Below are 57453 nucleotides of genomic sequence, written 5' to 3'. Positions count from 1 at the left end.
TAGACATTGTCTCAAAGCAGCTTTACAGAAATATCAACATGGTATACAGATATTAAAGGTGCGAATTTATCCCAACTGAGCAAGCCACTGAGTGGCGACGGTGGCAAGGAAAAACTCCCTAAGATGTTTTAAGAGGAAGAAACCTTGAGAGGAACCCGACTCAGAAGGGAACCCATCCTCATCTGGGTAACAGATAGTGTGAAAAAGTTCATTATGGATTTATATGAAGTCTGTATGGCCTTAGGAGCAGCTGTAGTCCCAGCAGTCTGGAATTAGAGAAGAATGGTTACTTGCATTAACAAACACACATATTGGCTCCCAAGTGATGCAACACAAAAGCATTAACATTGTTGTTGGGACATTGAGAGTGCAAATACTGACTATGCTACAGCCATCAATGGATGGGAGTCTAGAGAACAAAAATTGGCAGTGCTCCCTGGGTAGGAGGGGCAGACTCTCTCTCCCCTGTCAGACACAGAGACAGCCAATCGTAGATGTCTGTGAGAACATGCAAACAGAAGAAGGTTTCCTCCGAGCGTGGTACACTGCCCTGTGATGTAGCATGAACAGCAGTTCAAAAAAATTCACCCTCTGGCTTTCATCCTCCCATTTTGGTAGTCTGAAAGGAGAGAACTCATCATAGTGAAATTACTTTACTAAACAATGTTATTCAAAATCAAATAATCTGTTCATACAAGGAGAAAGGATTCATTATATTTATGATTCCATATTAAACTGCCACAAACCTTAAATGAGCAAATCAATGTATCTCAGCTGTTTAATCCCAATAAAATACCAGCTGGTGGGAAATAGGATTAATCAATCAGAGTTAAAGTAGTAAAACATTTTGTGCACTCTATGTGTTTGTATGTGTGTGTGTGTGTGTGTGTGTGTGTGTGTGTGTTTGTGTGTGTGCGCAGTGAGACCCAGATAGGGAGATCAGACTCACCAGGACCCAGCTGTGTGTCTATGAAGAGTGAAGAGTCTATGGATTTTCCACTAATGTTTAAAGAGAAGAGAGAATCCTCACATGGACACGGGTAACACGTATTTTTGTAAATATATAACTTCAAGAATAACAAAAAAGAACCTTTCCTAACTAAAAAGTCACTATTTGTTGTGAAAAACATTTGCCTTTTAAAATTGTATGATTAGTCACTGGTACATTTTCATGTGAAAATTGGCTGGTAAGTTTTCTCTGAGCATCTTGGAGAATTTGGGTTTGAGATCAAAAGATAGATATGAGATAAGAGTTTAGGATTTCAGTCTTTATTTCCTGGTATGTACATCTATATGGTTTAAACAACATGCTCTTAGTCTTTTTGGTGGATTGTGATTCCTTCACCCTGCCCTGTGGAGGTTGTTGGTGATGTCACTGACTGCTTTTTATAGGTTTTTCTTCATAGTTCTCACAATGTTTCTGTCACTGGCTGCTGTTGTTTTCTTTAAAATAAATACCACTGGGTTTGACAGGTTTTCTAATGCAGTCAAATTCATACATGGGTATGAAATGGGGCTTAAGCCATAAATGGGGCTTAAGTGTCAAAATGCTTTTTGGGGTCACTGTATATAATCTTATTTCTAGCAGTATTGGTTATAAAATAGTTCATATCCATCAGATTTAGTTACATTTGCATTATCTGAAAAGTCTGTATTTCTTGTAACAGATTTAAGTCTAAAGCTCAAACCATAATCTTATCTAATGACGATAATGGTGCAATAAAGGTGTACAGGTGTATAATCCATCCATCCATCTTCTACCGCTTACTCCTTTTCAGGGTCATGGGGAACCTGGAGCCTATCCCAGGGAGCATTGGGCACAAGGCGGGGTACACCCTGGACAGGGTGCCAGTCCATCACAGGGCCAGGTGTATAATATATATTCTTATTTGTTTTCACAGTGTGCTTCAGCGAGCAGGAAACAAGACAGAACAAAATATCTTAATCAAAGATACAGGGTAAGATCAAAATCACCAGTTTTTATTATTATTATTATTAATATTATTATTATTATTATACTGGTATTAAAACATCTCTGCAATAACTTTCTGTTGAGGATTTCTGATTAGGTCAGTAAGTGAAATTACAGAGATTGTGCTTGATATCTCACCACATGTGTATTATGGTTTATAGAAGACAATTTATTTAGAGTCATATATTCGGTGTCAAATGATGGGTTCCCTTTTGTGTCTGGTAACTCTCAAGATTTCTTCCTCTTGTCTCAGGGAGTTTTTCCTTGCCACTCGTGCTTCTCATTAGGGATACATTTAAACATTTCAAATTTATTTCTGTAAAACTGCTTTGTGACAATGTCCATTGTTAGAAGCACGGTATGAATAAAATTTAATTGAATTGAATATTACCATTTTACAGGTGGAAATCTATAATTACTGAACCTCATCTTCAGGAGAGATGCAAATTAAATCTGCTAAAGAAGTTTCAGCATGTAAATGAGGTGATAACAAACCAGGGAAACCCAACACTTCTCAATGAGATCTACACAGAGCTCTACATCACAGAAGGAGACAGTGGAAAAGTCAATAATGAACATGAGGTGAGACAGATCGAGGCAGCATCCAGGAGAGCAACAACAGAGGAAACACCAATCAAATGCAATGACATCTTTAAGCCCTTATCTGAAGAAGACAAACCCATCAGGAGCGTTCTGACAAAGGGAGTTGCTGGCATTGGAAAAACAGTCTCTGTGCAGAAATTCATTCTAGACTGGGCTGAAGGGAAAACAAATCAGGATGTTCATCTCATATTTCCACTTCCTTTCAGAGAGCTCAATTTGATGAAGGATCGAAACCTGAGTCTGATGGAACTTCTTCATTTCTTTTTTAAGGAGATAAAAGAAACAAACATTTCCAGCTTGGACAAAGTTCTGTTTATTTTTGATGGTTTGGATGAGTGTCGTTTCCCTCTGGATTTCCAGAACACAGTGAGGTTGTGTGATGTAACTGAATCAGCATCAGTGCATGTGCTGCTGATAAACCTGATCAAAGGGAATCTGCTTCCCTCTGCTCTCATCTGGATCACCTCCCGACCAGCAGCAGCTGATCAAATCCCCTCTGAGTGTGTCCATCGAGTCACAGAGGTACGAGGGTTCAATGACCCACAGAAGGAGGAATATTTCAGGAAGAGGATCAGTGATCAGAGCCTGAGCAACAGAATCATCACACACCTGAAATCATTAAGAAGCCTCTACATCATGTGCCACATCCCAGTCTTCTGCTGGATTTCAGCAACTATTCTAGAGAGAATGTTGGGTGAAGCAGAGAGTGGAGAGATCCCCAAGACTCTGACTCAAATGTACACACACTTCCTCATCATTCAGACAAACGTCATAAAGAAAAAGTACACAAAGAACAGAGAGACAAATAAAAAAATGATTCTGAAACTGGGTAAACTGGCTTTTCAGCAGCTGATGAAAGGCAACCTGATCTTCTATGAGGAAGACCTGATGGAGTGTGGCATTGATGTGACAGAAGCATCAGTGTATTCAGGGGTGTGTACACAGATCTTCAGAGAGGAGTTTGGGCTTCACCAGAGTAAAGTGTACTGCTTTGTTCATCTGAGCATTCAGGAACACCTCGCAGCTCTATATGTGCACCTGAAATTCATGAATGAAAAGAGAAATGTTTTTAAAAAGCCATCCTTGCTGATATTTGTGCGAAAAGTTACGATCTCAGATGTCCACAAGAGTGCTGTAGATCAGGCTTTACAGAGTGGAAATGGACATCTGGATCTTTTCCTTCGCTTTCTTCTGGGTCTCTCACTGGAGTCCAATCAGATCCTCTTACAAACCATAGTGAGACAGACAATAAGTAGCTACCACAGTAACCAGGAAACAGTTCATTACATCAAGGAGAAGATCAGAGAGAATCCCTCAACAGAGAAATCCATCAATCTGTTCCACTGTCTGTATGAACTGGATGATCATTCTCTAGTTGAGGAAATCCAACACTACCTGCAATCTGGAAATTTACAACAAAGCGAACTTTCTTCTTCTCAGTGGTCAGCTGTGGTGTTTGTGTTACTGACATCAATGCAAGAACAGGATGTGTTTGTGCTTGATAAATATACCAACAAACACTGTACACCAGACGCGGTTCTTCTGAAGCTCCTGCCTGTGGTTGCAGCATCCAGAAAAGCTCAGTAAGTAATGCTGAATATAACTGTTACACTGTTACAATATTCTTACAGCATACATGCAAGATACAAGAACATTGTTAGACCTCATAAGATAACGTAAGAGTTGTACACTGTGTGGCCAAAAGTATGTGCACCCCTGATCATTGCTCCCATATGTGCTTGTTGAACATCCCATTCCAGATTTATTCCCCTTTGCTTTTATAATAAGCTCCACTCTTCTGCAAAGGCTTTACACTAGATTTTGGGGCGTGGCTGTGGGGATTTGTGTTCATTCAGCCACAAAAGCATTAGTGAGGTCAGGCACTGATTTCAGGCAAGGAGGCCTTGGGTGCACTCTGTGGTCAGTGGGGTTGAGGTCAGGGCTCTGTGCAGGACACTCGAGTTCCTCCACTCCAGACACACCATGTCTTCATAGAGCTCGCTTTGTGAACAGAGGCATTGTCATGCTGGAACATGTTTGGGTCTCTTAGTTCCAGTGAAGGGAAACTGTAATGCTGCAGTGTACAAAGCCATTCTATACAAATTGTGTGCTTCAGACTTTGTGGGAACAGTCTGGGGAAGAACCACATATGGGTGTGATGATCAGGGGTCTACATACCTTTGGCCATATAGTGTATATTTAATATAGAATCAAACATATTATAGGAAAATAGTGGAAAAGGGTGTTGTGATGCAGACCAACATGAAGCAGAGTTACTGTAATAATCTGTCATTGATTATTTTCCTAAAACAGCAAAGTGTATTATTCCTCTTACACCAAAGTAATTTGTCTATCAAACAAATTCCTGTTTCACTTATTCTGGAGCTGCACCAGTTGTTTTTCCTCTGTTAATGTTAATATAACTCCATGAAACAAGTCCCTGTGAATGAGCTGTTACTATAGAAACAATAATGTATTAGAGTGCATTAATATAAAGCTGTGATTGTAGCTGCACTGCTGTAAGAGCTGCTGTTATAGAAAATTAATCAACACCTTCTGACCCATCAGAATCCAGAACCAATGGTACTGTGGTATAAATGTCTCTAATCTACATTCAGTAAACACACATTACACAGTAAATGATGCAGCATGTTGTAGCACATGTATAGCATGTTTGTAAATTTCATATAAAAAAGTGTTTGAGAACTTGTTTGATAATGTGCACTGTTATTGCATCATGTATTTTGTTCTTTCCTTCAGGTTTAATAATTGTGGCCTAAATGAGAAAAGTTTTGCAGCTTTAGCCTCAGTGCTCAGATCGGAATCCTCCAATCTGAGAGAACTGGATCTGTCTGAGAATAAACTCACAGACTCAGGAGTGAAGCGTCTCTCTGCTGTACTGAAGAATCCTCACTGTAAACTGGAGACACTGAGGTAAGATCATCTCTCACATGACCTGCTCCTCAGTAAGACACATTCTCTAATAGTTTCAGTGCACACTGATTAATCCGATTCCTAATTATGTGATCACAATATTAGTTGTGTTTTCTACATATAGTTGATGTTACTGATCTTTTCTTGTCTCAGAATTGGAACTGAAGAGAGCATTTCTGACGAACAGTTTTAGTCACGGCGTTAAAAATAATCATGACGACTTTCTCCTGCAGCTTTCTCAGTAATAAAGGAAGCTGAAAATAAGCTTTGAAATAAGTGATGGTTCTAAAGACAGAGAACATTTACTCCTTTGTACTGCATTCATTGTTCATCATGGGGTGTGAACTTTATGTAGAGTTCTCTCTCTCTCAGTGCGTTTACATGGACAACAATAATTCACTCTTAACCCAATTAAGACAATACTGTGATTAAGAAACTACCATGTAAACAGCAATTTTTACTTACCTTAATCTAATTAAGATCATACTCAAAGTAAGCAATAATCTAATTAAGACATGTGGAGTACTCCTGTTTTTGTCGCATTATCAACGTGTATTACAGACATGTAAACACCTTAATCACATTATTAACGTCATGTGAGAGTTTTCACCGCATTTTGCGACAGGACACGATCACACAAAGCAGTGCTCAACATTTTAGGGCAAACAAGAGAGCACGGCTGCGTCCCAAACTGCATACTTGCCTACTATAGGCCTGTAGTGGGGAAAAATACCTGTATCTCGGCTACTATATAGACGGTAAGTATGCGATTTGAGACGCAGCCCACGGCTTCAAGCAGTCGTCTATTAGCACGTACAGCATGATAAATAATTAACTGCACTTAAAGCGTTCGTAAAAAATTAAATAAAAACACCCAAAACTGTATACGGTACCATAACGAAGACGAACTGTATGTTGATACGTGAAATTCTGGAGGGACGTCGGACTGCGTGGCGTGGTGACGTAATGACGCAGGCTGTTAATCTAATAATGTTCTAAAAGATGTAAAACGGGAACATGACAGGAGTATTCTAAAAGTGACTCATGTAAACACTTTAATCACATTATTATCTTACTCAGCATAAGGTCACTAATTAGATTATTGCCGTCCATGTAAATGTAGTCTCTCTCTCTCTCACACACACACACAATCCTACTGCAGAGATTACTCAGGAACTTTGCAGTAAAGATCAGCAACATGTCGCTTTATGGAAAATATGGTTTATTTACAACACTATACCACCGTTGGAGAGACAGAGAACAGAGTGTTAGGCTCATGTCTGCACCATCTCTGTCATCCCATCTTAAAGCAAGTTGTTACAGTGAGGGAAAAAAGTATTTGATCCCCTGCTGATTTTGTACGTCTGCCCACTGACAAAGAAATGATCAGTCTATAATTTTAGTGGTAGATTTATTTAACAGTGAGAGACAGAATAACAACAAGAAAATCCAGAAAAATGCATGTCAAAAATGTTATAAATTGATTTGCATTTTAATGAGGGAAATAAGTATTTGACCCCCTCTCAATCAGAAAGATTTCTGGCTCCCAGGTGTCTTTTATACAGGTAACAAGTTGAGATTAGGAGCACACTCTTAAAGGGAGTGCTCCTAATCTCAGCTTGTTACCTGTATAAAAGACACCTGTCCACAGAAGCAATCAATCAATCAGATTCCAAACTCACCATGGCCAAGACCAAAGAGCTCTCCAAGGATGTCAGGGACAAGATTGTAGACCTACACAAGTCTGGAATGGGCTACAAGACCAGTGCCAAGCAGCTTGGTGAGAAGGTGACAACAGTTGGTGCGATTATTCGCAAATGGAAGAAACACAAAAGAACTGTAAATCTCCCTCGGCCTGGGGCTCCATGCAAGATCTCACCTCGTGGAGTTGCAACGATCATGAGAACAGTGAGGAATCAGCCCAGAACTACACGGGAGGATCTTGTCAATGATCTCAAGACAGCTGGGACCATAGTCACCAAGAAAACAATTGGTAACACGCTACGCCGTGAAGGACTGAAATCCTGCAGCGCCCGCAAGGTCCGCTGCTCAAGAAAGCACATATACATGCCCGTCTGAAGTTTGCCAATGAACATCTGAATGATTCAGAGGACAACTGGGTGAAAGAGTTGTGGTCAGATGAGACCAAAATGGAGCTCTTTGGCATCAACTCAACTCGCCGTGTTTGGAGGAGGAGGAATGCTGCCTATGACCCCAAGAACACCATCCCCACTGTCAAACATGGAGGTGGAAACATTATGCTTTGGGGGTGTTTTTCTGCTAAGGGGACAGGACAACTTCACCACATCAAAGGGACGATGGACGGGGCCATGTACCGTCAAATCTTGGGTGAGAACCTCCTTCTCTCAGCCAGGGCATTGAAAATGGGTCGTGGATGGGTATTCCAGCATGACAATGACCCAAAACACACGGACAAGGCAACAAAGGAGTGGCTCAAGAAGAAGCACATTTAGGTCCTGGAGTGGCCTAGCCAGTCTCCAGACCTTAATCCCATACAAAATCTGTGGAGGGAGCTGAAGGTTCGAGTTGCCAAACGTCAACCTCGAAACCTTAATGACTTGGAGAAGATCTGCAAAGAGGAGTGGGACAAAATCCCTCCTGAGATGTGTGCAAACCTGGTGGCCAACTACAAGAAATGTCTGACCTCTGTGATTGCCAACAAGGGTTTTGCCACCAAGTACTAAGTCATGTTTTGCAGAGGGGTCAAATACTTATTTCCCTCATTAAAATGCAGATCAATTTATAACATTTTTGACATGTTTTTCTGGATTTTCTTGTTGTTATTCTGTCTCTCACTGTTCAAATAAATCTACCATTAAAATTACAGAATGATCATTTCTTTGTCAGTGGGCAAACGTAAAAAAACAGCAGGGGATCAAATACTTTTTTCCCTCACTGTATATTGGGTACAGAAGAAAGTATTTTGGTGCGAAGTAAACAGGTTGGAGATTCAGTGCTGGATGTTGATTGGTCTCAGCCAGTAGGGGAAATGTCTTCAACAAAAGGGTGAATTGTAACAAGCAACAGCTGTGAGATTACACAAGTCAGGAAACATCCTGGCAATTCAACATCCTGCTTTAAAACAACATTAAGATAAAAATCAGAATTTAACAACCTACAGCCAAACCTTAACCTTGAACTGCAGTTTCTGTAAAAATAAATCCTCACTGGGACCAGCTAAAGGTCCTGAAGCTAAAAACTGTCACATGTTCCTCAAAATATGACTACATTTGTTACCTCTGAAGACAGAAACACACACACACACACATACACACATCCTCTTTGTTTGTTTTTTACTTACTGCTCTCATATAATTCATAATTCTGTACTTCATAGTGGTTAAAGGCTGCAGTGACTCTTGGATGAAAAGTTCCTGCTGAACTGATCTGTGTGTCCTGAACTGAGAGAGTGAAGAGTGTGTCATTGTCTCTCTGCAGGTTGTGTGATTGTGGTGTCTCAGATAAAGGCTGTGCTGCTCTGACTTCAGCTCTGAGATCAAACCCCTCACACCTGAGAAAACTGGATCTGTCTAAGAATAAACTCCGAGACTCAGGAGTGAAGCGTCTCTCTGCTGGACTGGAGAATCCTCACTGTAAACTGGACACACTGAGGTAAGATCATCTCTCTGAGAGTCACATGACCTACTTCTCAGTAAGACACATTCTCTAATAGTTTCAGTGCACACTGATTGATCTGATTCCTAATTATCTGATCACAATATTAGTTGCGTTTTCTACATATAGTTGATGTTACTGATCTTTGCTTGTCTCAGAACTGGAACTGAAGAGAGCATTTCTGATTAACAGTTTTAGTCAGGACATTAAAAATAAGACAGAAATACATAGTGTCATGTCAAAAACGAGTAGTGGTGCTAATTACCTTTTTCCATAAGTGATCATACTCAAAAGCACAATCGAAAGTAAAAATCTAGAACACATTGGATGAGAGAAGCAAAAATCCAGTTTATTGTTCAAAAAACAACATGAGGTCCGATCAGTGAGACATCCCAAAGTGATCTGAATCTATAAACAGACTCAACGCCCTATTTATACAGACTTATCTTTAGGTTACACCCAGTTATCTCATTCTTTTGTAATCCCAATATGCTGTAATAATTTCTTTTTTTATTATTTCTCCTTAAACTCAACTTTTCTCATTTTTAAATACCATTAGAATCAAATATTCTCACTTTGGAATCCCCGTAAAACACATTTTCAGTCATTGGATAGGCCCTTATCTTCATGTTTTTCTTTCGGGTATTTAACAAGTCCCTTACTGGCATTCTCACTTCCGGTAACCGAGCTGTGCGCATCTCATCTGCCCGTTGTCCTGGACAATTTGGATATTTTACCACTTCTTCATTATGGGTGAGATATATTTTTATTATTGCCTATTGTTACACATAATTCTTTTCTAATTCTGAGTTTCTTTATACATTTTTGGTGCTTTCTAAACATTCTGTGTGTGTGTGTGTGTGTGTGTGTGTGTGTTTCTTAAACATTGAAGGGAATTCTCTTATATCATGTACTCTCTTATATTATGAACTGCTATTAAGACACCTTAGATACGGGGAATATTGCGTCAAATAGGGGGCGGCTGTATCTCAGTTGGTAGAGCGGGTTGTCCACTAATCGTAGGGTTGGCGGTTCGATTCCCGACCCGCATGACTCCAAATGCCAAAGTGTCCTTGGGCAAGACACTGAACCCCAAGTTGCTCCCGATGGCAAGTTAGCTCCTTGCATGGTAGCTCTGCTAGCAATGGTGTGTGAGTGTTTGTGTGAATGGGTGAATGAGACACAGAGTAAAGCGCTTTGGATAAAAGTGCTATATAAGTGTGCCATTTACCAAATACCTATGATGAATGTATTAATTTAATTACCTCTTTGAATAAGCTGATCAACTGCCATCCTTTATTATAGCTGACACATATCTTTTCAAGGTATAGAAAATATTTATTTTTGTAGTATGACTGTGTGCTTTGTCTGAATGTGTCTAGCACCATGACCGCCCTGATGCTTACCTATGTGTATAAATACTCCTGTTCTGCAAAAATAAACTGGATGTCTCTGTGAACAGCATGTGTCAGTGTGTGTTCATTCAGACTCTCCAGACCTGAACGTTCTGCGGTCAATCACACTTTCTCACTCATAGCACAGAACTAAGAGTTAAGAGAAGTAAAAGGCTGAAAGGCTGACGGAGGAATGAAAGACATAATCTGAGATTCCTTATCTCTAACAAACATCTTATGAGTGTGTTTTTCAGCTTCATGCTTTTTCCATGTCATGTATTGATACCTGTTTCCTACATTCTTTGCATGTGCTTGTACATGTATATATGTGGATATATTTTAAGTGCTACCACTGCTGTTTTATCTCATCTTTGTCCTTTCTTTCTGATCTCCATACAGCTGACCAACTCCTTTCTCTCCCTCGGCTGCTCAATCTCACAGGCCTGGGTGAATATATACGTCATCAGCTGGCACATTTGGCAGTGGCTGTTACAGTTCTGCTGGACCATCTCTGCTCTTCACCTGTACCCCCAGGGTTTCCTTATCCTCCCGCTTATCGTATCCCTCCATCGGTGTCCCATGTTCATGCTTCTACTCAAACTGAGGCTCAGCTGTTTCCCATGACCTCTGTGTAGGACCCGTTTATTCTTTCCTCTGTTGAAGATAGTAGCTTTGCTACAAACACACCACTATATTGCCTTTCACCCACAGATTATTCTCCTACAAGTCCTGTTCTCTCCCCAGTGTATGATGTGAATGATAGTGATTCTCAATAAACTACATACTCTGTTACCCTTGTGTTTTCCTGTGTCTTAAATTTATTACCATGATAAATTCACACACACACACACACACAGACAGACAGACAGACACACACACACACACACACGCACACACACACCCTCTTTGTTTGTTTTTTAGTTATTGCTCTTATATAATTCATAATTCTGTATTTCAAATTCTGTATTTCATAGTTATTAAAGACTGCAGTGATGCAGTCTTTGCAGTGCAGTGTAGTGACTGTGCTGATAAAGTTGATGATTCTGTGTGTCCTGAACTGAAAGACTGAACAGTGACTACGTTTACATGGACAGCATTAATCTAATTATTAACCTTACTATGATTAAGATAATATTATGATTAAGGTGTTTACATGAGTCGCTTTTAGAATACTCCTGTCATGTTCCCATTTTACATGTTTTAGAACATAATTAGATTAACAGCCCACGTCATTATGTCACTGCGCCACACCGTCCGACATCCCTCCAGAATTTCACGTATCAACATATAGTTCATCTACGTTATGGTACCGTATACAGTTTTGGGTGTATTTATTTTATTTTTTCACAAACGCTTTAAGTGCAGTTAATTATTTGTCATGCTATACGTGCAAATAGACAACTGCTTGAAGCCGTGGGCTGCGTCCCAAATCGTGTAATTACTGTCTATATAGTAGCCAAGATACATGTATTTTTCCCCACTGCAGGCCTATTAGGCAAGTATGTGATTTGGGACGCAACCGAACTCTCTTGTTCGCCGTAAAACGTAAAACTGCCGTGTGTGATCGTGTCCTGTCGCAAAATGCGGTGAAAACGCTCACACGACGTTCATAATGTGATTAAGGTGTTTACATGTCTGTAATGCACGTCCATAATGCGACTAAAACAGGAGTACTCCACCTGTCTTAATTAGATTATTGCTTACTTCAATTATGACCTTAATTAGATTAAGGTAAGTAAAAATTGCTGTTTACATGGTAGTATCTTAATCAAAGTATGGTCTTAATCGCTTAAGAGTGGATTATTGTTGTCCATGTAAACGCAGCTAGTGTGTCATTGTCCCTCTGCAGGTTGTGTAATTGTGATATCTCAGATGAAGGCTGTGCTGCTCTGACTTCAGCTCTGAGATCAAACTCCTCACACCTAAGAGAACTGGATCTGACTGGGAATGAACTCAGAGACTCAGGAGTGAAGTGTCTCTCTGCTGTACTGGAGAATCCTCACTGTAAACTGGACACACTGAGGTAAGATCATCTCTCTGAGAGTCACATGACCTGCTCCTCAGTAAGACACATTCTCTAATAGTGAGACTGAAGCAGAGGTTTTAGGTTCAGCATCAAATATCCTGAGGAGGAAAATCATCTCATTTCAGTGCACAATGAAGCTTATGCATTTACATTTACTCATTTAGCAGACGCTTTTATCCAAAGCAATTTACAAATGAGGAAATTAAAGCAAAGCGATATATCAAGCAGAGAACAATACAAGTAGTGCTACCATACAAGATTTATAATTGAGTTCTAGAGAAGCAAAGTGTGCAGAGAAGAGGTGTAAGAGCCAGAGTACATTTTTTTATTTATTTATTTATTTTTTTAGATAATGTGGGGTTGGCATTTTAGGGGTTAGTTAGGTGTTCACGGATGAGGTGGGTCTTTATCTGTTTTTTGAAAATAGTGACAGTTTCTGTGGTCCGGTGTGAGGTCGGAAATTCATCCCAACAATGAGGGACAGTTAGTTTGAAGGCTCTGGAAAGGGACCTTGAGCCACGCTGAGTAGGGACTACTAAGTGTCGGTCGTTAACCGATCGCAGGTTGCGTGAGGGAATGTAAGCCTTCAGGAGAGAGTTGAGGAGGGTGCTGTTTCAGACAAGGTCTTGTCCGTGAGCATCAAGGCCTTGAATTTGATACGGGCGGCTACAGGAAGCCAGTGGAGGGAGATGAAGAGGGGTGTGATATGGGTCCGTTTGGGCTGGTTGAAGACGAGGCGTACTGCTGCATTCTGAATCGTCTGAAGGGGTTGATGGAGCTGGCTGGGAGGCCTGAGAGTAATGAGTTGCAGAGGTCCAGTTTTGATATGACAAGAGCCTGGACTAGTATCTGTGTAGCTTGTTCGGTGAGGTAGGGTCTCATTCTTTTGATGTTATACAGGATGAATCTACAGCACCATGCAGTTGTTGAGATGTGGACTGTAAAGGTCAAGCTGTCAAGAGTCATCCCAAGGTTCTGGGCCGTCCTAGTTGGCTTGAGTGTGGTTGAGCTGAGCTGTACATTGAGGTTGTGGTTGATTGAAGGAAAGGATGGGATGATGAGAAGCTCAGATTTTGCTAAGTTGAGCTTGAGGTGGTGTTCCCTCATCCAGACCGAGATGTCCGACAGGCAAGCAGAGTTTCTTGCAGAGACAGATTGATCATCAGGCTGGAAGGACAAATAGAGCTGGGTGTCATCAGCATAGCAATGATATGAGAAGCCATGAGACTCAATCACCTGCCCCAGAGATGTAGTTTAAATAGAATACTATCATACTTTTCCACATTCCTAATGATCTGATCACAATATTTATGTAATAGAATCAGCCAATCAGAGCAGAGTTTCCCAAAAGCATTGCCGCACAAACATCATCGTGAAATGATAGCACGAGCATCACTCTGAACACTCTCTTAACTTTAAAATGCATTTAGGAAACTCAGTCCTTATTGTTTTTGTCAATTATTTAATTAAACTGAATTATAATCACACACACACACACACACACACACACACACACACAGACACACTTGTTGTCATGTTTTCTTATGTAGATATTTAAGAAGTAACATAATCCCTCATTAATAAGAGAAATAATTTCAGTCTGGTGATAAAAAGCTCAGGATTAGGTTACAGTTGTAAGAGTTAAGGTTTTGTCATTTTCACTTCATTGTGGTTTGAGAAGTTCTGTTCTGTGAATCATGAATACAACTTTTCAGACCTTTTCACACACTATAATAATAAAAAATACAACCTGTTTTTAACACCGCCATTTCATTTTAGTTATACTGTTTAAAATTTCATAAACATGATTCACAGTAATACACAGTGATTTAAGGCTGTAGTGACTGTGCTGATAAAGTTGATGATTCTGTGTCCTGAACTGAGAGAGTGAAGAGTGTGTCATTGTCTCTCTACAGGTTGTGTGGTTGTGATGTCTCAGATGAAGGCTGTGCTGCTCTGACTTCAGCTCTGAGATCAAACCCCTCATTCCTGAGAGAACTGGATCTGTCTGGGAATGAACTCAGAGACTCAGAAATGAAGTGTCTCTCTTCTGTACTGGAGAATCCTCACTGTAAACTGGACACACTGAGGTAAGATCATCTCTCTGAGAGTCACATGACCTGCTTCTCAGTAAGACATATTTAGCATTTGCTACATAATTTTGATCTGTACATGACACAAAACAAACATCTTTTTATGTGCAACATTTTGTTTTGTGAGAGAGCAAGAGAGAGAATTTGACCTTTAAGATGTTAAATGACAGAGAATGTAGCACATTTTGTATTCGACCACCAATTTGTAGGCGACCAAAACACTGGAACATGTGACTGACAGGTGTTTCTTGTTACCCAGGTGTGTCCTGTTAGATTCATAGTTTAAACAATAAATAGCTCTGAACATCTACTCGTGGTTTTTGTCTTCAGTTTCACCTGTGAAGATTGCATTTGTTGTTAAAAAGGATAAGCCATCATGAAGATCAGAGAGCTGTCTATGGGAGAAAAGTAAGCCATTTTGAAGCTGAGAAAAGAGCAAAAATTTATCAAAGGCATCTCAGAAACATTGGTCATAGCCAGTGCAACAATTTGGAATGTCCTGAAAAAGAAAGAAACCACTGATGTACTGAGCAACAGACACCAAATAGGTCGGCCAAGGAAAACAACAACAGCTGATGACAGAAATATTGTGAGAGCTGTGAAGAAAAACCCCAAAACAACAGTCAGTGACATCACCAACAACCTCCACAGGGCAGGGTGAAGGTATCACAATCCACCATTTGAAGAGACTTGGAACAGAAATATAGAGGCCATACCACAAAGTGCAAACCACTCATCAGCAGTAAGAATCAGAAAGCTAGTTTGAAAGTCATAAAGAAATACAGAGATGATCCACAAAAGTTCTGGAACTAAGATGAACCTCCAACAAAGTTATGGAAAGGCCAAAGTGTGGAGAAAGAAAGGATCTGCTCATGATCCAAAACTTACAAGCTCATCTGTGAAACATGGTGGAGGTAGTGTCATGGCTCAGGCTTCTGGAACATTCTCGCTGATCTTTATTGATGATGTAACTCATGATGGTAGCAGCAGAATGAATTCAGAAGTTTACTGGAACATTTTGTCTGCCAATTTACAGAAAAATCCAAATTAATTGTGAGGAACTTCATCATGCAGCAAGACAATGATCCAAAACATACTGCCAACTCAACAAAGAACTTTATCAGAGGGAAAAGTGGAAGGTTTTAGACTGGCCAAGTCAATCACCAGACCTTCACCCAACTGATCAGAATTTCACCTCCTGAAGAGGAGACTGAAGGGAGAACAACCCCCCAAACGCCCCCCCCCCCAAAAAAAAAAAAAAAAAAACAACTGAAAGAGGCTGCAGTGAAAATCTGGAAAAGCATTGCAAAAGAAGAAACCAAAGGGTTTAGTGATGTCAGTGAGTCGCACGCAAGAGATATGTAACCAAATATTATGTGATATTTACTTTAATTTACTTAGTCTTATCTGTTCCTATACTTTTGCTCACCTAAATTTGGGTGTTCTGATACAAAAGGTTCAATGTTTTATGTTCTTTAGCACATCTAGATGTAAATACCAGTAAATAAAAACTGAAATCTTAAACTCTCGTCTCATATCCATCTTTTGATCACAAACCAAAATGGTGTATAGCACAAACAAATTAATTGGCCTTGCTGTTCCGATAGTTTTGGAGGGGACTGTATTTGGATATTTACATATTTATAAACACCACCATTCAACCCCCCACCCTAAAACCCTGAACCCAATGCACTCTATTCTCATTTTTAAGTCCATGTAAGTAGAAAGTCCACACTCAGAACACCTTTACAAGTCCATGAAAATAGAAAATCTGGAAATTAAGATCAGATATCCAAGTTGTAGTAGATCGAGTTTATAAGTCCAAGTATTTGTCCAGTGTTTGCTCAGGATGCAGGAGTGTACTGACTCCACACTGACATCTCCAGTCTCTCAATGTCCATGACACAGAGTTTTCAATCCAGTCTCATGTGTTGAAAAAGAGAATACAGTGACTACGTTTACATTTACAGCAGTAATCTAATTAATGACCTTATTCTGAATAAGACAATATTGTGATTAAGTTGTTTACATGAGTCGCTATTAGAATATTCCTTTCATGATCCCGTGTTACATGTTAGAGAACATAGATCGATTAACAGCACACATCATTACGTCCCCACGTCATGCCGTCCGACGTTCCCTCCAGAATTTCATGTATTAACGTACAGTTGGTCTTCGTTAATGTACCGTATACAGTTTTGGGTGTTTTTATTTTTAATTTCACTACAGCTTCAAGTGCAGTTAATTATTTGTCATGCTATACGTGCAAATACACGACTGCTTGAAGCCATGTGCTGCGTCCGAAACCGCGTACTTACCTGCATGTATTTCATGGCAGCTGTTCTGTCTTGTTTGCCATTAAACGGTTGAGCACTGCCGTGTGTGTACGTGTCCTGTCGCAAAATGCAGTGAAATCTCCCACACAACATTAATAGTGTGATTAAGGTGTTTATATGTCTATAATGCACTTCGATAATGTGACTAAAACAGGAGTACTCCACATGTATTAATTCCATTTGTGTTTACTTTGAGTATGACATTAGGGGAATTAAGGCAATCAATAATCGCTGTTTACATGCTAGTTTCTTACTTAGAGTATTGTCTTAATCGGGTTAATATCAGATTATTGCTGTCCATGTAAACGTACTAAGTGATGAGTCCAGAAAATCAGAAAGAGTGCCAGATAGATCCTGTCCACAACTAATTTAGAAGAGTCTTTCGTACCGCTTTTGTCCATTTCCTGAGTGGAAATCTTCTCCTAGGTGACAGCACCTTCAGGTTCTCTTTCTTGGTGATGTGTTGTGCTGACTTCACTCTATCATTCATGTCTAAGATTTTGTATTTCTTGGTGATTAAAGACTGCAGTGACTCTTTGATGAAAAAGTTCCTGCTGATCTGATCTGTGTGTCTTGAACTGAGAGAGTGAAGAGTGTGTCATTGTCTCTCTGCAGGTTGTGTGATTGTGGTGTCTCAGATGAAGGCTGTGCTGCTCTGACTTCAGCTCTGAGATCAAACCCCTCACACCTGAGAGAACTGGATCTGTCTAAGAATAAACTCAGAGACTCAGGAGTGAAGTGTCTTTCTGCTGGACTGGAGAATCCTCACTGTAAACTGGAGACACTGAGGTAAGATCATCTCTCTGAGAGTCACATGACCTGCTCCTCAGTAAGACATATTCTCTAATAGTGAGACTGAAGCAGAGGTTTTAGGTTCAGCATTAAATATCCTGAGGAGGAAAATCATTACATTTAAGTCCACATTGATGTTTTTTCCTGATCTGATCACAGTATTTATGTATTCAGTGTTTGTAGTAGAATAAGCAGATCAGGGCCGAGTTTCCCAAAAGCATCACAGCACAAACATCATCGTTTAATGGTAGAGCGGGCATCACTTTGAACACTCTCTCTCCCAGTTACAATGATCTTAACTTTGCAATGTTTTTAGGAAACTCAGCCCTGATTGTTCTTGTAAATTTGATTAAATTAAATTACACACACACACACACACACACACACACACACACACACACACACACACAGGACCTCATTTATCAATATTTTAGTAAAGTTGTGTATAAATGTTTGTGTGAACCAAACTGAACTAAAGATTTCTGACAGAAAGGCTGATTTTCTTCGAACTCGTGTGCTTATGTTGATCACCTGTAATGTGTGAAGCGCGTTCCTGACACAGCTCATTTGCATGTAGTGACGCCTACACACACTTCTATAAGTCACTTTGGATAAGGGAGTCTGCTAAATGCTGTAAACTTAATAAAAATTAATCATTTTGAACTCCACAGTATATTCCAGATATAAAAGTGCAGTAATCCATATAATTATATAAACTGAGAGAGTGAAGAGTGTGTCATTGTCTCTCTGCAGGTTGTGTTATTGTGATATGTCAGACGAAGGCTGTGCTTCTCTGACTTCAGCTCTGAGATCAAACCCCTCACACCTGAGAGAACTGGATCTGTCTGGGAATAATGTCAAAGACTCAGGAGTGAAGTGTCTCTCTGCTGTACTGGAGAATCCTCACTGTAAACTGGAGACACTGAGGTAAGATCATCTCTCTGAGAGTCACATGACCTGCTCCTCAGTAAGACACATTCTCTAATAGTGAGACTGAAGCAGAGGTTTTAGGTTCAGCATCAAATATCCTGAGGAGGAAAATCATTTTATTTAAGTCCACATTGATGTCTTTTCCTGATCTGATCACAGTGTTTATGTATTCAGTGTTTGTAGTAGTATAAGCAGATCAGGGCCGAGTTTCCCAAAAGCATCACAGCACAAATATCATCGTTTAATGGTAGAGCGAGCATCACTTTGAACACTCTCTCTCCCAGTTACAATGATCTTAACTTTAAAATGCTTTTAGGAAACTCAGCCCTGATTGTTCTTGTAAATTTGATTAAATGTAATTTAATTACACACACACACACACACACACACACACACACACACACACACACACATATTGGGCTTCATTTATTATTCTTTTAGTAAAGTTTTAGTAAAGTGTAAATGTTTGTGTAAGCCAAAGTGAATAAAAGATTTCTGACAGAAAGGCTGATTTTCTTCGAACTCGTGTGCTTATGTTGATCACCTGTAATGTGTGAAGCGTGTTCCCGACACAGCTCATTTGCATGTAGTGACGCCCACACACACTTCTATAAGTCACTCTGGATAAGGGAGTCTGTGTCACAGCTAGGTCCGATCAGAACTCAAATTCCCAAGATGCAACACTCACTTCTCATGCACGCATGTGCTCACCATCCCCGGAGTTCTGATCAGATACACCTGGCACCAATCACACACACTCACCGCTAGTATTTAGGGAAGTCATTCACCCAGTTTATACGCGAAGTACACGCTCAGTAGCTCGTTTCTCTGCGTTACCAAGCCGTTCTAGTTTGTTTGTTTCTCGTGATCCTCGATCCTTGTTTTCGGTCTCGACTACGCTCTCTGCCTGACCCCGTTTGTATTGTTCGCCCGATCGCTTGACCCTTGCCTGCCCTACGACTACGTTTCTTGAACTTCCCGATTCTACGCTCTACACCCGCCGCCCGCTCCTGCTTCCGTGCCGTTACGAGGTTTGTGACAGAATACTTCGCCTTCCAATGGAAGCAGCGGGAGATCGTTGGCCGCAAGCCATCGAGGGACATGGCCGGATGATTAGTGAACATGATCACCGTCTCGCCCACCTGACTGAGCAGGTAGCTCGGCTAAACCAAGCCGCACAGCTTTCTACGGCGCCGACCCCACGCTTACCTCCCACTCCAGCGCCGGAGAAGTATGATGGAGATCCGGCACGCTGTCGAGGTTTTTTACTCCAGTGCTCCCTGTTTTTTTCCATGTACCCAGACATGACGGAGAATCAGAAGATAATCCACTTCATGGAACTTTTAACCGGGAGAGCTCTCCTCTGGGCTACCGCGGAATGGGAACAGGAAGGGAACAGTATCAGCACGTATGAGCAGCTGACATCACGCTTCCGTACTGTATTCGATCACTCTCCAGACAACCGGGAGACTGGGGAGGACTTTGATCACGTTGTGTGGCAGATTACGCTCTTGAATTTCGTACTGTGGCTGCTAGGAGCGGATGGAATCAACCCGCTCTAAAGGCTATGTTTCGCCGGGGATTAAATGCCGACATCGTAACGGAGCTGGCGTGCCGCGATGATCAGCTGACCCTCGACTCACTCATCAACATAGCTATCCGCCTGGATCGTCTACTACGGAGCCGCCGCTCCTTACGCAGCGAGGCAGAAGCACCAGCATCTGAGAGCCCTAGCGAACCCATGCAGCTGGGACAGACTCGGGTGAGCATGCAGGAGAGAGAACGACGGCGCCGTGAACATTGTTGTTTCTACTGCGGCAAGAGGGGCCACTTCGTGCAACAATGCCCTCTCAAACAGTGCTCTACCCGAGGGGAAACCAAAACTGCTAGACAACCTCAGCCAGGGGTGAGTTTAGAACCCATTGCCCAGTACTCATTTCAGTCTGCATTCGTATTACCCGTTATATTGGGTTACTCAAGTGTTTCCTGTATTTTAGAGGCGCTGATCAACTCTGGAGCGGCAGGGAACTTCATTGACCAAGAGACCATACTCCAATATAACATCCCCGTTCGTCCTCTCAGCACCCCCCGCCGTGTCCAAGCCATTGATGGGGCCCCCATTGGAGATGGCTTAATCACCCACTGTACCGAACATATTAACCTCCGCACCAGCGCTCTTCATCAGGAGGAGATTACGTTCCATGTCATTGTGACGGCCCGGCATCCAGTGGTTCTCGGTCTTCCTTGGCTCGAACATCACAATCCACAAATTTCATGGAATCAAAGGGAGATCACTCGCTGGTCAGCTCACTGCATCAATCACTGTCTTCAAGTCCCTGTGATCTCCTTAGCATCCACATCCATTGAGAGCCCGGACAAGGCAGACAACGTTCTGATCCCCAGTGTTTACCACGACCTCATAGAAGTATTCAGTAAGAAGAAGGCTAGCAGACTACCTCCTCATCGAGATTACGACTGCGCAATCGATTTGCTCCCAGGCACTACACCACCACGAGGGAGAGTCTATCCGTTAATGGTCACTGAGCAAAAAGCCATCTTTTTCTTTTTTTTTGTTTTTCTTCGTGGAGAAGAAGGGAGGAGGTTTACGACCATGCATCGACTACCGAGGACTAAACCAGTGTTGTGTCAAGTACCGTTACCCACTACCTCTAGTACCAGCTGCTCTGGAACAATTACGCACTGCCACCATCTTCACAAAACTGGACTTACGCAGTGCATACAACTTGGTCCGGATTCGAGAGGGAGATGAATGGAAGACTGGGTTCAGCACAACTTCAGGCCACTATGAGTATCAGGTCATGCCGTATGGGCTTTCTAACGCTCCCTCGGTTTTCCAATGTCTAATTAACGATGTGTTACGTGACATGCTGGGACGCCATGTGATCGCCTACATCGACAACATTCTGATATATTCTGACTCCCGGGAGGAACATGTTCACCACGTCCGCCAAGTTCTACAACGACTGCTCCGTCACCAGTTATATGTTAAAGCTGAGAAATGCGAATTCCATAGAACCACCATTGCGTTTCTGGGATACGTCATCAGCCCCGAGGGGATCTCCATGGACCAAGAAAAGGTCAGGCAGTAGTAAGCTGGCCCACACCCACGACGATCAAGGAACTACAGAGGTTTCTGGGGTTTGCGAACTTCTACAGAAGGTTTATCAGAAATTTCAGTGCCATCGCCAACCCCCTCACGTCCCTGCTAAAGGGGAAACCCAAACGTCTGTCATGGAATTCAACTGCCCAATCCACCTTCGACAAGCTCAAGAAAGCCTTCACTACTGCACCCATCTTCAAACATCCGGACCCATCCAGACCGTTTATAGTGGAGGTGGATGCGTCAGAGACCGGGGTAGGAGCCATTCTATCCCACCGATTTGGAGAGAAGCCAAAGCTCCATCCGGTGGCATTCTTCTCGCGAAAGCTTTCCCCCGCTGATGGAAACTACGATGTGGGAAATCGTGAACTCTTGGCAATTAAGTTAGCGCTGGAGGAGTGGAGACACTGGTTAGAGGGGGCTACACATCCATTTGTCATCTTCACAGACCATAAGAACCTGGAGTACCTTCACACTGCAAAGCGACTCACACCCCGCCAGGCCCGATGGGCCCTATTCTTCACCAGGTTTCACTTCACGTTATCCTACAGACCCGGGTCCAAGAACACAAAAGCTGATGCTCTGTCTCGTCTCGACCACACAGAACGTGTCAACGAGCATGAAGAGTACATCATTCATCCTTCATGTGTTATCAATGCGCTAGAGTGGGATCTGGACCAGGAGCTAGAGCAGATTCCCCAGTCACAAGTACCCGTAAAGTGTCCTCCAAACAAACTATTTGTACCCGAAGAGTACCGCCAAGAACTCATCATCTGGGCACACACGGTACTTGGCATAGGGCATCCAGGGACACAACGCACACACCATCTCCTAGAAGAGAAGTACTGGTGGCCCAATATGGAGGGAGATATACACAAGGTGGTGACGTCCTGTTCATCTTGCGCACAGAATAAGGTACCTCGGACCCTCCCAGCTGGGAGGCTCAAGCCCTTACCTATACCCGAACGCCCATGGTCACACATATCCGTAGACTTCATAACAGACCTGCCTAGATCCCAAGGAAATACCACAGTTCTAGTCACAGTGGACCGGTTCTTCAAGCCTGTACATTTCATTCCATTACACGCTCTCCCCACCGCATTCGGGACAGCCGAACTTCTATTCCAGCATGTGTTCAGATATTTCGGCATTCCGGAGGAGATTGTCAGTGACAGGGGCCCGCAGTTTACTTCCAGAGTGTGGTCCAGCTTCATGACCAAGATGGGAGTGACAGTGAATCTCACCTCCGGATATCACCCACAAGCCAATGGACAAGTTGAACGAATCAATCAGGGACTGGGGCGATTCCTCCGTACTTTCTGTGCCAATAACCCAGAGGATTGGAGCAAGTTTTTGCCATGGGCCGAGTACGCCCAGAACTCACTACGTCATTCGGCTACCAATCTCACCCCTTTCCAGTGCGTGCTAGGTTACCAACCTCCACTGTTCCCGTGGAACGCAACTCCCACCGCAGCTCCGGCCGTTGACCACTGGTTCGAACGTAGCGAGCGTGTCTGGGCTGACACCCACCGACGCCTGAAAGAGACCACAGACATGTACAAGCACAAAGCAAATCGCCGCCGCAAAGAACACCCTAATTACCAACCAGGCGATCGGGTGTGGTTGTCCACAAAGGACTTGAGACAAGCTCATAGCTGTAAAAAACTAACGCCAATATACACTGGACCATTCAAGATCCTCAAGCGAGTCAATGAAGTCACCTACCGTCTGGAACTGCCACGACACAGCCGCATCTTCCCCTCATTCCACGTATCACGTCTCAAACCTGTTGTCAACGGTCCACTAGCCACCGAAGTACCAGCTGAAACTCCTCCAACCCCTCTGGAAATTGATGGACAACCAGCTTACCGTGTCAAGAACAACCTCAAATCTAGACACAGGAGGGGCAAGTTGGAGTATTTGGTCGAGTGGGAGGGTTATGGACCTGAGGAACAGTGCTGGGTTCCCAAGCAGGATATACTGGATCCACAGCTTACTAAAGACTTTCACGCAACTCATCCGCATCTCCCTGGTCCACGACCCCGGAGGAGGCCAAGAAAGAACTCTGCTCCCGGAGTGAGCCCTTTGAGGGGGGGTTCTGTCACAGCTCGGTCCGATCAGAACTCAAATTCCCAAGATGCAACACTCACTTCTCATGCACGCATGTGCTCACCATCCCCGGAGTTCTGATCAGATACACCTGGCACCAATCACACACACTCACCGCTAGTATTTAGGGAAGTCATTCACCCAGTTTATACGCGAAGTATACGCTCAGTAGCTCGTTTCTCTGCGTTACCAAGCCGTTCTAGTTTGTTTGTTTCTCGTGATCCTCGATCCTTGTTTTCGGTCTCGACTACGCTCTCTGCCTGACCCCGTTTGTATTGTTCGCCCGATCGCTTGACCCTTGCCTGCCCTATGACTACGTTTCTTGAACTTCCCGATTCTATGCTCTACACCCGCCGCCCGCTCCTGCTTCCGTGCCGTTTCGAGGTTCGTGACAGCCTGCTAAATGCTGTAAACTTAATAAAAATAATCAATTTAAACTCCACAGTATATTCCAGATATAAAATTGCAGTAATCCATGTAATTATTTAAACTGAGAGAGTGAAGAGTGTGTCATAGACTAAGTTTATAGGAACAACAATAATCTAATTATTGACCTTATTCTGAATAAGACAATATTGTGATTAAGGTGTTTACTTGAGTCGCTTTTAGAATATTCCTTTCATGTTCCTGTTTTACATGTTATAGTAAGTAGATCGATTAATGGCACACATCATTACGTCACCGCGCCACGCCGTCCGACGTCCCTCCGGAATTTCACGTATCAACATATAGTTGGTCTTTGTTATGGTACCGTATACAGTTTTGGGTGTTTTTATTATTAATTTCACGAAAGCTTCAAGTGCAGTTAATTATTTGTCATGCTATACATGCAAATAGACTGCTTGAAGCTGTAGGCTGCGTCCCAAACCGCATACTTACCTACTATATAGTAGTTAAGATACATGTATTTCGCCTACTATATAGTAGGTAAGTACGTGGTTTCTGTAACGCACGTCGATAACGCGACTAAAACAGGAATACTCCACGTCTTAATTCCATTTGTCAGTACGTTTACATGGACAACAATAATCCAATCTTAACCCGATTAAGACAATACTCTAATTAAGAAACTACCATGTAAACAGCAATTTTTAATTACCTTAATCCGATTAAAGTCATAATCAAAGTAAACACAAATGAAATTAAGACGTGGAGTATTGCTGTTTTAGTCACATTATCGATGTGTATTACAGACATGTACACACCTTAATCACACTATTAACGTCGTGTGTGAGATTTCACCGCATTTTCCGACAGGACACGTACACACACACGGCAGTGCTAAACCGTTTTACAGCAAACAAGGGAGCATGGTTGTGTCCCAAACCGCGTACTTACTTACTATATAGTAAGTGAAATACATGTATATAGTAGGCGAAATACATGTATCTCGGCTACTATATAGTAGGTTTGAGATGCAGCCCACGGCTTCAAGCAGTCCAGCACGTACAGCATGACAAATAATTAACTGCACTTGAAGCGTTCGTAAAAATTTTAAATAAAAACACCCAAAACTGTATACGGTACCATAACGAAGACAAACTGTATGTTGATACGTGAAATTCTGGAGGGACTTCGGACGGCGTGGCGTGGGGACGTAATGACGTGTGATGTCCATTGATCTATGTTCTATAACATATAACACAGGAACATGAAAGGAGTATTTTAAAAGCGACTCATGTAAACACCTTAATCACAATATTGTCTTATTCAGAATAAGGTCAATAATTAGATTACTGCTGTCCATGTAAACATAGTCTGTGTTTACTTCGATTATGACTTTAATCGGATTAAGGTAATTAAAAATCGCTGTTTACATGGTAGTTTCTTAATCAGAGTATTGTCTTAATCGGGTTAATATTTGGTTATTGATGTCCATGTAAACGTACTGATTGTCTCCCTGCAGATTGCGTTATTGTGATTTCTCAGGTGAAGGCTGTGCTGCTCTGACTTCAGCTCTAAGATCAAACCCCTCACACCTGAGAGAACTGGATCTGTCTTGGAATGAACTCAGAGACTCAGGAGTGAAGTGTCTCTCTGCTGGACTGGAGAATCCTCACTGTAAACTGGAGACACTGAGGTATGATCATCTCTCTGAGAGTCACATGACCTGCTCCTCAGTAAGACACATTCTCTAATAGTGAGACTGAAGCAGAGGTTTTAGGTTCAGCATCAAATATCCTGAGGAAGAAAATCATTACATTTAAGTCCACATTGATGTTTTTTCCTGATCTGATCACAGTATTTATGTATTCAGTGTTTGTAGTAGTATAAGCAGATCAGGGCCGAGTTTCCCAAAAGCATCACAGCACAAATATCACCGTTTAATGGTAGAGCGAGCATCACTTTGAACACTCTCTCTCCCAGTTACAATGATCTTAACTTTAAAACGCTTTTAGGAAACTCAGCCCTGATTGTTCTTGTAAATTTGATTAAATGTAATTTAATTACACACACACACACACACACACACACACACATATTGGGCTTCATTTATTATTCTTTTAGTAAAGTTTTAGTAAAGTGTAAATGTTTGTGTAAGTCAAACTGAACTAAAGATTTCTAACAGAAAGGCTGATTTTCTTCAAACTCGTGTGCTTATGTTGATCACCTGTAATGTGTGAAGCGCGTTCCTGACACAGCTCATTTGCATGTAGTGACGCCCACACACACTTCTATAAGTCACTCTGGATAAGGGAGTCTGCTAAATGCTGTAAATGTAATTAAAATAATCAATTTAAACTCCACAGTATATTCCAGATATAAAAGTGCAGTAATTCATGCAAATTATATAAACTGAGATAGTGAAGAGTGTGTCATTGTCTCTCTGCAGGTTGTGTAGATGTGGTATCTCAGATGAAGACTGTGCTGCTCTGACTTCAGCTCTGAGATCAAACCCCTCACACCTGAGAGAACTGGATCTGTCTGGGAATTACCTCAGAGAATCAGAAATGAAGCAGCTCTTCAGTCTTAAACTACAGGACTTGAGGTGATTTACAAGTATTTCAGATAAACATGTACAGAAATAAAATATACAAATATTTCGACTCATTAACATTGTTTTATACGTTTGTTTGGTGAAGCAAAAGTTTAAGTAACCTGGTCCTATTTTTATAAAGAGCTATTGATTATAAACAGGTTCATATTCAGTGAGTTACTGGGTATTGTTTTAAACTTTGCACTTAAATTTTACTTTGATGTTCATGATCAACCTTGTTAAACAGCACAAACATCGTTTAATATTAGATCGAGCAAACTTATTAAACTTGTTTTGGTTTAATTTCAGGTTATGAAGAATTTTCATCTGATGCAGATTCCAGAGAAGATATTTTTAATGAAATGTGTTCGACTCACAGCGGCATTTCCTGAACATTTATTTTCTCACACTGAGAAATAATCTGAATTAAATGTAACACATTTCCACAAAGTGTAGGTGCAGACAGTGTGTCTAAGATCTAAAGAACCTGTGCTTGCTTGGTGTGATTCTTCATCATCATAGGACTTTACAGAATGGTGTTACAGCACTACTATCAGGAATAAACACTTACTGAAGATCAATTCTTTATTTTTATTATTACACAATTCCACTGTTATACCCTACAGAATCCAGACATCATGGCAGAACACAGGTTCTGGTTAAGGTTCTAGTTGCTCTGGTCTACACTCCAGCCCATGTCTTCCACCACCCCACCACTCTATCACATCATCTGGTTGGAAGACTCTAAAATCACCATGGCTGAAGCCATGACTATTTCCTCAACATGCTATTGCTGCTCTGTGTTCTCTTTCCTGTAAATACTGCTTTGTTTAGGTTTTTAACATTCTGACCCTTTATTTTGTCAAATCTGCAAATAGTTTTCAAATCTTCAAGTATTAGATGTCAGTCATTACTCAAAGCTGTAAAATTTTTCCGGACATCAGTAAAATCAATATACTTGCAAAAATGATACATTTCACATTTACATAACACTGTACACAACACTGTACTTAACACTGTCAGTTATACAAATCACCATTATTAGTTGCACTTTAGGTAATGAATTGTGAATGTGCATTTACGAATGTCCATCACTAACATAGACAGGTGAGATGTGTAGTGTGTAATGTCTGACTGTGTTTCGCTTGGACCAATCACTTATCATTATTGTTCCCAACGATCAATCACTGACCACCACTGTTTCTCCCACCCTCGCAATTTTTTACTCTTTGTTTTAAACTCTCTTCCTGGATTATAATAAAAGCGAGTAACCATTTCCTTACTGTTCACCTTTCAAGAATACTCAGTGTCACAGCTTGTTTTTGTCTGTGTTCTTCATAGAAAGTATAGTATTTTGTCCATTCGTAAAAGTTGTCTTTGTGGTGCAATAACCAAAGATGACTTCTTTCTATAAGAAATATATTATTTAAGAAATAAATAATTAAGAAATGAAGAAATAACCATAAAATTGGCAAACCCAATCAGTTTGTCAATCTCATGCTCTTTTTTTCATTTGTCCTGAATAAGACATCCACCTTTCGCCACTATGAATGATTCTAACCACTGTAGTAACCATAGTAAAACTTCTGGCACTGCCTACTGAAGGGAGAGAATGTCCACTGGTTAAGATGTTTCTCAAAGTTTTCTGCTTACAGTGCTGTGAATGTCTGATTTCTGTGAGTGCCTGGTTTCTTCTGTTTTATGTATATCTGATACTAAATTTGGCACAGTAGTGAACCTTCCCAGAAGTGGGCGACCTTCCAAAATTCCTCCAAGAGCACAGCAGCTACTCATCTAGCAAGTCACAAAAGAACCAAGGACAACATAAAAGGAACTATAGGCCTCTCTTGCATTAATAAAGGTCACTGTTCATGACTCCACTATCAGAAAGACACTGGACAAAAATGGCATCCATGGAAGGGTGGTGAGGTGAAAACCACTGCTAACCCAGAAGAACATAAAGGCTCGTCTGAATTTTGCCAAAATATACCTTGATGAGCCTCAAACTTTCCTCTCTTCTCAACCAATAGCTGGTGTGTGGTGGGCGTCCTGGTGCACTATGGCTGCCGTTGCATCATCCAGGTGGATTCTACACACTGGTGGTGGTTGAGGAGATTTCCCTCCATACAATGTGAAGTGCTTTGAGTGCCTAGTAAAGCATTATATAAATCTAAGGAGTGAATGTTCTGTGTACTGATGAGTCAAAAGAGGAACTGTTTGGAAGACAGGTGTCCCATTACATCTGGTGTAAACCAACCACAGAATTCCATAAAGAGAACATCATACATACGGTCAAGCATGGTGGTGGAAGTGTGATGGTGTGGGGATGCTTTGCTGCTTCAGGGCCTGGGCAACTTGCAATTGAGGGAAATAATTGAGAGAAACATGAATTCTGCTCTCTACCAGAAAATCCTAAAGGAGAATGTCCGGTCTTCAGTCCGTAAGTTGAAACTCAAGTGCGACTGGATTATGCAACAAGACAATGATCCAAAGCATAGGAGTAAGTCCTAGTCCTAGAAGTAAGTGAAAGACTGATCTCCAGTTATCAGAAGCATTGGGTTGCAGTTATTGCTGCTAATGGTGGCACAACCAGATTTTAAGTTTAAGGGGGCAATTAGGTTTTCACTTGGGTGATAGGGGTTGGATAACTTTTTTTTGCTTCAATAAAATTAATAATAATAAAAACTATATTGTGTGTTTACTCAGGTTGCCTGTTTTATGTTGTGTTTTGTTTGAAGATCAAAAGCTATTTAATATGAGATATACAAAAAACAAAAACAACAACAACAACAACAAAAAAAAAAAAACAGAAGAAATTAGGTACTCAAATAGAATACTTTTTCATAGTACTGTACCTGAACTTTTACTTCTTTAACTGCTTTTGCTGCAGTCCTTCAGGGCCTACTTTACCTCTGAATTAAATGAAAAGAGCTCTCCTTAGGCATTACTTAGCTTCCATTACATAGCATCCTTCACTACTGATGTCCAGCAGTGTGTCCTAGAGTTAGTGCCTTGACAAGCACCTTGCATCTGCTTCAGCAAATCAGGACTTGCATGTCATCAATCCAGATTCAATCTCCCCAACCTCCGTCAGTACAAAGAGAAATGCTTTCAGAGGTGTGAGTTAAATTCATCTCAATAATGCTGCTACCAAGCAATGCATGATGTTCTCCTGGGTTTACCACATTAATCTGGTCAGTGTTCTGGTATAAACAATGGTACCATACAAAATGTTTGTTTCCAAAGATTAGCTTGTGCATAATGGCATTATATTTAGTTATATTGCAGAATAGTGAATATAAATGCTAAAGGAAGAACAAAATATGCTGCGTTTTGAAAACCAAATTACAGGGTGCACTTGGCTGACCCGCTGTAATCAGCTTTGAAGAGGCTGAACACCTTCTTTGTACTGACTTAATGTTGATGAAAGCTTGTCAAATAATATGGGTTTATAAAGGTTAGTAACAAACCAAGGATGTTAATGTTTATTTTCTTTTAAAATTATGCACATTTGGATTGTTTTTCCATTTTACATGTAGCTGTTACAAAATAGTGACCAGTTTACACCAAACAGCTGTGTGTGTGTGTGGTGGTGTTTTCTAGATATTTGACATGGTAATTGATTGATTATTGACTAGTTTTAGATTAGTTTTGAGCCATTCTGTCTTGAACTTGCAGCTTAAAATAACTTTTCTATAATACAGCACCTGAATTGAAATACCTGGAATATTACAAAATCCAAATAACCGTTGAGATGTGTTTCATCTTGTCTGAAATATAGAACTTGCCATATAAATACTACTACTACAATTAATAATAATAATAATAATAATAATAATATAATAATAATAATAATATAGTTTATTAAAATATGTTTTAGTAAATGTATTTTATTTGGCTTAATGCTTTATAGCGTCTCTTTAAACTTGATCGATTTTGCCATTATTTAAATGTGAAGGGTTATAAAAACTTGACTGAAAACTGTAAAACGTTGTCTTTGTTTTGTTAATTATTTATTTAAAATGATCGTTTTGTATAAAAGTTAATTAGCTTTTGTTGTGTAGGAGCTCAGGGCACATGGAGGCTTAGTGGTTAGCGTGTTTGCCTCACACCTCCAGGGTCTGGGGTTCGAGTCCCGCCGGGGCCGTGTGTGTGGAGTTTGCATGTTCTCCCCGTGCTACGGGGGTTTCCTCTGGGTACTCCAGTTTCCTCCCCCAGTCCAAAGACATGCATGGTAGGCTGATTGGCATGTCCAAAGTGTCTGTAGTGTATGAATGGGTGTGTGTGTGTGTGTGTGTATGTGATGGACTGGCACCCTGTCCAGGGTGTACCCTGCCTTGTGCCTGATGCTCCCTGGGATAGGCTCCAGGCTCCCCGTGACCCTGAAGAGGAGTAAGCGGTAGAGGATGTATGGATGGATGTGTAGGAGCTTGCAGACGCTCATTTTTTTCTTTTATGACGTTACCGCTAAGTGTGTAAAAGCCACGCCCCCAGAATTTATGTGCGGCTAGATTAATGGTGCTTTCAGGAAGAGGGGCTGGTTTAACCGCAGTCAAACTTTCTCCGTGCTATCAGAGTCCACACGAGACAGTCAATATCCTTCTACATTTCTTAAATCTTTCTAAAATTCTAAATTTCTCTCATAAAAATGTTGGGAGAAATATTGTAGGAACACCAGGTCCGAAGGGAATAGTTAACTGATCTTAATCCGCGAATAACTTTAAGAAATGTGAAAGCTCCAATTAGTTGTACACAATGCTGGGAAGTTTGATTCAATTTACTGAACCGATTCTTTTGAACTGAATCGAATGTCCGGTTGGAGTCACTGTGACCACTATAATTATCCAAAATCCCTTGAAATGATGTTTAAATGACTGTAACATACCCGTCACCCGTGAGTAATGGTTCCTGTGTCTTGTAACCAAAGCCAGGACACAGTGCTTCATATCATTTTCAGAGCCAATCTCTCTATTTTATCCACCTGTAACTGATCTTCAACTGATATTAATACAAAATATCAGAGTTAGAAGGATTAAAATGTATAAAATAATTTAGAGTAACATCAGTCTAAATCAGACCTGTTTGTCATTGGTTCAGTTGTTTCAACATGAAAATGTGAGTGCCAGGAACAAATCATGACTAAAAGTAATAAATATTAGTGTTGAGATTTGACTTTCATGTGTTTTATGAATGTAATGTACTTGAGGCCACACCCCCCATGACCCCATCACCACGCCCACCCCCAATTCCCCGGTCCTGAATTTCACCCATTCTCATCTGGTCACCCTAGGCACAGCTGTAACTTAATACTCATCTATCAGAAGAAACTTCTTCAGGAGAACTTTGATTCTTGTCGTATGAGGCTTCATTTTGTGTTATTGTACCTGTACTACGTCACACTCACTTTATATAATTCAATCTTATAATTAGAAGCTTCTTTAAATTAGATTTATCATAAGTTTTGTAGGGAAACGTAATATTTTTATGTGAACCATTCGACCACACATTCCTTTTTTTATTGTTCTGTGTTCAGCTACAGTTTGTTGTTCCATGCGCCGCCTGGTGGTTATTGTGTGAAGCACAACGAATGAATTTAAATTCTAAGAAGCGTGCCTGCAGGGTACCACGTGATCAAAGTGACGAATCACATGAAACCTTAAAGGCCATTCTTAAATGCCACATCTGTATATTGAGAAGTAACTACAAACACCACAATCACTATATGACTACAATGTCTCTGTGTCTCTTTTTCTTTAAATGCAGAGCAGCCAAGAAAATGTCAAGTTAAATGAAAGCAAGGAAGATGGTGATGACAGTAAAATGTGGGAAGTATGAGGGAAGTTTATTGGAGACTGACACAAGGGCTGCAACTAACCATTATTGTGATTAATTGACAATCATCTAATCTCTAAAATAAGGATAAGGAGTCTTTATTGATCATATATACATATGCACAGTGAAATTCTTTTCTTCGCATACCCCAGCATGTCAGGAAGATGGGGTCAGAGTGCAGGGTCAGCCATGATACAGCGCCCCAGGAGCAGAGGGTTAGGGTTAACCCTAACCCTAGGGCTAAGGCAGCTTGAATTTATGAGAAATGCCCATCGCAAGGTCCCAGTGCTAAAACCGATGTCTTACAATAGCTTCCTGAATCTGATAAGCAGCCAGAAAAACCTTTCATTTTTATTGTATTGATAGGAAAAGGGAAAAAGGTAATACTTTTTAGTATTCATGAAGCTATATCTGGCAAATGTTGGTATACTTACCTGAGAAATGATTAAAGCTATTAATCTATTATCAAAGTTATGAGCAATTGCTTGTTGATCATCTAATTGATTAATTGTTGTTTGAGATGGTAATTACTACCTATGCTAGGGCTGGATGATATGGCCAAAATGTATATCACAATATATTTCTTAATTTCGGTCGATACGATATAATTCCATTATCGATATGAACAATATAAATCCTCAGAAAAACTGCCAAGGATGCCCACAATGGATGTCTGTACCTTCAAACTTCTGTAAAATGAATTTGCCAAGTCTATGAAACCTCCTCCTATAAAACTATATAATAATTTAGAAATAAAAATGGCACAAAAAAATTAATGTTCACCTTTTATTTGGATTTAACCTTCATACAAACAAGAAATGTGAAATCACCGTCAAATAAACATAAAACTCCCACCATTGTCAATATTCATATCTTTAACTTTAAACTGCAACATAGGCTGATTATTTTATTCTTATAGATTGAAATAAAAGTGCTTCAGCCAGGATCATGATGAAAAATGCTCAGAGTTGCTGAAGAAAACAGAAAAAGTGTGAGCAATAACAAGAACACATGTTGCTGGGGCAGGGACATTGATGGGGGTTGATGACACCCTATGACAGGCTCTAGAGGTTTCTGGCAAGAAATACAAGCTGGTCTACATTATCTGGCTTCAAAGATTCCCTTTTACATGTGACAATGTTGCCACCTGTACTAAAAACCCTCTCAGAGGGGGAGCTTGTGGCTTGAATACACAAGTAATGTTTTGCCAGTTGGCTTACTCTGGGGAAGTTCTTATGAGAGACTTTCCACCAATCCAGAGGATTTGAGTCATTGTCAGCATCTGGAGACAGAAGGTAGTTGCGGAGCTCCCTCTCAACTGCCTGCTGTACACTCAAGCCTTCTGTGTTGGTACTGGTGAACCTGTTTGAAAAAAAGCTAGCCAGAGACCGCTTTGTTTTCTTGGCTGGTGTCACTGCTGCAGAAGCATCTCCCATGGCTTCTTCTCTGGACTCCTCTTCCCTTACCACAACAGCTCTCTCTCCCTTCAGCATCTCCAACACAGCTTTCTCTTTGATGTATTCTCTCTTCTCCTCCTGAGTGTACCGAAGCATGAATCTTAGGTCAACGAGGCATGCCATGTCAAGTAGATCATCCATGGATGGGTCATCATACTTTTCATTCAGGTATCCCATCACTGTTGTCTTTATGGTTCTGGTGAGGTCTGTGTCATCCTCTGTTGAAGATATGCATCACTGGTTTTAGGAATGACACACTGACATAGGACTCACTGGACAAGGCGTCGGTGAATTCAAGAAGCGGGTTTAGAGCTGCATCTATAGACTCTAAAACATCCACATCTTGCCAAGTAGGAACCAGCAACCTGGTCTTCTTGTCTTTTGAGAGGACCTCTGTGATGGCCCTTTTCTGCTCCAGAACCCGCCTCACCATTTGTTGACGGGAGCCCCATCTTGTTGGGGTTTCACTTATGAGCTTGTGCTGTGGCAAGTGATACTCCTCCTGAGCAGCTGCAAGGTCCCGTTTCTTCTTCCAGGAGTAGGAGAAGGCAGACACCACCTTTTTACAGACCCCAACTGCTCTGTCCACTCACTTGTCCTGGTGAACTTTCTCTGTAGACAGAGAGAGAAAAAAAATATTGCAATATGTAGTTCTCATTTGTATTTTAACTACAAAATTTTATTCATTTAAATTATTCTTACAGCAAAATCACAATTCTTCTGCTTATGTACATTTTGTTGTTTTTATATTTCACACCTGATTTGGGAAAGTAAACATCTGTTTCCATGCCAGTAAAACATCTTTGAATTTAATTGATAGAACTGCTGTATGTATAAATCCATACAAATATGTATGTCTTAACTAAAGAATAAATGAATAGCCTATTCAGTCACTTAAATCGGGGGAATGAAATCACCTAATCAAAATTATAAGCCAACTAAGTACTAAGTAATATCTAGTGTCTGGGTTTGGTATCTGTGGGAAACTCTCTATTCCCTCGGATATGTACAAGTATGTTTTGGTTATAGTTTTGATTTCTGTCTTATGGACTTTCCAGACCTGTCTGATGTGCATGTCCCAATAAACATGTCATCATTTGAACTTCCTATTTTCTGCTAGCGAACATTTACCATATATGATCAAAACCTGTTGAACTTCCTCATCTGGCCTAAGATGTTTTTCACGTACATGGCCGACAGTTTAAACTGCCATATTATTTCCACACAGCAGTATGCCCAACGCCCTGGTACTTGTACCCCTGTATATCTGTGGTGGTGATGCAGATCTGACATCTGGCGCTTGCCTCCTGAGTCCCCAGGAAGCAAGCGCGTCCGTAAGTCCAGCTGCAATTGCTTCGCCCATGTGATCCTCGGGAAAGTAAACCATCTGGAGGCATAAGCTGACAAGCTTCCAATCTTGGTCAATAAAGTGGACTGTCAGGGTCAAGTATGGTTCCGAGGTTCGGCTTGACCACAGGTCAGCTGTGGTCGCAAAATATGACACTGACTTCAGTTGCACCTCCACCCTTTCCCTAACTTCACTGTTAAGTCTAGGTATAGCTGTGCGGGAAAAATATTTCCGGCCAGAGACCTCCTATCTGGGATCGATGACTGACATAATTTTCCTGAAGCCCACATTTTCTACCGTACTAAACTGCATCATGTCCTTAGCCAAAAAGTTTGTGACAGCCTTGGTAATATCTTTATAACGTTTAGACTGCTTGTCATGAGGCAAGAATGTAGCGATCCATGTTTGCTGCATGGGTTTCTCTTATGACACAACTGGTGATGGGGATGGCGGTGATATTTCAGAGACAGGTTGGCTTAAACCTTTAGGATGCCTCATCTTCTGACTCTCAGAATATTCTATTGGGTGGAACTGCTTCAGATGGTGGGACAGATTTGATGTGTTCCCGCTGCTAGTCGGCACCACTCTCTGGCACATTTTGCAGCGCACTGAAATCTGAAGTTGATCAGAGCTTACATAGCCAAACCACTTCCATACCACTGAATTAGTCTTTCCTCTCATCAACTATTTCATCTGCTTTCTCTTCACTTGTGGAAGCTCACTCAGTCGCATTTGTATTGCGGTCAGTGGTACTCATTTTGTAGCTAAAACTTGCCGCGTTGGAGCTTAGCCTAACACTGCCGAGCACTGGCTGCGTGCCTGTGGTGTACGTCATCACGCATGTAGCCAATTGTTGTCTGCTCTTTCTGCTCGGCTTGAATACAACAAACTGACACCTGTGCCATGAACGTCAGTCAGTGACCAATGTTTTAATGTATGTCTAAATATCGGAAATGTGTTTAAAAATCATATCACCGTTATTGAAACAATTTATATTGCGATATATATTGATATTGAATTATTGTCCAGGCCTATATACAGCTGTAATGCACTGTGTTCTGACACCTTTCTATCATAGCCAGCATTAACTTTTTCACCAATTTTACTACAGTTGCAGACCAGACGTGCTAGCCTTAGCTCCCCACGCATATCAGTGAGCCTTGGGTGCCCATGACCCTTACACTGGTTCACCGGCTGTCTCTCCTAACCCACTGGCCCTTTAAATTATACTAATACTGTATAAAATTGGAAGAAATCATATACATGCTGAAGCTACAGGTATATAATTTACCCATGTCTCTGCACTCAGGATGGGACTGGGCAGACGTGCCTCATATCCATGGGGTGCATCTGCAACAAATACACCACTCTGAAAAACAGAAGAAAAGAAATGTGCATAGAAAACACTTTTCTCTGATGGGGAAAAAGAGCTGTGAAGTATAATGGAGGAGTTTTTAGTTCACCTCATGAGATCAGGATCCTCAGAAAGATCAGTCACAGAGTCCTGGTACTGGAGGTCCTGTAGTGACAAACACTGTTATTAATAATCGCTCAATAATCTGTGCCAATATGGGGGTTTTAAAGATTATTACTTGCTTTGTTTGATAAGATGCTTTGAGAATTATTCCTCAGTCTTCAGCCAACATTTAAAGTTCCTGCGTGTGTTTGAAAACCTCTTACCTTGCCATTTGTCTGCCCTGGTGTGCAAAGCCACTTCTCTAGAAGGATATTACGGATCTCGGTCAACACTGTTAATGGATGCGATCTCTTTAGCCACTGCGTGAATGTCTGGTCAGGCAAACAAAAGTGGCACAGAAAACATGTGATGAGTAAATGCTGTTGTTAAAAACTGTTTAAAGCAGCCTTTTGTTATACACCCTAGGGCTAGGGGTTGACCGATAGTGGATTTTACTGATACCAGTAACCAAGTCAGGCAGAAGTTTTGTAAAACTGATACTGAATGAAAACACTCAAAGTAAAATATTCCTGAACTTTATTACAAAAATAAACAAAGTATTTACTGTACCATGAAAATGTACTGCACTTTTTAAAATGAAATAAATATAATATATTAATTATTAATAAATGTTAATTTAATGTAGTACTCCAAATAAATAAAAATAGAGATGTCCAAAATGAATTAAAAAACACTTCAAATAATGAGAATGAGTTTTTATTTCTCCTCTAGAGGCCGCTCTCATGCTGCATAATGACATCGGACCCTTCTCGGCCACTCCTGCAAGGGACACAATCGAGCTCTACCAAGGGCTGCATGGTTCTTAATGAAATAGGAAACTTTTTTTTTTGGCTTGAGCAATTATTCGATTCTTACATTACTTACGGAGGCTGCATTTGAACAGACAATAAGGAAATGTAAAGCTTTAGTGCTCCGAGTTTGACAGCAAAATATTCACATCTTGATCTACACCACAAAAAAAAATTTCCGTACTTTCTCCAGACTTTCCAGAACCGAGCCTTTATTGCTGACATTTTTTCTAGGCACATCATGATTCTAAATGACCAGAAACACCAGCACATCAACCTTAACCTTTCATGAGTCCACACTGTTTCATGAGTATAACCATAAAAAAAAAGAGGCTATTGTACATCTTAATAAATATTCAAGTTGCAATCAAAATGGTGCGTGATTGCTTGAGTATTGGTGCTTAGGGTCTGCATGGTCAGATTTGCTCTCACCATGGGAGGTCTGTCCAGCAGGACTCTTGATGCGCTCCACCACTGAGCTGTGCTCGAACAGAGCCACGATGAGACGGCCGGGCAGTCCCGTGAGCTTCAGCAGCTCGGGGCAGTCCAGCTGAAAAGTCATGAACACGTTCTCCGTGGCTGACCGCTGATACTGCAGCTTCGAGGTGAAGCTCTCTCCCCTCGTCTGTAGCTCCTCCTACACACACACACACACACACACACACGAAACAAATCCATAAACAGGTGCATTCAATAGATCATAAAGTAAGTAGAGTCATTTATGCTGTATTAAATATATACACTGTATAGAAAATATAAAACGACACCTAATATTTTTGTAATATTTGTTAGAAGACAAAAGAGCCTCACTGCAAAATTCAACAGGACTGCAAAAGAAAAAACAAAGCAGCGACAGGTTATATTAAAGCACAGAATAAAACTAAGACAAACATGTATTCATGGAAATGACATGACTAAGGCTTAACAAAGCTAAGTGGAAAAACAGTTTGGTCAATAGCGATGGGAAGAAAAGACATCATTATAAAATTAGTTTATAAACAACTAATGATTCATCTATAAAAGAATTAAAATAAAAACTCATACATATATAGTTTTATTTTATAAAGCATCTTATTCTTATGGTAACAAACCTGCAGCGTATCAGACTTCAGCACTGTGTGTACGAGGTCCAAGCTGAATTTCAAAAACATGGTTTTCTCTGCACCTGTAAGCAAAGCAGCAGGGCAAATTTCTATATTTATAATAAATAAATCTATTCAGGATAGATGAATATAATCAGTGATTAGACAAGGTTTAGAGAGGCCGATCGTAACAAAACTCAGTGGACCGGTTTGACTCTTGGCCCCAGAGGTCTGTGCTCAATTTGAACCCAAACGGCCACTGGGAGGCACCATCACATTTTGTTTTGTGTGTGGATTTTATATCATGTGATGTTTCCCACAAACACAAATTCTTTAAATCAAATTGTAGATCTCTTTTTTGCCTCAAGAACCACTGCTGTCAATCAAATTGCTGTCAACTCATACATACAAACTTATGCACACACATGAACTGGTGCAACTAACAGACCAGATTTTGTGCAATTATTTTGTAAAAATAAATAAATAATATGAGCACAGTGACAGGGGCCCCTTCACAAAGTTTTGCTTAAGGTCCCCAGATGTTCAGGATAGTCACTGGATTTAGTTCAGTAAAAATATTGCATATAGCCCCTTTAACAGTGATTGTTCTGAATTTGTACCACCTTTCATCCGGTTACTGACAGCCTGGGTATATACACATTAATTTATACATATCTATTGAATAAAAATGAAGCCATGGTTTTCATAATTGATGTACAGATGGATGGCAAATTAAAGGAAACCCCTTAAGAAAGGAGTAAGGGGTGAGGGCATTTTTCTGGCATGATGGATGGATGGTTTGGGTCCACTTATCCCCTTAAAGGAAAAGGTCATTGCAAATCAATATAAAGTGGTTTTGAGTGATCACCTTTTTTTCCTATGATGAAGCATTTCTATCCTGTTACAAATGGACAATGAACCATCCATAGGGCACAAGGGGTCAATGAATGGTTAATGATGTGAAGGATATGTCATGGCCTAACCTGATCTCAACCCAGTTGAACATCTATGGGAGATTTTAGACCAATGTGTTATGTCTATGTGAGGTCTTCATCATTATCAAGACAGCAAATGATGATCTTTTGGAACAATAGTGTACCATTCCAGCAGTACAATTCCAGAGACTTCTAGAATCAATGCCAAGGCACATTGAAGCTGTTCTGGGAACACATGGTGGCTTAACACTGTTTATAAAGACACTGTTAATTTTCCCTTTAATTTCTCACCCATCTGTATAATGTCACTGTCACATGGATACCTAGTACCTCCAGATTGGGTCATTTTTCCTTCTTTAAGTTCTTTATAAAACAATGCTATTGGTCACCCTTTACATTTATCTGTGGGTTTCACAAATATTTAACCAATGAAAAGCATTAAAAAGTGTTTGTGACTAAATCTCAATCTATAAAACTTTTGGTAAAGCCTCATAACTCCATCCCACCTACACGTTGAAGGACTGATGTGCCACACAGCAGAGCTGTACATAAACAGTGATCTTGGAGGTACATGAAGAACTGGTTGTTTTGAATAAATACAGTGTTTTCTTTCATCAATAAACACCAAGTCTGTAAAGGCTTTTTTAATCTAACATTAATGTAATTTAAAGTAACATTTTTTTATGTTACAAATGTCCACATTTGCTGGTCAACTCTCTCTGAGCTTCATTTTGGTAAAATGTTAATAATATAATGATGTGTTTGACCTTATATACAGCCACAATACCAACTGTAACAGTGTTCACAAAATACAGGTTTTTATTTCCTGAAAAGTAACAGTTCGTCATATGAGGTTTCCACCTGAGAGTGATGACATGTACAGTGTCCTCCACTAATATTGGCACCCTTGGTAAATATGAGCAAAGAAGAAAACCTTTTGCTCAAAAAATTCACAAAAATACTCTGCTCTCATGGATAAACAATTGCAAACAGGTTTATTTGAAAAAAAATGTGTTACATAGGTGCACAACAATTATTGGCACCCATATGAATCCATGAGAAATGTATTTGAAGTATATTCCCTATGATATTTTACTTTTTTGTACACTTGGGTAACTAGGAACAGGACATTATTCAACCATGACTTCCTGTTTCACAGGGATAGGTAACGCATAAGCCAAATTCTCTTACTCATTCATAACAATAGGTGAGGCCAAGATATATTCTTTGGTGCTTGAAGGTTTATGAACCTTTCAGAATTTTCAATATATCTGAATATTGATGACCCAAAACATCATCAGATTTTCACACAAGTCCTAAAAGTAGACCAAGAGGTCCCAATTAAACAAACAAGACAAAATTATAATATTTGGTCACAAATCAGACAGATTATGCACAAATGGAGGAAATTCAAGACAATCATTACCCTCCCCAGGAGATATCAACCAACCAAGATCACTCCAAGAGCAAGACTGTAATAGTAATTATTACTGTAATAGAGTAATAGTCTATAAGGTCATAAAGGAGCCAGGGAAACATCTAAGCAACTAAAGGCCTTTCTCACAGTAGTGAATGTAAGGGTTCTGTTTAGTTTGACCTGTGGCGGGTGCTCTACAGTCAGACATACAACACTACATCAGAGTCTGCAATATAGAAGCAGAGTTCTCAGTGTGATACCAGCTGCTTGTTGAGACAGGAAGGGGTGGGTGACAAAGACGGCACAAGTGACTGACACGATAAAAAGTGTGTTTCAAGACTTACCTAGGGTAGCTCCTATCACCCAAACCATTGAAGTTAATAGCAAGGAGGTGGTATTTGAAATTGATGCAGGCTGTGGAGTGACGATCATCAGTAAAGATCAACATTAAAAGATTTCACCTCAAGGTGAAAACATACAGGTGAGAAAATGGAGGTGCTTGGAATGGCTACCATGGCAGTGCAGACCCAGACTATAGAAAGGAGACTGGTAATGATTGCTGTGGAGGGCGCAGGGCCTAGTTTGTTGGGAAGAAGTTGGCTACGGAAATTGTTTATTGCCTAGCCTGGTAAATACAGTAGCAAATGTACCAGGACATAAGTTGGCTAATGTATTAGAGAGACACTCTGAGGTGTTCAAAGAAGAGTTGGGTCCACTGTTAGAGAGAGAATTCCAGAGGCTGGTGGAAAGACAAGATCATTGAACCAATACAGTTTGCAGAGTGGGCAGTTCCCATTGTTCCAGTCAGGAAACTGATGGTTCTATCCCAATTTGTAGGGATTATAAATTCGCAGTAAATCCAGCTCTAGTGTGGAGCAATATCCAATTCCCAAGGTAGAAGATTTATTTGCTCAGTTGGCAGGAGGAAATATTCTCCAAACTGGACATGAGCCATGTGCATCAGAAGATAATGCTGCACAAAAATTCCAATAAGTACGTTACAATTAACATGCACAAGGGATTATGTACTTACATCAGGCCACCATTTGGAGTTGCTTCAAGTCCAGCGATCTTCCAGCGCACAATAGAAGGGATTCTGCAAGACATCACACGCGTCACAGTTTATCTGGATGGCATTTTAGTCTCAGGGGCTAAAGAACATCTGCAGAACTTGGATGAGGTACTGAGTAGGATAGAAAAGAGTGGACTGAGACAAAGAAGGAGCAAGTGCGAGTTCATGGGAGAAGTAGAGGTATTTTTAGGTCACAAAATTAATGCCACAGGATTACAGCTGAAAGACGGTCCTATATTATATTTGTTTGAGGCAGTGGGCATTGTTGCATCAAATTTTTCCTATTACCCAAAGACAATTAATATTTAACATAGAAACAGATGCTCACAAATATTAACCAGTTTGAAGGATGAGAGTAAGACACCAGGCCCGTGAGTGAGGAGAGGCAAGGGTCCAAATTTATCGTTGCATGAGATCCACACAGTTGAGACGTCCCAAGGGTGATCCAAAAAACCAGAGCAGAAGCTCTTCTATTTATACAGTTTTCTTAGGGTCAGCCTGACCCAGACACCAATATGTTTAGCTGTCCCCAAAACACCATTACGTACATCAATTGGCACTGTTCCCAGAGACCCTTATCTTGCAGGTGAAGCTAAGCTCTTTATATTTTGTCTTGTTTCACTCTTTAAAAATAACCTGACCTTGTCTGTGTCACTCCTGACTGGATTTTCGTCGAGGAAGGATTCTCTCAAACACACCATCTCTACATTATGAGTAAATTTTATGTTTGTTCTACATTTCTTTTTTTTTTTTATAGTGCTTGCATTTACATTACCCTATAATAGTTTTTTCCATGAAACAGAATATGAAACACGAAATAATTTCTGTTTTCTGTATATATACCCGGCCTCTGTGTGTGTGTGTGTGTGTGTGTGTGTGTGTCTCTTAGTTGACCTTCTGCCTGCATGCAGACGTACCCCACCTATGCTCTGAGGCCTGCTGCATTACTCAAATACATGTATTGTTATCCCCCTGCGCTTATCTGTGTCTTGTGTCTTAGGTGAACATCCGTTTTTACAGTCCACCAGCACAGTGAATTCTGAATAAAATTACATATTACTCATAGTAGGTCTCCCTCTTGTTTATTTCATGTATATTTTATATATACAACAGCATTGTAGCCGTGAAACCAGCTAACGTTATGCTCCATGTAATGTTTGCGATAGCCAGTTATTTGTTAACGACGCTAACACATTGCAATGTTATAAACTACCTCCTAATGGGCCACCATGCATCGCCATTCAGCCCGTGTCCTGTCAGCTAAATGTAGCCTAATGTCACTAATAATTATTCTTATGATCATGCTTTTAATAAATCTTTTTGGACTGCCACCATATCAGTGAATTTAAACTAATGCTTACATTCAGAGTATAAGGGGTGTGCACGTGCATTTAGGAGTGCACCTTAGCACGTTCGTCCGTCAGTCCCTCACTCCCTGTATCGAGCATCATGTACTTTTGGTGGTATCGGTACCAACTACTAGATTTTTGGTATCGTGACATCCCTAATATGTAAGGAAATAGGATGAACTCTGCATACAGGGAGGCTTTGTGTTATGGGGGACTCATGTAGTGATTCTGCCTACGCGGCGTACGGCTCTTCTAAGACAGATACACCAAACCCATCCAGGAATTACCAGAATGAAAGGCCTGGTGTGTAGCCATATGTAGTTGTAGAATGTTCTTGATCGTGGTAGATGCATTCTCAAAATGGATAGAGGCTTAACTGTTAAACAAGTCTATGTCCACAGTTACCATTCAGTGCTTATGACAAACCTTTAGCCAACACAGGATACCAGAAGTAGTGATGTCAGACTATAGCAGTTTCTTTGTTTTGTTTTTTTACCAGTGCTGAATTCCAAGAGTTTATGGAAAGAAACGGCATCAAACACAAGCACAGCACCCTACCATGCATCTTCCAGTGGTCTGGCTGAAAGGGCCGTTCAAACACTCAAAACCCTGATGAAAAAGAGTGCTGAGAGTCCATTGAAAAAGCTAGCCAGAGTGCTGTTCAGTTACCGAACGACACCACAGTCGACCACTGGCAAATCAGCCGCTAAACTGCTGTGTGGAAGGAAACTGGTCTATACAGGGTCGCACTCATCCTGATTTGAAAGTCAAATGCGTAACAAGCAATTGAGACAAAAATGGTACCATGACCAACATGCAAAGTAAAGATATCTTGTGGTGGGTGACCCAGTGTATACTAGGAACTTCAGCTCTGGACCTACTTGGATTCCAGGAACAGTTCAGAAAAAGATTGGTCCTGTATGGTGCACAGTAGCATTGGGAAGTGGGCAAGTAGTGCACTGACATATTGATCAGGTGAGAGACAGGTACAATGCAACATCAATAGCACCAGCACCAGAGTTGTTAGACACTTCATTGCCAGATGTTGACATTCCAGTGCCATCTACAAAAGACTTCGGCTCCTCATTCTCTGAGGAAATACACGTAATGGGTTCTCTTTGTGTAGTTTTAGGACTTTTATGCAGAAATATAGAAAACTCTAAAGGGTTCATAAACTTTCAAGCACCACTGTAGCTGTGAAGTGCAGCAAAAGGTTGTTGAGCTTCATAAAATGGGAAGTGTCTATAAGAAAATAGCACAAGCATTGAAAAGGCTCATTTCCACCATCAGGGCAATAATTAAGAAGTTCCAGTCAACTGGAAATGTTAGGAATCAACCTGGAAGAGGACGCGTGTCTATATCGTCTCAACACACTGAAGAGGACGGTTCGAGTGGACAAAAATCTCCAAGGATCACAGGTGGAGAATTGCAGAAGTTAGTTGTGTCTTGGGGGCTAATAATAATAATAATAATAATAATAATAATAATAATAATCCATTATATCCCTTCACTTTATATCTCTCCACTTACTGTATTTTAAGACTTTCCCAATGCACCTGAACCATGCTGTCTAGAATTATTGAGCTATGTTTAGGAATTTGGGACTGCTTGAAAATGATTAGATTATAAGCATCTGTACATGATTTGAATTAACTTTATGCTTCTTTTGTTACAGCAGTACATCTTATTCATACATTATATACATGAATATTATTTGTCATGACAAATTTACACCAATCAGCCATAACATTAAAAATACTGACAGGTGATGTGAATGTCATTGATTATCTCATTACAACGGCACCTGTCAAGGGGTGGGATACACAGTATTAGGCAGCAAGTGAACAGTCAGATCTTGAAATTGATGTATTGAAAGCAGGATAAATGGTTAAGGATCTGAGCAACTCTGACAAGGGCCAAATTGTGATGGCTAGACAGCTGGGTCAGAGCTTCTCCAAAACAGCAGGTCTTGTGGGGTGTTCCCAGTATGCAGTCGTTAGTATCTACCAAAAAAGTTCAAGATCTCAATCCAATCAGCATCTGTGGGATGTCAGATACATGGAGGCCCCACCTCACAACTTACAGGACTTAAAGGATCTACTCCTAACGTCTTGGTGCCAGATACCACAGCACACCTTCAGAGGTCTTGTGGAGTCCATGCCTAGACAGGTCAGAGCTGTTTTGGCAGCAAAAGGGGGACCAACACAATATTAGGCAGGTGGTTATAAGGTTGTGGCTGATCAGTGTATATCACTTTTCCTCTCTCAGCTTGTACTGTATTTTAAAACTGTATTGTAAGACTTTCCCAATGTACCTGAACCATGCTATCTAAAATGATCAAACCATATTTGGGAATTTTGGACAGCTTGAAAATGATTCAAGTATAAACATCTGTATATGATTTTAACTAACTTTACAGAAGAACATCTTATACATATATGCATGATACATATGTGGTATATATTTGTCATGACACATATATACAAATTGTCATGACCTCATGAAAAAAATAGACAAAGCATATGTCATTTTTCCTAGCTTCAGATTTTTGGGGTCAACTTCCTTGCTTTTGACTACACTCACATAATGTGGCTTCAATTCCTGTTGAAAATGTCATAATTACGAGGTGAATGCACATGAAAGTATAACTAGAACTCATATTTTTCTATGAGCTCCAACTTTATGAACTGAGAGTGTGTTAAAAAAAAAAGTCATGGCAGCCCCCACAATGAATGTGCCGCAGACAGCAAGATTTAAGTGGTAATTTTGCTTGTTAACTAAGAACTACAGCTCGATATTTTCCTTCAGTAAGTAAAAAATTAAACTTCTTGTTGATGAAATTGCAAAACAAACAAATAAATATAAGAAAATGTCTCATGCTGTCAATTTTGTCCTACCAAAACCAGTTGAACACACACCACATCATAATGACCATCTCTGATATTGTGTGCACAAACTTCCGAGGAGGACTTGAAGGCAGCAATAAATAATGTCACATGATTTAAGTCATGTTATTTCTTTCTAGCAGTTCTACTTCAAAGGCTTCATGGACTTGTTGGTCAACCCACTTGCATTAAAGGGATCATAATTTTAGTATTAAAAAATTGTTGTTTTTTCATTCACCTATCAAGGCCTTGGAATGATATGAATTTGACAGTTCTGTGAGTGTAGGGTTTTGAGCAATAAAGTATTATAGAAGTAGAAAGCAGACACAATATTTCAACTTTATTCATTCAATCATTTACCTTCAGTAACCAAAATCTTGACCATCGGGTTTCCTCAAGATCGTGGATGTGGGAATGAGGACCCGCTTCATTCTTCAGAGCTCTACACGGCCAAAGGTTATCTTGGGTCTCAGTAAATGAGCTGAACAGTTTGTGTCTAGGCAGGATATCAGATCGCTAGCTCCAGAACTGCGTGAAACCAGACACTGTGGGAACTTGCTACTGAAGTTCAAATTAAGCTCAGGGCTTCCTTTAAATCAGAAAACCTTCATGAAATTCCACTGATTTCCACTGAATACGTCATATTTAAGTTTAAATGTAATGAAATATTTATCATTATAATACATGTAGTTTTAATTTATAACAATAAAAAGAGAATATTTTATAATATGTAATAAATAATACACAAATCCATTTTTGCAGTACAAATAGACAGAGGAATTTTAAGTAAGGTGACCTCTCAGAATTTTTTTCTAAAATCATATTTCAAATCCTCTATAATTTGAGAGACTCTGCATGAGATGTAGTATGCAATTTGTGCATTAAAATGAACTGAATCTTAATCTATCATTAAGACCATACTTATATTAAAAACGAACAGATACAAAACAATAAAGTGTCCTTGTTCTCCTGGACTGTTGAATAAGGTGGCTTTTTACCTGTGTAATGATTGCTCTAATTTTTAAGAGACTTACTGTATACTTATAATGTAATGTACACATCATATCCATGATCAATTCATTTGGAGAAGGATATAAGGATAATGATTCTCAAATAATTACTTTTCTTCTCTTCTCTTATTTCTATGAAGTCCAAATTAAATCTCATTAGATTCAAGCAAGAATCTGTTTCATAAAGTCTTATTGTTTTCTTAAAACCCTTCTTTTTTTTGGTTAATGGTGATGGACAGTGTGCACTGATTTGGTTTCTATTTCATAGCCACTCTAGCATTTCACTAACAGTGTTTCATGGAATGACTGAAAGACAATATGCATACCTCTAAAGTTTTAACATTTTAAACAGGAACAACCCAGCCCCACCTGCCCCCATCATCCTGTGTGAATCCCCAGTCGATACTGTGCACTCCTTCCACTTCCTGGGAACTATCATTAGCCAGGACCTCAAGTGGGAGCTGAACATCAGGTCTCTGATTAATAAAAACAGAGGGTGTACTTCCTGTGGCAGCTGAAGTAGTTCAACCTACCAAAGACAATTATGGTGCACTTCTACACCTCCATCATGAGTATGGTGAATCTATACTCACCTCCTCAATCACCATCTAGTACACTGCTGCCACTGCCAAGGACAAGGACAGAGTGCAGCATGTCATTCGCTCTGCTGAGAAGGTGATTGGCTGCAATCTGCCACCCCTTCATTACCTGTACACTTGCAGGACCCTGAAGTGGGCAGTCACGATTATGGCTGACCCCTCTCACGCTGGACACAAACTTTTCCAGGCACTCCCCTCTGGCAGGAGGCTGCAGTCCATCAAGTCCAAACACCTCACGCCACAAAAACAATTTCTTCCCATCGAAACTGGCCTCATTAACAACACTGAATACCCACCATGGTCTCTTATCCACCTCCATGAACATTTACACATCACATTAATGAACAACCCCACATTGTTGTTTCATATGCGTTACATTAACACACAACTCAGACTGCTGTGTTCAACACATACTGTACTAATGTACAGTTAATGTCTTTATTTTTATTTTCCTAAACCTTCCTAAACATAACTTCCTAACCCTCTCTTATTAATATTATATTATTTCTTGTATGTACTGTTATTGTTAAGCACCAGTACACCAAGACAAATTCCTTGTACATGTAAACTATCCGTACTTGACAATAAATCTGATTCTGATTCCCAACAAACATCACTGTGAAAGACCGTGCAAAACACCTAAACCTTCCTAAACATAACTTCCTAACCCTCTCTTATTAATATTATATTATTTCTTGTATGTACTGTTATTGTTAAGCACCAGTACACCAAGACAAATTCCTTGTACATGTAAACTATCCGTACTTGACAATAAATCTGATTCTGATTCCCAACAAACATCACTGTGAAAGACCGTGCAAAACTATTTCATGCAATTACAAATTTCACCAATTCAAGTAGTTTCCACAAAAAAAGTACAAAAAACTCATAAATAAACAATAAATAAAGTTGCATCGCACATTTTGAAAAAAAAAGCCAGAGATCACACACTTTTGGCTGCAAAAATCAGAAAAAAACTGGAAATCCTGTACGGACTGATATTGAATCTTGCTACTTTGCATTTCGTGGAATTTCAGAGTAATGAGGTCTAAAGCTGACATCCAAAATGTGTTTTAAAACATGTTCTGTAATGTGTTCTCCACAGTAAACACCTTACTCAACACAACATTCTTTCCCACGGGTACGGGCAGGCACGGCTCCATCATGGAGCTTCCGGGAAGTGTGATGATCATTCCCCAGGATACCATGACTGGTGCAGTTAAAGGCAGCAGAGTGCAGCACCACCAAGTCATTGAAAGCTGGAAAGGCCTTTACCTCTACTAACAGTTCGTCACTCAGTGTGAGAAAGAGGTGGCTGCATCAACAAAGGGCACCGAGGCTGGGGTGCTAGTTTATGGAAACATGCTAACTTTATACCTTAACAGCAGCACACCCCTCACTCACGTACTCCAGTTTTAATCGAAGGTTCACATTTCAAATTCCTGTTGGAATCTTTCTGACCATGTTCATGTACAGTTTGTATAAGATTTAGTTCCACTTATTCCTACTGATTATTGTGAAATGTTTAACAGAGGTACAGTATATTTTGAGATGTTTACATAACCTTTGAAAATAAATTGTTGGTTTTAACTTTGCTTTCTGTTTCTGTTGTAGATTTTTAGCTTATTTATTAAATGATCTGGCAGACAGAAAATGGGAGTGAGAAACATTTGGTAGGTTTAGTGTTGAGCCATAAGTTTAAAAAAATTAATTTTGCAGTGGCACGAAGCTCAGTAGAATTTTCTGCCATAAGTTTAATTTCCCCAAAGTTCTACCATTTTGCTGTAGCAGTGACATTGATTTAGGACATCCATCCTTCCAGCCATCCATTTTCTGTACCGCATATCCTACACAGGGTCATGGGGGAGCATGGAGCCTATCCCAAGGGACTTGGGGCACAAGGCAGGGGACAGCCCTGGATAGGGTGCCAACCTGTTGCAGGGCACAATTGCACACACACTCACACCCATTCACACACTACGGATCATTTGGAAATGCCAATCAGCCTACAGGTCATGTCTTTGAATTGGGGGAGAAAACCAGATTACCTGAAGGAAACCCCCGAAGCATGGGGAGAGCATGCAAACTCCATGCACACAGTGCTATGATAGTAGTTGTTGTTGTTGTTGTTGTTGTTGTTATGAGGATCAAAGACCCGAAACACCCAGTGACTCCAGGTTCCATCACTAATGTGTTCAAGAGCGCATTGCAAAAAACATGATAATATTAATAATAAAATTATTTCATTAATTCCATAAAAATCAGAAAAGTTGGCTGGACTAGAAAAACATGCACAATGACCAGCCAAGCTGGGTTTTTTTTTTTTTTTCCATTTTTATTTTATTAATTGCATTATTTTTGCCGACCCAGCTTATACAGTCAGGTCCATAAATATTTGGACATTGGCAAAGTTATTGTTTTTAAAAATATATATATTTACCACAGTATATTGGAGTTGAAATAAAATAATATCAATATTCATTCTTTCATTTCAACTCCAATATACTGTGTTCGACAGCTAAAATAATAACTTTGTCAAGTAACGAAGAGGAAACATTAGCACTGTCTGTACACCAAAAAATAAACAGAACCTCTATGTTATGTTAGTATCAGGGTACTGTTATTGCACCTCCCCATAGTCCACCTCCTCTGTATTAAAGGTCATTTTAGGTAGCAACTATAGAAAATATAGTAGTTTAAAAAAACAAAGTGAAGTGAAAAAGTATGTCTGAGCAATGAGGCCCTCAAAACAGTTCTGTCCGGAGGAATGAGCACAAATTACAGCAAATCGTGAGAAGCTTGTGGAAGGCTACCCCAAGTTCAATCAATGAACAGGCAATACCACTAAACACTAACAAAGTGTATGTAATTACTGTAAACAGTAAGCATAATGGTTAATAATCTGTCATGTACATATGTTTATAGTTGAATCATTTTCAGACATGGTTTGGTAATTCTAGACAACATGGTTCAGGTTAATTGGGAAAGACTGGGAATACAGTAAGTGAAGAAAGGAAAAGTGAAGGGATTTACAGGAAGAGATGCATGAAACACCTCACACCTATGGTTAAATGATGGGTTGGTGGTTAAATGATGGACTGATGGATTTTATGTGTATTAAATGGTGTTCACCTGTCTCCATAATAAAAATGAGGAAAAAATATGAAAAAAGAAAACGTGGCGGATTTTTTATTTATTTTTTTTGCTTTGTGGATTTACTCCACAATAAATAGTCAAAGGGATAATAAATAATGTAGGACTAATGTAAGTTCATCATTTTCCTGACGGTTTTTGGCTTTAGGTAATAGATCAATATACAGTAGATAGCCGCAGTCACACACTATATTTCCAGATACTGTATAATATTATAATATCTCTTCTCTGCTCAACATGCATGTAATACAGTCTACATACCGTAGAGCAGTGTTTTTCAACCACTGTGCTGTGGCACACTAGTGTGTCGTGAGAGATCGTCAGGCGTGCTTTGAGAAATTGTCCAATTTCACTTAGTCTTAAAATTCTTTTTTTATTAAAATTTATTAATTATTATCTGCAAATAATAAGCCATTGTTGAGTGTCTGTGCTGTAATATAGTGACTGGCAGAGCAATGTAATATTCGTCCAGGTGGCAGCAGGTAATTGCCTCCTACCTTCTTAGAGACAAGAGAATTAGTGACGCATGCGACAGGTCGTGGTGGCAGTGATGGAGAAGTTTTTAAAAAGGAAAAATGCAAACTCCGAACTGGGCCCTGGACAAGATTGTGACCCAGGTGAAGGGCCTAGTATGAGTGGTGGTAAAAAGAAAGTAAAGACGGTGAGCTCGAGGCAATACAGCGAAAGTTATCTTTCGTTAGGATTTACTTTCACCAGCGATGAGATGACCCCGACTCCATTATGCTTGGTGTGTGGCGAGAAGCAGTCCAATAGCGCCATGGTGCCAAGCAAGCTTAAACGCTATCTCCAAGCGAAACACCCGTCGCTTCAAAACAAGCCGATGAACTATTTTGTTTGCCTGCGTGAAAACACTGAAACAGGCAACATTAATGAGAAAAACCACAAAGGTAAATTAGAAAGCCCTCAAAGCTAGTTGCTGAACTAAATGAAAAAAGTCCCACACTGTGGCAGAGACGTTAATACTACCTGCCTGCAAAGACATTGTCAACGAGATGCTCGGCCCTGACGCGGTTAAAGACATATCTAAACTCCCGCTCTCAGATAACACAATCGCCAGATGTATTGATGACATGTCTACAGACATCGAAAGCCATGTTTTGGAAAAGATATGCATCAGTAGGAAATTTACGTTGCAACTTGATGAGTCTACGGATATTCTCAGCTCTTGGCCGATGTGCGTTTTGTGGATGGAGATGCCATTAGAGAAAACTTATTTTGTAAGGCACTGCCAGAAAAAACAACAGGAGAGGAAATTTTTTGGGTCACATCAGAATATCTTGACCAGGGAGGACTTACGTGGGAAAATTGCTCAAGTTTTGCACTGATGGAGCTGCAGCCATGGTCGGACACACCTAAGGCTTCGTTAGCAGAGTGAAGGAAAGAAACCCAGATCCTATTGTTACACACTGTTTTCTGCACCGTGAGGCCTTCGTTGCAAAGACTTTACCAGCAGAACTAGTTCCTGTGTTGGATGATGTTGTGCGCATAGGGAACTTTGTAAAGACACGACCTTCGAAAAGGTATATTTGCATCTTTGCGTGAGGAAATGTGAGCGGAGCATAAAGCCTTATTGCTCCATACGGAGGTCCGATGGTTGTAGCGTGACAAGGTGCTGGCCCATGTGTATGAGCTGCGGGAGGAACTTAAAGTGTTTCTGACAAATGAGAGGTCTGATTACTCAAATCTGTTTGCAAGTGATGAGTGGTGTGCAAAGCTGGCATACCTGGCAGATATATTTCACCATCTGAATGAACCGAACACACGGATGCAAGGCCGAAATGAGAACCTGCTTACAAGCATGGATAAAATAAATGGATTCCATTTAAAGGTGCACCTCTTGCAACAACATGTGCAAAGTGCCAACCTTGAGATGTTCCCACTCACAGAGGAACGGCAAGATCACCCTGCTGCACTGTGCGAGGTAATAGGTAAACATCTGAAAACTCTTGAGGAGAAGTTGTCATTTTATTTCTCTTCAGCCTCCACTGAATGCCTTGACTGCTGTTGGAAAGGACATGACTTTACAGGAGCAGGAGGAACTAACTGAACTGAAACAAGATCGTGGTTTAAAGCTAAGATTTGCTGAACTTCCTTTGGACAGTTTTTGGTTGACTGCTGCCAAGGAATTCCCCATTCTGGCCAACAAAGTTTTGACATTGCTCCCATTTTCCTCAACTTATGTGTGTGAGCTGAGCTTTTCAAGCCAAACTGCTATAAAAACTAAAAACAGAGAGAGATTGAGAGCTATTGAAGAAGAGCTTCGTGTGTACCTTTCTTCAATTCCTGCCAGGATATCGACTTTGTGTTCATCTAAACAGGCCCAGGTTTCACACTGAGTGAGTATAAATAAATTGAGAAACTATATTGTAATTATATATACTGTATTAGGCTACAGAGTGTCATTCTGTAACATTTTTGGTTGGTGGTGTGCCACAAGATTTTTCCAATGTAAAAAATGTGCCATGGCTCAAAAAAGATTGAAAAACACTGCGTTACACTACACAATTTAAGAAGCTACACTTACTTCTGCTTCCATTGTAACACTTTTCAGTTTTGGAGCAACAACAACAGCAGCAACAACAACAAAAGTGTTGGAACAAAATAAATCTTATTTTCCATTGCAGGTTGCAGGTATTCATGGGTGCAATGCAACACTGTTCCACACACAAATAACTCTTTTGAATGGTTAAGTGACTAAAATCAGAAAGCGCCACCAGCATATCTGACAAAGACGACTCATGAACCGGTTCTTTAATCACTAGCTGAAAACGACGTATTGAATTTACACAAACGTCAAATAACAAATACAAAATTCTACTTTCTCATGAATATGGTATAGTGCATTGCTTAATCAGCAGTTTTTCTTAGAAAGACAAGATATTTAAATTGAATGAATTTAATGAAACCACACATCAAGCTGTCTTTTCTAACAGATGTCTCCCGACTATTTCTTTGGGATTGTTCCCAAACTGAGAAATCAAGGTTCTTCAGTTAAGCTTCCCCCACAATCAAGCTTTGGAGTTGACTCCATATTCACAATGACTATAGAGTCGACTCCAAAGCTTGATTCCTTTGAATCGACTCTATTCCCATTACCTGGTATCTACGAATTGACACCAGGTATTAGGAATCGCCCTGTTAATCATGATAATGATCCTACGTACTTAATATTGCGGGTTGTTCCCCTAACCTTTAATTCGAGATTTGTGCTGAATCGATTCTTGGAACGGACTCACTCAGTCTTGCAGTCGATTTCAGAATATTAGCAAGGGTTTGAATTGTTATCATTTCCCTTGCTTCCATTTGTAGGAAGCTGCCTTAATCACGATGAACCCAGGCTACGCAGGCAGGACCGAGCTCCGGGACAACCTGGAGGCTCACTTCAGATCCGTCTCCATGATTGTGCCCAACCACGCCGTCATCGCAGAGGTGCCGTCATTCATTACATTATGTAATGAACGCAATAACGGATGTATTCTGGCGTATTACAGAACCGTTTCCACGTTGAACCCGCTTGTTCACGTTGTCTCTTTTGCTGTAGGTGGACTTGTGAGCTGAGGGCTTCAAGTCCAGTGAGACTCTGGCGAAGATGATGATTCAGCTGTATAAGCTGTGCAGCAAGCAGCTTTCCCGGCAGGACCACTACGACTTCAGCATGAGAGCCGTCAACTCTGTTATCGTCATGGCCGGGTATGTCCGTCTACGAACAGGGTGAACATATTAGATTAGATTAGATTCATCCGTTGTTTTTTTCTAAATTGTTAATTAAAACTATCTATAAATGTAACAGATGTCTTGCTAGAATAAATCGAGTGTGTGTGTGTGTGTGTGTTCCCGGTCTCTGAAGCGAGAGAACCCACACCTGAGTGAGAACGTGGTGTTGATTAGAGCGCTACGATACTCCAACCTGCTTACTCAAGGATGACGCAGAATTTTTGGGGTTAAATAAATAAATAAATAAATAAATAGTAAAGAACTGCAAAGCTTACATATGGAGTATCAAAGGTCATTATCACAGGATCACTGGAATCAGGCACTAGGAGGAAATTCCAGGACAAATTAGGAAATACAATTAACTGACATTTGCAAATTCTTTGCAACTAAAAAGCTGTAATTATATACTATATAACTTTTTAAAAAAGCATTTAAAGTATATAACATTAGCACCTTGTAATGTTATACCAGATGAAAAGTAAAGAATCCTGGAACATCTGAACATCCATAATTTGAAAATCTTGAACCTAGTGTCAATCGAGTCAATCCAATCTTTCTTGTGTGCGTTTAGCGGTATTCTGTCGGACCTCTTTCCTGGCGTGGGCGTCCCCGAGCATGACTATGGCGCGCTTCAGTTGAACATCGAGGCAGCTCTATGCGCCCACTCCCTGCAGCCCGTCTCCAGCATGACCGCCAAGGTGATCCAGCTGTACAAGACCATGCTGGTGCACCAGGGCGTCTTGCTGGTGGGCCCTACAAGAGGCGGTAAGACCACGGCGTACCGTGCCCTCGCTGACACACTGCGCATCCTCCACAAGACAGAGGGCTGCGAGGTGAACCCCTTCTACAAGCCCATCGAGACCTACGTGCTCAACCCGCAGTCAGTGAGCATGGACGAGCTGTATGGTGAAGACGACCCTCTCACACTGGAGTGTAGTGCCATCAAACCGTCCCTCGGCAGTGACATCGCCGACACGCACAAGTGGGTGGTGAGTGACGTACCTGTGGACGTGCCTGTGGATTGAGAAAATTACCGCCATGTTGGACAACAACAAGACGCTCTGTCTGGCTAACGGTGAAAGGATCAAGCTCACACCTTCTACACACATGTTATTTGAGGTGTTACCCATCAGACACAGATAGCACTGGTCCTAAAAACCATCACAAACAAGCACAAGCATGTCATTTCCAAGAAGATTTTTTTTTTACATTAAACGTGTTCCTCATGGAAAGGTCACACACAAACATATCTTTAAGACTTCATTCTTTCACACGCCTACAACGAGCCATAAACGCATTCGAAGCATGTTATAAAGCCTCCGTAATGCATTACGCATAGTATTTAAATAAATAGTATTATAATAACATGCACTACACTACATTATGCATTATGAATTCTTAACGTATTGTTAACATGTCTTTACTGTGAGCGGGATGATGACCAGACGGAGGCAGGCTCCCAGGTACTCATATCCGTAGACGTACTGATACAGAGCCATTCTGGCCACGCAGTTATCCAGATCCACGTCCCAGTATTAGCACAGCTGCCTCTGCCACTCAAAGTTACTGCTCGAGTACACCTACGTGAACACATACACAAAGACATGTGATATATATATGATCTCATTGTATACGAATTGGGCATTCTCGCTGACGATATAGCGTGGATAGTTTATAATGAGTGCATTCATACTGTGTAAACCTGGGAACTGATTTGCATATGCACTGCTGTCAGAGCTGCAGTTATTTTAAAAAGATTTATTAACAGCTCCTGACCAATCAGATCTGACCATACCCATGATTCCCTTCGCTCTGAAGAGGTGGTGTGTAGCAGTCTGTACCCTTTCATTGACGAGCTCGGTGACGATGTCTCTGGCGTGGACATCCACAGTAATGAGAGCTGTGATGATGCTCTGATGTATTTTGGGTAAGTTACCCTGAACCAGAGTGGCCAACACATTCAGCCTCTGTATAAACACACACACGCACAGAGTAATACCCGTACATTACCACATATTACACCATACATTATGTCATGTAATCAGAGAAGGAACTCTGAACTACAGTTCCCAGCAGCCACTGCATCACAGTCACATGACCAACTGCACCTGGATCACATTCCAGGTAAGCACTTGTGTATTTATCCACAGTTTTCACTGCACTCTTTGTCTCATGTTTGTCTTCTTTACCTTTGTCACTGGTGCTGTGTTTTTTTCTTTGGTTTATGTTTAATCTTTGCCACAGTGATTTGCCCCAATGTCAGTGTCTTTTGTTTAGTTGTTTATTAAACTTGAAAAATCTGCACTTGCATCCGTCTCAACCTCCATATCGTGGCACAAAAATATAAATATAATATTTTATTTTTATATTTATATATATATATATATATATA

The 57453-nt window shown here is 40.5% G+C and overlaps 1 protein-coding gene across 1 annotated transcript; it reads left to right on the top strand.

Annotated features, from left to right (window-relative positions):
* Positions 1-850: 850 nt before the first annotated feature.
* On the top strand, positions 851-27755 carry LOC128604774 (NACHT, LRR and PYD domains-containing protein 12-like). The gene is made up of 12 exons (XM_053619868.1): positions 851-1040; positions 1902-1958; positions 2374-4158; positions 5336-5509; positions 8968-9141; positions 12388-12561; positions 14481-14654; positions 17609-17782; positions 18539-18712; positions 25852-26025; positions 26779-26934; positions 27232-27755. Exons 1-12 carry the CDS (start codon positions 859-861, stop codon positions 27236-27238), a joined length of 3405 nt encoding a protein of 1134 aa, XP_053475843.1. The 5' UTR covers positions 851-858; the 3' UTR covers positions 27239-27755.
* Positions 27756-57453: the final 29698 nt, after the last annotated feature.

This window comes from Ictalurus furcatus, unplaced genomic scaffold (assembly GCF_023375685.1).
Source record: "Ictalurus furcatus strain D&B unplaced genomic scaffold, Billie_1.0 scf3, whole genome shotgun sequence".
Taxonomy (NCBI): Eukaryota; Metazoa; Chordata; class Actinopteri; order Siluriformes; family Ictaluridae; genus Ictalurus; species Ictalurus furcatus.
The sequence above is the reverse complement of the archived record's forward strand: the minus strand, read 5'-3'. Positions and strand labels throughout refer to the sequence as shown.

Bases quoted from the DNA above. Each gene is read 5' to 3' on its own strand.
- LOC128604774 (XM_053619868.1), top strand. From the start codon at position 859: ATGTGTTTGTATGTGTGTGTGTGTGTGTGTGTGTGTGTGTGTGTGTTT. The intron at 1,959-2,373 runs GTAAGATCAAAA...ACCATTTTACAG, and splicing joins ATCTTAATCAAAGATACAGG to GTGGAAATCTATAATTACTG. The intron at 17,783-18,538 runs GTAAGATCATCT...GTCTCTCTGCAG, and splicing joins TGTAAACTGGAGACACTGAG to GTTGTGTTATTGTGATATGT.